The 72089-nt window shown below is 36.6% G+C and overlaps 1 protein-coding gene across 1 annotated transcript; it reads left to right on the top strand.

The window, feature by feature from the left end:
- The first annotated feature begins 26600 nt into the window (after positions 1 to 26600).
- On the top strand, positions 26601 to 54875 carry LOC121417543. Its single transcript, XM_041611272.1, has 6 exons — positions 26601 to 26830; positions 31121 to 31276; positions 34347 to 34403; positions 36959 to 37147; positions 53160 to 53291; positions 54432 to 54875. Exons 1-6 carry the CDS (start codon positions 26747 to 26749, stop codon positions 54432 to 54434), a joined length of 621 nt encoding a protein of 206 aa, XP_041467206.1. The 5' UTR covers positions 26601 to 26746; the 3' UTR covers positions 54435 to 54875.
- Positions 54876 to 72089: the final 17214 nt, after the last annotated feature.

Genomic DNA, 72089 nt, shown 5'->3' with positions numbered 1-72089 from the left:
TCCGCCCAAACAAAAAAATGATAAAATATAAGAGCTATCAAACATTAAGAAGAAAAAAAAGAAGATCCTCACAAGAGAACAAAACAGCCCCAACCAATACAGATCGACACCCATAGCTTGCCAGTATTTATGCTCCAACGGTGGTTCACTTTGAATTATATCAAGATAATTCACTGGTGAGATCAGTGAGGTAATTATGAAATATGTGTGTGTGTGTGTATTTGAGTTTTGTCAGACGTGTATCAATCAGGTATGATTATTTACGTCTGGGACCGACCTTTAACGTCACCATCCGAAAGACGTGATCAGGGCTCGAACCTCTGCATCAATTTGTAACTTCCCCACAGCTTGGATTACAGGCGCACGCCACAACGCCCAGTTCGCGCTTTAAACTTTTTGTGACGTAGATGGCGCTCTCTGATATTGATGAACGAAAAGCAAATCAGAAATTAGAGAGCCGACGCCAATTTCTATGCTTGCGATGTGATTGTCCGCAAACAGAACCTCAGAGCTGAAACCTTGTTCTTATGCCTGATTTGGTTTTATATATATATAAAAACACAGATTTAGAATGAGAAATAAAAACACCCTAAACATCTTTTTTTTAATTTTCTGCTTTTGATCTACAATTAACATTACAAACATGCCTCTGCTGTCCTCTGGAATGCTTTACCTAATTCAATGAGATATCAAAGTGATTTATGTACCAGGCCTGTTATGTACATTCAGGAGATCCCTCAAAACATATCTTTTCAATGCATAAAATACCAACTTTGAACTAATGATCCAATCTAAATATCTTGATTACTTTATTCTTACCTTTCACTATTTCTTCTTTAAGCGCATAGGGACATGCTATGCTATGTGTGATGCGCTATACAAGAATTGAGCATTATTATTTATTATTATTATTATTAAATTTACACGGGAGATGTGTCCATCACATTGTGTGCGAGATAGCTTACTGTTTGTGAAAAAAGAGCCAAAGCAAAAGAATAAAAAAATCCAGATGGAGCTTGTTTGTAGATTAGTCTAACGGTTGACGTGGTTGAGCTGGATATTGATGAATGTGACTCATGGATTCGGGGACTTATTAATGGCAATTGATTCCACTAACTGTAATCCATGTTAGATGCAATATCGATTCGACGGACTGTAATAATATACATGTATATTTAATCTTTAATTCGGTAATTCTCTCTTTAGTACCACTTTCTAATCCACAGTGGCGTAATATGCGAGGGATTTCACCGGGAAAAGGACAAAGAAAAAAGTGAGGGAGAAAGAAAGGAAAGGGAGAGGGGAAAGAGGAAAAAGGAAAGGGAAAAGAAAACTATAAAAAAAAACTGGAAGGCGGGAAAAGGGACAAGAGAAGAATATGTAAGAAAGAACAAACCATTCAGAAAGGGTCCTACTAATACATTAGCATTATTAAGAAAGGGAAATGAATTAAAAGATGATAAAATGGCAAACAAAAGAGGGAAATGAAGTAAGAGTGGAATGACCCAAAAACTATAAAGTGCGTATCAAAAAAAAACGGGACAGTTTTGAAAAGTCTATAAAAAAATTTGTTTCAAATTATGATATCTAGATTTTAATGTTAATAGATTCTCTGATATCTTATCTTTGAAATGCAATAAAAAAAACATATATTTTGTTCATGCTTGAGCGCACATGGGACGTTTTTGTCGGGGGTTCAAAAAGAGGCTTGCGCCAAAATGGCAGAAATGAAAAATTTGATGATTAGACTTTTGGCCAATCAGCAGACTTCCTCTTTATCTTTTCATTATCTTTACCATAAAGCATAATTTTCAAATTGTGCTGTCATATTTCATTTACAAAATTAATCATTTTCCTGAATTTTTTTCATTTAAACATCTTTTACCTTTTTAAACATTTAAACATCTTTTACCTTCTTTTCTCATAAGTAAGAAAAGAAGACTTTTTGTCAACTCAAGTAAGAAGATTTGCATTATTAATTGGGATAATTTGTAATTATTCAAATCCTTTTATTATGTAAAACAAATTAGGTTATGGTACCTATAAAAGAATCATATTTTCAAGGGGTTATTGAATCCTTCAAGTTTAATTTTGTGCTTGGCAGGACAAACAGGAAAGGATTCATCTCTTTCAATGGCAATGGTGTAGCCTATTGAGTCGATTTTGAAGGAGCAAGATAAGGAAGATCGGGTAAAATGTATTAAAAAGTTGTGAAGCGAGCAAGCAAAACATTTCCACCTTTTTTATTAAAATATCAAATTTTTGGATTTTGACATAATATTCAGAAAATGATATCATCTTTCACTTTTTATGTACATTCTGTGATTTTCCTTTTCACTCTTTTTTGGACATGATTTTTTTTTGGGGGGGGGGGGGGGTGGGCACCCCGATCCCCACCCATTAGTATGCCACTATTCAAAGGCACCATAACCTTTTTAGCACACAATGAAAGGATTAAAAAAAAAATAGCCCAGCATCCACCGGGCTAAACATGTACATAGAGAAGCGCTTCTCTGGGCATGTTTAGCCCGGTGGATGCCGGGTTAATTTTTAAGCAGTGGTACGTGAAAGCACAGGGCCTGTAACACAAAGCTTGGAAATAATTGTAAAACAGTTTTCTACGTTTGATTCTATTGACTGTAATATAAGATCAATCTTAAAAATCGAGTGTATGATTAATCGTCAACCATTGTGTTACGGGGCCCTAATGGCTGCGTCCTCGAGAATGCGATAGTTCGCTAACTACCGCGCAGATGCGTGGACTTTTAAACATTAGCCAAATGGGCATCGGGCCAAGTGGGCAGTGGACCAAATGTCAGATCAAGTGGGTAGGCCTCTTGGACAAACTATCAATTGTGGGTGCTTCTTGATCTAGTTGTTCTGACTCTCACTTTTCAAACAGAGTGTCGTGGGTACGTTCGAATCCCCAGCCATGAAGTGTTTTCCTTGGGCAAGAAATTAACCCACACTATGCTGCACTCGACCCAGGTGAGGTGAATGGGTAACTGACGGGATTAATTCCTTGAATGCACGAGCGCTGAAAGGTAGTATAAGCTAAAGCCGGGGTAACAATAATAATTATAATGCTCCTCGGAATAGATTGTTTCTACAGTGCGTATCAAAAAAAGTTTACACTTTGAAAAAGCCATGAGAATTAACAAATATACAACATGTGGGTAATTTTTTCACATATAATTATGGGTTTGGGTCTCATCTATCAAATGACAGTAAAAATTTTGACAGAATGTTACACTTGAGTGAGCACTGTCCATTTTTGTAAAGCTGGCAGAAATCTGTTTGCGCAGAAATGCTCGTTTTCACGCTGTGTCAAGGGGAAAGGGCGAAATCAAACTTACCCTGCGAAGCATTTCTCATAAATTTCCCTAGCACTTTTAGCCAATCGACATAAAACGGATACATTCAAGCATTTTGTAACAATTTTGCCGCCCAAATTTGAAATTTCAACACTTAGAAAGCACAACCTTTACCCTTTTTGTGCCAGCTGGATTTGAGGACATAACTGCATGAATCTGAACAAAAGTTTATATCAGACATCTCCAGCATTTTTCACTAAGTTTTTATCATTTAAAGTTGGTTTAAATTTGATTTCTCATTTAATACTTGGCAATGATTAACAAAATATAAATCAAGCCTAAGCCATTTCATGTAAATCATAGCTCAGTGTAAAGCAAATATCGTCACGATGGACTCGGTGTGTGGGGGAGTGGGGTGGGACGTAATGCACTCTTCGAAGAGTTTGGGCAAGGAAACAAGTTTAAAAAGCTAAAAGATATCTTCAAATCAATTTTACTAACTAATTTCCACGTGTTCTTCATGATTAAGGTCTACTTTTATTCGCATTACTATTTCAAAGTTCTGCGCAAATCATTTTTCCACAACTTTTCAAAAGTAAGTGGTGCTCAACTCAAGCGGAAATATTTTTAGTTATATCGTCACTTGCTTAAATGGATCTGTACCAATGCTAAAATGTGGTAAAATCGTCAGGATATTACAAATATATAATTTTACAGGATTTTTTCTAAGTGTAAACTTTTTTTGATACGCACTGCAGATAGACGGTGCTATATAAATGCCTATTACATGTATTATTATAATTATTATCATTGGACGTATATTGGGTATTAGAGTAATGAGACCAATTTGAGATCTTAAGATGTTATGGCAATAAAATCTAATGTTATAACGTGTAACGCTCTTGAAAGGTTATGAAACTATATTCTTGTTTTTGAAAAATGTTTTCAAAATATTTTCAAAAACGTTACTGAAATGTATTTTAGTCATATTTCCTAATTTTTTATGATAAGATTTTTACATTTTTTCAGAGATATTAATATTTTACTAACAGTTTTGATGAAAAATAACATTTTAAATATATTGTTAGAATGACAATAACATCAACCTTTATAGAAACGTAAAGATAATATGTTTTTATAATAGTTCAACAAAACATTAAAAAAAATGCCAAAAATATTTCAAAATGATAGAAACATCCTTACTTTAGTGTCTTTTTAATACAATGTTAACTTTTTAAACTTTACTGTCATCTTTATAAAGTTATACATGGGATCTAAAAATAGTTTGAAAGGTTGTTATGATATTATAACAATAACATTAACGAATTTTGAATTGTTATGAAACACTTATAAGAAGGAAAATATTGTTTAAACGTTTTTATGATGTAATATATATCTCTTTATTTGCAAATCTGCACATTAAAGGAATACAATATACGCCCAGGACATTTCTCTATAATAAGAAAAATGCAGGGCAATAAAATTCACGACACAGAAAACAAAAAACAAAAACCTTAGAATATAATACAACAATCAATATGGAGAAAAATACAAGGCAGTGCAACGAGGCCAGCAAATGGACGGAAAATGGAGTCCGTCTATGTACTTGAAATACGGAGAGGGAGTTTGGTTTCCCGCATATTTAGATTTTTTGAGTAATAGATAACGAAAGATGACACAATGGCCAATTTTGATATTCTTTCGGAATCGTTTGAGATTGACGGGACTCCCAGTTTCCTTCAGCAGCCGCTTTAGCCTCGTTGCATTGTCCGGTGAGATGTGGCCTCGAGAGCCGATTTCCAAAGGAAAGAATACCACTGAATATCAATTGCTTTCTATATCTGTGACTAGGGGGGCGTACTTGTTTGATTTGCACTACTGCTTGTGATTGTATTTTGATAGTTTTTATTGCAATAAAATCCAATATATATAAGATATATAATGACGTCAACATCTAACGTTCTAGAAAATTCACAACACAATATTTTCTCGAATATTTAAATTAAGCTTTTTATTTCAACATTATTTGTTTAGCGTTTTCAAAAATGTTAATGGAATTTATTCGCAGGTTTATTGTTTTGATGTTTTCATAAAATCATATTGAAAAATTTCAAGACAATCTTTACTTCACTTTGAAAGTATTGATTACATGATGAAAACAAAATGTTTTGAAAAATATTATTACAATGTGATTAAAGTAATATCAAACGTTCTAGAAAGTCATGATGAAATGTTTTTACAATATTATAAGGATGGACCATCTTTTATGTTTCTATGCGTTCTAATAATAACGTTTGTTATCCATTTTATTTGTAAATGAACCAATTTACAAAATCTGGTTGCAATATAGTCTCATGTGAATAGTGAAAACAGTAATTGTGACGATGATACAACGTTGGAATCTAAATGAGTTTGATCCTGGGTTGTTTGGACTACGTTATGCCAATGTTGGGAAAACATGCCAATTTGGGTAAAACGTTATGCCAATGTTGGGAAAACATGCCAATTTGGGGAAAACGTTAGGCCAATGTTGGGAAAACATGCCAATTTGGGGAAAACGTTATGCCAATGTTGGGAAAACATGCCAATTTGGGGAAAACGTTATGCCAATATTGGGAAAACATGCCAATTTGGGGAAAACATGCCAATTTGGGGAAAACGTTATGCCAATGTTGGGAAAACATGCCAATTTGGGGAAAACGTTATGCCAATATTGGGAAAACATGCCAATTTGGGGAAAACGTTATGCCAATGTTGGGAAAACATGCCAATTTGGGGAAAACGTTATGCCAATATTGGGAAAATATGCCAATTTGGGGAAAACGTTATGCCAATGTTAGGAAAACATGCCAATTTGGGGAAAACGTTATGCCAAAGTTAGGAAAACATGTCAATTTGGGGAAAACGTTATGCCAATGTTAGGAAAACATGCCAATTTGGGGAAAACGTTATGCCAATGTTGGGAAAACATGCCAATTTGGGGAAAACGTTATGCCAATGTTGGGAAAACATGCCAATTTGGGTAAAACGTTATGCCAATGTTGGGAAAACATGCCAATTTGGGGAAAACGTTATGCCAATGTTGGGAAAACATGCCAATTTGGGGAAAACGTTATGCCAATGTTAGGAAAACATGCCAATTTGGGGAAAACGTTTGGTCATCTGGACATGATTTAGAAGTCTGAGAACAGTGAATGGCTAAACTTATAGCTTATATAGATATAACAATTAACGTGATTATATTTACATACTTCTTTAACCATCAAAAGTTTCACAAAGCTTTGTAGCTTGATTACCATAGCATTTTCATAAAAATGATTAATTCAAAGGTGACATTTTAAAGGTTAGATTAACCGTAATTTGCCAAGTATTGAAAAGTCGTCATATAAATAGGAATCAATGGCAGGATTTTGGTGGATAGATGCAGGATATGATAGGTTACGATAGGAATAGGATAAGATGGTATGGGTTGTGGGATTGAGTTTTAAAGATAAACTTACCTTGAAACCAAATAAGGTTTGAAAACATTCACTTGAAACATCAGTAAAAAAAAAAAACAGAATCCATGACACATGCTCCGGCGACGATTGCTCCGGTGACAAATGCTCCCCAAAATGCGACATTTGCTCCGCGACATTTGCTCCGAGGACAGTTGCTCCGCCGACAATTGCTTCGCCGATATTTGCTCCGCTGATTGTTGCTCCGCCGACAGTTGCTCCGCCGACAATTGCTCCGCCGACAGTTGCTCCGCCGACAGGTATTCCGCCGACACTTGCTCCGCCGACAATTGCTCCACATTTAGCGATAAATGCTCCGGCGACAAATGCTACCCGAACGACACATGCTCGGGCGACAATTGCTCCGCCAATATTTGCTCCGCCGACAATTGCTCCGCCAACATTTGCTCCAACGACAATTGCTCTGCATTTAGGGACAAATGCTCCTATGATAGTAGCTCCGCCGAAAATGCCAATCCACCGGAAAATTATTGTTCATTTTGTAAAAATAACAACGATTCTTCTCCAAAGCCGTATGGTCATTTTTATTATTTTATATATTTTTAATATTCCTAATTGAATTGCTTAGCGGAAAGAAATAGTTTTGCTCCAATTAAATTTCCCATCACAGCTTTGATCTCGATTATTTCTCCCTTTCTTTCCCTGAAACCACCTTCTCCCCCGTCCCTCTCTCTTCCTCTTTTAAATTTGTTTTTTTTCTCTCTCTCTACATTCCTAGTAACTTCTATTCCTATTCCTTTTACACTCTTTCCCTTCTATCTCTTTCTTCTCGCTCTAATGCTATTTTGGTCTGTTTACATTGTTTTTCTTAGCCCTCTATAATGGAATTGAAAACTAATAAAGTTTTACAATCTTGTTGGAAAGGTGTTTCCTGTCACTTTCACTTCAATTTCCTTTTATTATTTTTTACCCTTCAATTATGTGCAGTGTGAAAAAACTCTACTCTTAAAAAATAGTTTTTACAGACTTGCTGAGGACGTGTCTTGGAGCCATTCAAAGAATGGGCATTTTTTCATCACGCTGAACTACTGCAACAAAATGATATGTTAAAATACCACATACAATAACAAATGACAATGAACGACATTTTAAAAGAAAAAAATCACTTTCTTTTACAAAGTTATTTTACGACATAATGTCAAAACCTAGCCAACACAGTTTATAAAACAAAATAGAAAACAGGGTCGCAAATCATTTAAAATATGACAAAGTAAAAAAAATAGAAAGCATATACAGCCAAAACTAGAACTCATCACGCTATGCCAAATGCTTGTAAAAATTCTTGCAAAAATAAAAGATATGAAGTGTAAGTACATGGGTGTAAAACTACCAAAAATAAATTTTGCATATAACATGTATAAGTACAAATATCGGTGTAGCAACTGTCGGCGGAGCAATTGTCGACGGAGCAAATATTGGCGGAGCAGTCGTCGCCGGAGCATGTGTCGTTGGGTAGCATTTGTCGCCGGAGCATTTGTCACTAAATGTGGAGCAATTGTCGGTGGAGCAACTGTTGGCGGAGTAACTGTCAGCGGAGCAACTGTCGGCCGAGCAATTGTCGGCAGAGCGAATGTCGGCGGAGCAAATGTCGGCGGAGCAACTGTCGAGGAGCAAATGTCGCGGAACAAATGTCGCATTTTGGGTAGCATTTGTCACCAGAGCAATTGTCGCCGGAGCAAGTGTCGGGTTACCAAAAATCTATTTGCGAAATTTTGTTAACATTATTTAAATAGCATTTTTAGAACATTAAACGTAAACAGTACTTTAATGTTTCCCCCCCAAATAATTATATAAAATGTTTGGTTTCAGAAATTGATTAAAAATGTTTTCAGAACATTAACTTAAAAACATCAGAAAGATATCAATTATTGATATTATCAAAATACATTGGGAAAGTATGTTTAAAAGTTTTGACAATGGAATTGGTCAAGCTTACCACCTTTATGTTATTTGTTGTGTGCCTGGATCTTTGTGAACATGGTGAAACAAATGCAATATGTGAACGTCACTACACGTTATATGTGCATTACAACAGCGCTAATGTCCCTATCAGTTCTGATGAGAACATTTCTCACAGTCACTATGGTCAAAGAATCTCTTATTATTCAAACTCCACTGCAACTTTTCAGTTACGCCTTTCTGGTGATATTCACCCGAATCCTGGCCCGCAAAACTGTAAAGATACCAAGCAAAACATTCACTGTGCCCTTCTAAATGCCCGTAATATAGTGAACAAGACGCTTGAGTTACAAACATTGGTTGCTACTGATCTTTATCACAGAAACATGGTTGAGCGAGTGCATACTTGATGGTGAAATATTTACTCCTGAATATCAAATTTTCAGGAGAGACAGAAACCGTAATGGAGGAGGAGTTCTTTTGACCCGAACTCAAAATTTTGCGAACTATTGTGGACGCAAATCTCTCTTCTTAGTAGCCAAGGCAAAATTTTGTTTGGAACTTTGTACAGACCTCCATCCTCCAATCCAAAAGGTTTCTGCGAGGCACTGACATCTTCACTAAATAGGATTGCTCCTCATATTCACATATTCAAAGCTATCATCCTAACGGGTGATTTCAATCTACAAATCTCCATTGATACAGATGGGGATTGTTCAGCGCTCAATAATCTGTCGAAAGAAGTCTTGAATATTACCTCCTCTTTCGGATTATTTCAGCTTGTGAAATTCCCTACCAGAAGAGGAAATACCTGCAACCAACGTGATTCTATCCTTGATTTAGTATTTTGCAATGATGAAGATCTTATTGCAAACATCTGCCCTGGTCCAGGCATCGGAAAGAGTGATCATGATTCAGTTCAGTTTGATATTACCCTCTGTGCTGTAACAAAATCACTCCCTCGCTCGTTTTGGCAATTTCACAAGGCAGACAAACATGATTTTCAAAGGTCAATTCAATCGATTCCCTGGGATTTGTTTATCGATGAAAATGATACAGATACCACTTGGGATAACTTTACTATGCTATTGCATGCGGCTGTCAAAGATGTTGTTCCCTCGGCCCAAGCAAAAGGTAGGCGACGCAAGCCATGGATCACCGCAGATATCGTCCATCTCTCCCGAAAAAAGAAACGTGCATACCGCAAAGCCATTTCTAACAAACACAATATCACATTGTGGGAGAAGTTTCAAAAACTGAACAAGGATATTATTAGACTTACTAAACTATCCTATAATGACTATCTGCAATCTCTAGCTTTGAATTCGGCTCGTGATCCTAAAAGATTCTGGTCATTTGTTAACGCTCAAAGAAAGAAATCTAATGTCTCATGCTTCTCATACAATAATGTTTTGGTTGAATCTATTTCAATGATTGCACAGGCTTTCAATAATCATTTCGTAGGAAACTTCTCCACGCCACAGTTAGAAACTTGGAATGATGATTATGATTCTTGTACGTCCCACTTTGGAATGACTCCTTTGAAAGATTTTGAAATAGACGAGTGTGAGGTTTTTAAAGAAATAGTACAATTGAAAGTCAATAAGCCCCCTGGCCCTGATGGCATTTCCCCCAACTTTCTTAAAATTGGTGATACTGCTATCACTCCAATCCTTACGAAAGTTTTTAATCTAAGCCTGAAGCTTGGATGTGTACCCAGGTCATGGAAGCAAGCTTATGTGACTCCGCTCCACAAGAGTGGTGACCGTAAGAAGATCGAAAACTATCGACCAATTTCACTTTGCTCTGTTCCATGTAAGATACTTGAACGGCTTATTGTTGCCAAGCTTCTAAATCACTCACAAACTTACAAGATTATTCCTGATTCCCAGCATGGTTTCCTCCCAAAGCGCTCATCCTCAACACAAGCTGTTACTCTCCATTCTAATTGGGCAAAGGCTTTGGACCAGTCTAAACCCCCAAGAATTGATGCAATTTTTTTGGACTGGTCCAAAGCCTTCGACAAGGTCAACCATTTCAAACTAGTCCAAAAGTTGCATGACTATGGAATTTGTGGAAAATTGCTTTGTTGGATACGTTCTTTCCTCTCAGATCGGCAACAGTGTGTATTGTTTGAAGGGATAAAATCGGAGTGGATAGCAGTTCCCTCCGGTGTACCACAAGACTCCGTTATAGGACCGATCCTATTTAATTACTTTACTGCTGAATTACCGAACACTGTCTCCTCCCCCCTCCCCAATATGCCGATGACACGGTCTTGTATCGGGAAATCTATACCCCTGATGACTCTAAATTGTTGCAAACAGACCTGAATAATATACTTTTATGGTGCATTAACAATGACATGGTCCTGAATTCATCCAAATGTAAAGTTATGCATATAACTAGGTCCCGCAAACCAGTGACCACTGTTTACTTCCTTGGAGAAAAGCAGCTAGACAAAGTTGAGTCCTATAAATATCTTGGACTCAAACATGCACGAGATCTGAGTTGGAAAGACCACATTCAACATGTTGTTAACAGATGTTCAATGCTTTGTGGTTTTATTCGCCGTACAGTGAAATCTAGAAATGCCACAGTTCTCACAAAACTATTCTGCTCATTATGCAGACCTGTAATTGAGTATGGTATTCCAACATGGCTCCCCCATCAGAAAAACCATATCAGTGCCATTGAAGGTGTGCAAAGGCGTTTCACTAGATTTTGTGTCCCGTACGAAGTTGCCAATTCCTTATCTTACACGGAACGCCTATCCCTCCTAAACACACCCCCTCTCTATAATAGACTCGTTTACCTGTCAATGTATTTTGTAATAAAGTGCCTACATAGACATTATGACATGCCTACTTCTCTGTTACCAATCCCAAGCCATAGACGAACTCACACCCTCGTCTTCAATCATCAACTCGCACGATCAAATTGTTTAAGATTTACTTGTTTCCATGTTTTTCCCAGATTCTGGGAGCATCTATCAGAGGCAGACAGAGACTTGTGTGTAGGAACCAACGTTTTCCCCTTCCTCAATGTGTTACGGAATTTCCTCTTTGAATTACCTCCCCTCGTAGAAGCATATTAATTGTTAGTACCCATACCCTAATAACGCTAGAACCATTTTTAATTTGTAGTCTCACGCAGTATAAAAATTGTGATCCCTTCTAAAGTCTTCCTAGCATGTCTTAGATTTGTTATTTGTTACTTTTTTACATTTAATAATTCACACTCTTGTTTGTACTTTGATTAACTATTTGGTTTCCTAATTATTAGCCATACATGTATTTCAATCAACTGAAATTCTATTACACCTTCATATAATTAATTAATTACCATTCCCCTTTTCGTGTAAAACTCTCAACTTAGTTCATATCACATCAGACCATTGCTTTGAATGTGTGTTTCATTTATGAGTAATTGATTTTCTAATGCTTTGCCATACTTTCCCATTCGTCATATTGTTTATTTTTTTTCTGTTACACATAAATTTATTTACCTTCCTTTATATGGTAGCTTAAATTCAGTTGATATCTAAGAAGTCGTTTCCCTGAATATACATGTATTTTGGGTATGAATCTTGATTGTTTTTTAATCATTATTTGTTATATACTTACTATGCTGGGGTTTTTTTTATTTAAACCCGCACATAACCGTGACAAATGTCATACACAACAATTCATTTCAGACTCTCAAAACTCAATAAATTGACCTACCATCTCTGTCTCTAATTTGATAAATGACTAATTTCTGATTTGACCTAATCTGCATTTTATCTATTTTTTCTTAAGTATTAATTTGATAACCTTGTTTTTTTCCATTCATATTACAATGAAGGTTAATTTATATAGAAGTATTATAATTACATGTTGAATTTATTGCTATTTTGTGTTATTCCATGTAGACACCAGCCAATGTGGAGAACCTCTCGACAGAATTTTCAATTCTTTTAGGTGATCCCCAGGCATTGGCTGGTGCTCAATTTTACATTTCTGTTGTAATGTTTCTATTGCTGTCATGTTTTCTTACCTGGAAATGAAATAAATAAATAAATAAATAAAAAATGTTTTTATTTATGTTGCAGTTAAACGTTAGGAAAAAGTCTTATAGCAATGAGAAAACCATCCCTTTTTATATGATTTTAACGTTTCCCTAAAATATTTTCATGATGTTTGACCAAATATCTTTATATTTTGTCATCGTTTTTGTGTTAGCTGGGTTGTGTCCTACCATAGGGAACATTTTGGTAATTTACCAATATGTGCAAGCTAAAAAGGCTGTTAAATTTTTCAATATGCACAAAAAAGGGAGATAGAAAAAAAACATGAGGAAAACCGTTCATCAACGGTTTGGGGTTTTTTTTCGTCAAAACTTTGATTTTACATACTTCATTCCTGACGCTAATTAATGATAAGCGACCGTTTCTGTATGAAATCACAAATTCAGAATCAATTTTTTCTCAATATATTTTTTAAATTTCCTTTTCCAAATCCGAAAACCCGGATTATTAGATAATAACCTGATTGTCATCAACAATGAGATATTAAGAGGCGTAGAAAACTCAATGGACCCAAAGGTAAAGGCTAAGAAATTCTACAAATGATACGAGGTAGGAAGTCCCGTTTCAAGAAATTATGAAGCACCCTTTTTCAACCAAATTTAGAACGCATTCAACAGTATTGCACATTTTGTTTTTTTTATTGTGCAAAGAAGTCCAAAGTTCAATTTTCCTTTTTGGGGCAAAATATGGGTTTTTTGTGCATGTATTTGCCCTTGAATAGCTGATTTGTAACAGGGTGTGATCATAGAACAAAATGGCTATACATTCCAATGAAGCACTGTGGCCACGATGTTGCTCTTTTATAATACAGGTATGTGGTGTATCTTATTTCACGGGTATTATTTAGTGTAAGCAGTGAAGTTATATGTGCTTTAATTGTTCGCAAGAAGTACTCGTATCTTCACGCGCTCCTTTCTTAAATGTCGCTACAGACAGCTATATTCAATTCCGGTAACATTAATATATCTTTTGAAAATTCTAAGTGGTTGAAAAAGATATCGGTCGAACAGGACTGAGTCAATAAATGTATTTAAATTGTTTAATGAACCAACTCCTCCTACTACTTCTACTACTACTTCTACTACTACTTCTACTACTACTACTACTACTACTACTACTACTACTACTACTACTACTACTACTACTACTATACTACTACTACTACTACTACTACTACTACTACTACTACTACTACTACTACTACTACTACTATACTACTACTACTACTACTACTACTACTACTACTGTACTACTACTACTACTACTACTACTACTACTACTACTACTACTATACTACTACTACTACTACTACTACTACTACTACTACTACTAATACTAATACTACTTCTACTACTACTATACTACTACTACTATCACTGCTACTATACTCCTACTTCTCCTATAACTACTACGACTACTACTAATGCTTCTACTACTACCATCACTACTACTGTTGTTACAACTACTACTTCTACTACTACACTGTAAAAATGAAGCGCTAATTTAGCACTTAAAGTACTTCTATAGTGATTGTACTACGAGTGCTGATTTTCAAGTTCAAATTACCCAACAATTAAATTTTGAAAACAAGTTGATTTTTTTGGAAGCGGTAGTCGTAATAGTCACTTTTAAGCTTTATTCTTAATAATAATAACAATTTACACAGTTTAGTCAGGCAGCATATGTCATGATTAACCGCCTACTTTGACAAATTGGAACAACAAATGGAACAACTTTCATCTTGGTGACAAATTTCTAATGGTCATCTTGACCATATTATTGGTCAATTTTTAAATTGCCCAAATTCTGTCGAGTGACACATCTAAGTGTCTGTCTTGTTCTACTGAATAAGAAAATATACACAAACATATATGGATATGTGCGCAATATGAATACCTCTGTTTTCATTTAAAATCAAGAGAAAATATTCCTCAACCTGTTCATTCTGTAAAAGAGACCCTGAAACAATTGTACCCATTTTTCTGATTGTCCGGTGTTAACATTGTCTGGGACGATCTTTTATCTGTAATAAACCCAAAACAACATTCGAATTTCATTTAGATCTTTGTAAAGGTATTTGATATTCAAAGTGATAATTCTTTAAAATTCATGTTCCTTGCTTTCAAGTTCAATGTTCACTCATGTAAATTTAATAACAAAACCCCCAATAGTGTGGAATTCAAAGCTCGTATCATAGCCATCGAGGGTATTAAATATTGTTTGGCGAAGGAAATGGTAACTTACATGTACATTTAACAAAAATGGAGATTAGATCTTTAATTTGTCTTATATATCTGTCTCTTCAAATTTATATGTATAATACGACAAATTATAAGATCAAATCTCCAACAATTGCTGCTATGTTTAAATATGTAAATACTTTTAGATTGTTGATTCGTTTGATTTATATTGTAATTTATTATTTGATCAATAATAATTAAAAGGAAAAAAAAAAGAACTTTAAAGCTTTTTTCCTTTTTTTGTTTACCCAGATTGATAATATTCAATAACTGCAGTTGATGAAAGGAAGAAGAGGAGAAACGCAATTTTCATTGACGACGACTTACAGGAATGACATTTAAGTTGGACGATTTTAACGAATATATTTCCAAAATTGACAAAATGAAAGGCCTTTCAAAAAAGGGACATTCAATAACATAAATAAAGATAAACATCAATATGTTTTCAGCATGCTAAATGTTTAAGGTGCAATTGAAATCAACAGACGGAGCACAAGGTTTTACTTTGCACTGTTCAATGTCATCATCATCATCTTGTAGACGTACTAGCTTTAGAAATACCAGGGACGATTATAAACGTGACAATGTTCACTTTGGACAGGCAGGCCGACTGGATATCCTGACGTTTAAAAGATGCATTGTAGCTTCAAAAGTACACTCTCTGTTGGAACTATTGATAGGTTTTCTGTATTTGGATATATCTAGTACGTATGTTTTCTAATAATTATTCAATTAAGCAAATTGAATGAGAACTTTATAAAGTAACAGAATTAGTCTTTATGTTTGCCTTTTTTTTACGAATCAAACTGATGGTCTAACCTTACCATTGATCTCTATTTTACCATTGTTCTCGAAAATGGAGTTGATACATTTTTACTCTGTTTTGATACTTGCCACATTCTTTATACCATGCTCCACGATTAACTTGTTAGAAGGAGATCCAGCGACCCTTTCATTCGAGTATCCATGTAATAGTACGGAGGTCACGTTACAACATGGATACAAAACCCCGTTCTACAGATCAACAAGCTCAGAATCTTTATTGACTCCTGATCAAGAAGGTCGGTACACTGTGAAAAAGAATGATAGTGTTGGTACCTGTTCATTGCTTCTGACTATCAGTCAGGTGAAACGGAGTGATGCAGGAACATTCATATGTCAAGTATACAGAGACAGTGAGCTGCTACCAGAATATCCGAGAATTGGCCTCAATATAGATTACCCACCCGGTAAGCCATCCTGTCAAGTAAGCGAAGGCCATGTCCTAGAAGGGTGGAGCGCCATATCATGCACAGCTTCTGTTGGGAGTCTTCCAGGCCAGATTGGCTGTTTCCAAGATGGAGTTCTGTCACCGCCTGTCCTTGACTCTACTCAAACTAACCATATTTTAAAGCATGTATTTTGGGTAAGACACACCTATCCGGTATTTTGCTGTTCGTTCAGATCGGCCTTTCCTACAGGAATTTGTGATTGCAAGAATTTTGTCAAGGTTCCTGATGAAAATGGACTTTTCGATACAACTGCAGAACCGTGCACAATCATCACTTCTACATATCATTCGTCTTCTTCTTCTTACAACAACCAAAATATCTACAGCACCGGAACATTATTTCTTACAACCCAGGAAACATTCTACCCGCATACACCTTTCTACTGGATTTCTGGATTAGCCATTGGTCTAGTTTCATTAATTTCTTTAGTTCTCTGTATTGCTTTGGTCTACTATTTCAGAGCTTTCAAACAATTAGCGAGATTGAGGCAAAGTTCACCAGAATCTTTTCGTTTAGAACCCTATGAGCACAAATAGACATGAAAGCACACTCAAATATACATAATGACAGCCCAGCAATCAACGTTTCATTCTTTATTTCATTTCAGGTAAATGTCACTTTGTGCATTAGGCCTATGTGAATGATTAATATTAGATTAGATATGGTATAACAGTACTATATGTGACCTGCCACCCAAAAATCAACAATGAGTCGCCAGGAAAGGTTCTATGTAAATAGCCAAAATCATTTTTATTTAAAAAAATGGTAGAAAAGTAGAAAATTTTTTTTTTTGTTCCTACACTGTCAAAACTTAAGATTAAATACATGACGAGAAAAAAAAATCGTTCTAGTTTATGATCAGGCCTGAACCTGTGTCAGGTTCTGTTTCTTCCACGTTGGGATTCCGCTTTGCCTTCAAATCCACATTTTCCCCGATCAGCCGTACAAAGCTCAATAAGTGTATACATCTTAGAGGGGAAGTTTACCCTGAAAAAAATCATCTCATTGTAAAAATAACAGAAACATATAATAAACAGTATTGCCTCAGTTTTGAGAAAATCCCATCAAAGAATAAAAAAGATATCAGAATTCTAATCATGTGATTTGTGACGTCATATGCGAACAAATTTCGTACATATCGTATGGTAAAAAAAATCAATGAAATATAATTTTTTTTAGAAAACTGAAGATGGTTTTTACTGTACCCTCAGTACACAAATTATTTCACACCCGTTCCTAAAAAAATAAATTACCACGAACCACTAAAAGGTGATATGTATGCATTTTATATTACATAACATATGTGACAGCTGCTCGTTTATGACGTCATAAATCCAAAAGTTAAAATTCTAACAATTTTCTTAATCTTTAATGAATTTTCCTCAGACCCTAACCAATATTTTTTGAATTATTTTTTTTCTGCTATTTTAACAAAAAACTTTTCTTCAGGGTGAAATTTTCCTTTAACTCACGAACAGTCTCATATAGCGTAAATATATAATGTGAGCGCGAAGCGCGAGCTGATACTTTGTAATATAGAAACCTGAAAAGGGAACCTTTTTAAGAATGACTGCATTGGCTCTTAAAAATCTATTTCACCACAGAAATAATGCGACTGCGAAGTGCGATGTGAAAATTTTTAATATTCTGACCTTAAATCTGGAATAGTTTAAACATATTTTTAATAGTGAGCAAAGTACTTGTCCACAAAGCGCAAGCTGATTTTTTTTTCGATTTAGACCTAAGACCTAAAAATGGGGCATTATAAGTAGTTTCGGTATTTTCTTTTATAACAGGACCTTAGTGATCATCACAAAACCAAATTTGGTATCCAAAGTAAACAATCAAAAAAGCTCATATTCATGGAATAGACAATATGCTCATGGAGTCATGGAGTCATGGTGATGGTATTTTGGCAGCAAGGAGTCTAACTTTTCCCCAAATTTTACAGAAAATGCACACTGAAAACTTAATTTTGCATATTTTTTTTGGCAAATCCTTCTTTTGATATTTTTTCGGTCACTCAGCACGCAGGCATGTAAAAGCACATTATAGCGCCGGACGGCAAGAAAACGCCAGAAAAAAAAATATTCGACAGATATGGTGATGTTAAAATATGTATCTCTAAATGTATTTTGACGATATTTCTATCTCAAAATACTTTGTTCATATACTCTATCAGGCCAGTATAGCAAATTTTCAGCTCGGGCATCGCGCTCCAATGTTTCTTTAGTGAGATACGTGTCGCATTCATGTTTGTAATAAAAATTATCAGGTAAATTGTGACCAGTATACCCCGAAGCCAACAATAAGTCGCGCAAAATGATTTAAAAAAAATGTACTTTTAAGAGTTATAAAATGCACATCCTACATTTTAAAGATACATAACTTGTCAAATTTACTTAACAATAGCCCACAAGTGTAATATATGAATGCAGACAAAAATAAGGATAGCTTTCAAAAGAATGGACATTACGAGGGCTGAAGTTCTTGGTTTACTCAGACATGAGATATGCATCCTGTGAAGTCTCGGTGAATGTTCCAACCAATTCGAGAAAAAAAACACACGATAAATCTTGTTTTCGATTTATGTTTAGAACTTTAGACAATGAAAAGAAGAAAAATCACCTTTCTTCAGATAAGCTTTTTTGTTTGTTTTCCTTTTGAAAACCAATTAACTATTTTGAAAATTTACAGAGAACCTTCCTTGTCGACTTTTTTCCGATTTAAATTTGTGGTGACTGTTCACATATGACCCTTTTGAGATCAGAATCAATGAGAATTCTATTAGCAATCGCTTAGCGCGAATAATATGTATTTATCCAGTAGAACACGATTAATATCAAAAAGAAAATGTATTGCTGGACTAGCTCTGAAATAGTTCAAAGATTACATTCTTGGACGTAGTCAATGTACATTTGTTAATGTAGTTAAATCATCCTTTGATAATATCGTTTGTGAAATTCCTCAGGGAAACAATATTGGTCCCTTCTCTCTGTGCTGTATAGCGATGATCTGAGAGGTATTCTTAGTAAAGATAAAGTGTTCCTTTATGACACGTGAACACCCTTGTTGATAACCTTAAAGGACAAGTCTACCCCAACAAAAAGTTGATTTGAATAAAAAGAGAAAAATCCTACAAGCAAAACACTAGAAATTTCATCAAAATCGGATGTAAAATTAGAAAGTTATGACAACTATAACTTTTGCTTGATTTCACAAAACAGTTATATGCACATCCCCTTCAGTATGCAAAAGAGGGAACTGATGACATCATTCAATATTTCTTTTGTATTCTTTATATGAAATATTTTATTTTTCTCCTCATTGTCCTGTGATTCAAAGTTTTAATTCTCCCTGAACATGTGGAATTACCATTACCATAACACGTAATTGTTAATTTAAGTTGGACCTTGCTGTCAAATCTGTAAATATTGAAATATTGCATAATCTAAACAATAAAAAGCAAAATAAATAAATAATAAATCAAATCCAAGATGTCCGACAGATGCCATCTTGAAAACATAAATTTAAACCCCTTGCCCGAAAATGATGAGTAATACCTCTTTTTCGGGGGTTTGGGTGTGTAGAATTCATTTCTGTTATCTATTTCGCAATATAAGGTCATTCATCAAGATAGCCGTCATGCAGGTCGACGTTAATTTGATAAATGAACTTTTGAACCCGTTGCCCAATACCTCCTTTAATGGGTTTCTGTTATTAATATAGGATATCTTTGGCCCGTATTCACAAAGGTGGACTAAAGTTATACCCCGGGTATAACTTTAGTCCACCTTTGTGAATTCGGGCCAAAGTCTAATTCTAGATGGCCGCCGGATAATATCATGAAAACCTGAGCATTATAACCATTTATTCCAGAAAAAATAACAGCTCATTATACGATATTTAATTCTTCTCAAACAAGTGCAAGCAGGTTTGAGAAGTTTTCTTGATCCCCACTCGTCCCTTCCTTCACTTTCTGATCGAAACAAGGCTCAAAAACCCACTGCCCTGGCGGATCAAGGGGGGGGGGCAAGCCGGCCCATGCCTATGAGACGAACAATTAAAATCATTAGAGGAATGGTCCAGGCTAGATATATTCATATCTCAATAAATAGGGTTAAATCCACAAAGCAAAATGCTGAAAAATTAGAGCAAAATCGGGTAACAAAATAACAAAGTTATTGACAAAGATTTGCAGTATTCCGGTGAGCTGTAGGCATGTCTTTATTAATATTTTTTAGGTGGGCTGATGATGTCATATCCCCACTTGTTCTTTTATATTTTATTATATGAAATTTTGTTTAAACAATATATTTTCTACCAAGAGCTAAAACAACTGGATTGACTACTGAGTAAGTGCATTTAGTTATTTATTGCCGCAACTCATTTCATCATCACGGAGACACATCATTTACAAACATGTATGAGATAATGAAATATTGATGATTTCATGTATTAACAACAGAAAAAAAACGAAAATGGGGATGTGACATCATCATCAATTTTATTCTGTTTATTCAGATATAAATATTTTTAGCCTGGACCATTCCTTTAAACAGAGTGTGACACACCTTTTTTAATATGATTTTTTTGTGTGCTTTATTTTGCTGTTCAATTTTTTTTCGTGGATGAAATGCCCTTATAATTGGTTGAAAACTCGTTTTATTTTTGCTTGTCCAATTTTTCCTCGGGCACATGCAGCACTCAGATATGTAGATGCCACAAAAAGCACGTGTCCTGTACCGACACACTGTAACTGTTCTGGTAAAGTGGAATGCTACAGTTCATATACTGACTGTCAAAATGTCAAATAAAATGACGAAAGTGTCGAGATAGAGATAGAAGATATCGAGGAAGAGGTTTTGAGCATTGTTTAGATCAGGAATTGACGGAAACGAGGAAGAAATACCTTAAGGACGAGTTTGATTAGCGTGAATTAATTCTATACACCCAAACCCCTATTCATTGCTCATCATTCTAGGGCAAAATGATTCAGCCGTTCATTTCTCAAGATGGCGTCTGGCGGCCAGCTTCGATTTGAACTAAAGATGACGTTATATAGCGAAAATGATAATAGAAATTGATGCTAAACACCCCAATCCCCTAAAATGGGGTATTACTCATCATTATGGGAAATGGGAAGAGGTTAAAAAGTTAAGCTTTTAAAGATTTTTTTTCTGGCGGCCATTTTAAATTCATGCAAATTAGCAAAGTTGCCGTTAGGGCAATGAAGCTGACTTTGTGAGGTGCGATCTTCAGGCAACTGATAAAACTTGTCAGTATCACTGAACAATGCTTATGCACACACATAGTGGGTGCAGGACACTATAGGTAACCGGTGCGCGCTGAGTTACTCCACGATGGATGGTTGATCGATTAATCAATAATGAAAGGAGATGCCACAGAATTGATTATAATAAAGATTATAAATATAAAGACTACATCGTTAGTATTGGTGATGTTACTGCATTATACAATGTACGTGCATGGTGATTACAGAAAATCGTCTTTGAAATTGCATAACTTGAACTTGTTTTGGTGGCGGCATTTGGAAACGAGTTTGGGGCTCCGTAACACAAATGTTTGCGATGGATTGCAAACATGAAAGAACCGCACTCAGAGGCGTCGCCCCACCATGAAAATATTGGGGGGGGGGGCAAACATATCGTTTTGCCCCCCCCAATAATTCCGCTGATTTGTAAAATAATATAAAATTGTAATGTTACACAGAAATCAGCAAGCGTGTTTGAGATACCAACTCGTTCTTATTCAAGATTGTGCTCAAAATGTCCGCTTTTTAGATTGGAATATAAAAAATTTCAGCTCGCGCTTCGCGCTCGCATCATTTATTTAGCAAAAACCCATACTTGACATGATTAAATAGGTGAATAGAATTTCCCGTTTACAGTTCTAAACGTCAACAGAACTCCCGCTTCGATTTGCAATAATCTTTTGTTGGGTATATATCTTGTTCTTTATAAAACAACGTCCATTAAACTGTCTTTTTTCAGATCGAAATATCAAAATTTTCAGCTCGCGCTCCGCGCTCGCGTCTACTGTTCTTTAGTTTTTGGTACCCATCTTAGTCATTTGTATCAAAAATGCTTAGAATATCAAGCTTTCAGGTCAGAATATAAAGAAATTTCAGCTCGTTCTCGGCACTCGCATTATCTGTGTAGTGAGATACATGCATCTATCCTCATATATATATATATATATATATATATTATTATTACTCCGGCTTTAGCTGAGCTGCCTAGGCGCTCAAAGCATTCAAGGAATTTCTTCCTACCGGGTGCCAATTCACCTCACCTGGGTTGAGTGCATATATTATACAAATATACCAGGCTTTGAGTAAGTATATAGCGGGAATTATTCATCCGAGGTTGGACTGGCATTACTATTTTTCCCGAGGGGCGAAGCCCCGAGGGGAAAATAGTAATTTGGCCAGTACAACCGAGGATAAATAATTCCCTCTATACTTTCGAAATAAAGGCCTGGTATATTTGTTTCATATCTTACATTTAATAATTGAATAAGGCAGAACAATAGTTTATCTACTCTTGTACACGTAGTTTTGATTGTTAAATAATAAATTTATCATGTATAATTATATTTCTAATTAGAATGTTATAATGTATGTATGCGCATGTTATTCATTATGTCATTTGCTTAGTTTTATGTTATGGTGAGAAAAAAATGGTTACACTTGTATTTACTTTTTTATTGAAATGTGGAAATAAATGCAAAAAAAAATGATGATGTGATGATGATGCACATCATTTCTTAGCGCCGTATATCTGTCGGAGGCGCATTTTTAGAGGAGCCAGCCAATCTGGGTAGCCTAGAAGGGCGCGCACACAGAACTGTGACCCGCAGCCAGCGGGCTCTCTCCTCCCGATATAACTGATTGGGGGAGTACAGGTGTACCGCTAAACCTGGGTTTTCCCCCTACTCTTATACGAATAGTGCAGTGGGTTCTTAACGTGCAAAGGTGGTGACTCTCCTCTACACGGGGCCTCTATTTAACGTCTTATCCAAGGGACGGAGTGTTCTCCACTGTAACATAGCCTGCATCTATGAAACAGGGGAGAGACGTTTACACAAAACGCACTGGCTTCAGTTAACCGCCTGGGGTGGACTCGAACCCACGATCTTTAGGTCGACAAGCAGACGAGTTACCGGCTGAGCCAACTTCGCTCTCAATCAAATCAATATTAATCAGGCCTATCTAGTCTACGATGTTGTGATACGTAGTGTGACAACACTCTCATACTAATAACTTATTCCCAATTTCCCCTTTTCGCTGAAACATGAATAAGTCAGCATATTACAAAGTTGGGAGAGACAAAATTGGCAGTAGAAAAAAATACGGATGGAGACGAAGTGGTATTCCACCGCATTCCACCGCACACCTTACGACCCAACTGGTCGGCGACTTGCTTGCGACTGAGTGAGGGGAGATGAATCGCAAGGCAGTCATAAGACTCGACACCGCACACCTTGCGATCCGATCTGCGACTCACGCATGCGCTTTTTGTTTTTTGGCATAGCATCTGATAAATTGCGCTTACTGCGTATGTATGCGACTCTGCTGTCTGATTGGCTGGAGGTTGGATTGAGCTTGCGATCCAGTCATAAGGATTCGACATGTCAAATCCTTCTGATTTTCCTTGCGACTGAACTGTGACGTCACATTTCCCTTCACCATGTCGCAAGCCAGTCGGCGACAGGTTGGGTCGTAAGGTGTGCGGTGGGTGGCCTTTAGAATGATATATGACAGACCATCACTTTGTAGATTACTTCTTTCAATTTATTCATTGAAAATTAATACAATCATGATATTGGCAGTGCGCAACTAATCATCCATTACCGATTAATTTTAGTGAAGACTGGAGCGAGACTTTTCCGACCTGTTTAAAAGTAAAGTGCGAAAAGAACAAAGCATTTCCTTTGTCATTGTTATTCCGTTAAGCTTTATTTAGCGTGACAAAAAACTCATTTCGAAATTCACTTAAGCCGAGGTGGTCAATGAATACCATGTCATGCCCTGATCACTTGGGTACACTCATTATAATTATCGTTATAGTACCCTCATACGTTCTGACGATCGCTTTTTTATTCGACATTAATAGTACAGTGGATAATGCCATGGTCACATTTATTCTACGGTGGCCTTACGGCGAGTCGAAAACAGCCGTTTTAACATTTTTTTTTGTCCAACTACATATAGGTGGTTTGAATAAAAATTGATAAAACGGCTGTTTTCGAATCGCCGTACGGCCGCCGTAGAACAAATGTGACCATGGTATGAGTGAATAGGCTTCTGCTCAGTTGTACACTTTGAACACCATTTTTTTTTAGAAAACAGACTTTTGCCAAAAGGCAGCTTTCGAAATATCTCTAGCCGTTATCCGAGAATATATTCACATTTTATACATACCTTTAAGAATCCATTGTAGGCCTGTTTTATTGTCACTTAGTCTAATACTAGTTTACTAGTTCGTCTAATCCTCACTTGGTCTATTAGTCATTCGGTCTGTATTGCAGGTAGTCGAATTTCCATTTCGGCTAATTTCCAGATAGTCTAACATTCATTTCGTCGACATGCCACTTGGTCTAATTTTCATTTGGGATAATGATTTGTTGGGATATCATGCATACCGTTTATTCATGTTATTTGTTTTCTTTTTCGAACCTGAACACAGAAGACATTTAATATTGCATTGTATGTCCGCTTTAGGCCTTATATGTAGAGACTGAATGAGAAGGGATAGGAAAGGGAAAAATGTAAGAACAAGCGAAAAAATAAATCAAGAGGAAATGAGAATGATGATGATGATGAAGAAGTTGATAATTATAAGAAGAAAAAAAGAAGAAGAAAGAGAGGAGGAAGAAGAAAATGAGGGAAAAGAAGAAGAAGAAGAAGGAGTACACAATAAAGAATGCCTGCTCATAAAGCGCGGCTTGGGGTGGAAGGGCTTTGCCCCCCCCTCCTCCTATTAAAAAAGAGAGAGAAAGGGAAGAGAAAAGAAAAGAGGAACGAAAAAGAAGGAGGAGAAGGACAAGGAAAGAAAGGAAGGGGAGAGAGAGACAAATAAGAAATTGTAGGGAGAGGGGAGACAAGGGAAGAAAAAAAGAAGATGGAAAGAAAGAAGGGAAAGAAGAGAAAAAAAGATAAAAAGGGAAATGGAGACTGAGAGAGAAAAATTAAGGAAAGAACAAAAGAAGAAAAGGGAGAGAGGGAAAATGAGAGAGAATACAAAAGAGAGAGGGAGTGGAAAAGAAGGTTAAAAGAAAGAAGGGGAGAGAAAAGGAAGGGGAAAGAGAAGAAAACAGGAGGAAAAAGAAAACGAAAAATAGAAGGGGAAAGGAAACAAAAAGATAGAAAAAGGAATGTCACTGAGAGTCAGACAAAGAGGCATCATCAGTCACAAGACAAATCACAGACACAGAGACAATTGCTACACTTCGACAAAGACCTCTTCAAAATAATATTCAATAATGGCAATCGACAAATGGGGAATCTGATTTTGGTTTTGCCTTTCGTTTCGTATAATATCGAAGCTGGAGGAAGATCTTTTTAATTATATCTAGTCTGTTTATCTCCTGTTTTGTGAAGACTTCGAATCAATACCTAGATATTAGAATCTGTTTGAAAAACGACACAAAAAAGAGCCTTGATGCCGGGCATGAATATGGCTTGTATGGTGTGGTTTGTTGCAATTTCTTCGCCCTTTGCCTTGGTTTGACCTATAAATTTATATCACTCTAGAGATATATTTGAATAAGATCACTTACTTAAAACAATACTATTGAATGTTGTGTGTCAATTTCAGCTGCAGTATGTCAGAAGTTGGGACATCTGGGAATGGCAATGGCAAGGTGTGTCTCTTATTCACCAATAATACATAATTTACTTTCATATATTTATTTTTTTTGCTATTTTAATGGTATTTTAAGCTCGTTAGAAACAGTAAAGTACCTACACTGTGGTTTAGAATTTCGCGCGAAACGTGTTACCACATTGAGAGCGTTCCCATAGCAACAAGATTGCTTTACATGAAGTGATTTTAAAAACTACTTTCGGGTGATCAAAATATGGGAACGCTAGCAAAGCGATCTTTCATACTGGATTCCTGAACCGGTTTACAGTGAACTAGTTTAGACAGCGTAATGAGAACGGGGTCATAGTAGCAACAAGAATTATGCACACGAACCAATATCTAATGTCCCCGATGTTGTGGATGCGAAAACTCCGGACAAAACAGACAAATGAGAGATAGGGCAATTTCATAACAAGAGCGCTACGTTCTTTGAAGATCATGCAAAGCGTACACCTCGGAAATTTAACATTACTGTCTAAAAAATAAATAGAATGATATTTTTCATCAATGTAGCAAGATCTTTATGAGCTTCATCACAATTAGATATGCCACGTCAGAGAAGAAACAGAGTCGCTCAAGCCCAGGAGGTGAGGAGAAATGAAGTCCATGGATTGATAAAGTGTATTAAGGTAAGCAAATTAATACACGTTTTTCAATCTTAGCCGACAATCGTTGCTATTAATCAAGTAGTTTCATTATCTCCAGGGTGGTAAATACATTCTAAAAAATAATGGGTAAAAATGATCAATGAGGGCAATTATGTGTCCACCCAACATTGACCATTTTTATTTATCTATAGGGTGATGAAACTTTTACCCATTCCAAATTAGTTGCTGCTTATTTCTTTAATCTTACTGGACAATATGCCCTAGATAAATTGCTGCCTACAATTGGTTGGACACATAATTGCCCTCGTGTCGGTTGAAATTTTACAATGTACAAGATGGAAAGGGTACAAGGCTTCTGATTTAGTTTAGCTTTTGAAAGTTTGAAGATTAAAATCTCGCCCGTTTGTAACGCTCTATAGTGACATAATAATGTATACACATGATTGTAACATCACATACCCCTTTCTAAGTGCCAGCCCCCCTTCATTATGTGCAAACGAACTATAGGAGTTCTTATAAACACGTTTTATTGGTTAATAAAATACAATATTCATCTAACAGCGTTACGATGTGCAGGTGCATAGACAGTAATTCAGAAAACATGAATCTCCATAGTGATAGTTGAGGTTTGTTCCACATACAATTTGCCCCTCCCCTCGTTCAAATATTAAGAAATCTAATATCGAACTATTAGAATAATCATGAAATAAAAAAAGATCAGGGTAAAAAGTCGTAATCTTAGTTGTCTGTTGAGTGGATGCATGTGTAATAAAAGGACGTTATCATCATTCCTATATTAATAATATTAATAATAAAATAATAATAATAACACTAGTAATAATACCATTAATACTCCTTATAAAATTAACAATGAATATTATTACTACTATTATTACCATCATCATTATGATTTAACATTGGTACTACTGACACCATATTTTTTTTTTTGGCGTTCAATGAATAAGGGAGGCAGCAACGTTGATCTGGTGCTGCACGCGTTGGCTGCCGGATCCACGATCTACAGTGTGTATAAAAAACGGGACAGTTTCGAAAAGTCTATGAAAATATGTTTCAAATTATGATCTTATTTTTGTAATGCCATTAAAAAATAGTTTCGTTCATGCTTGAGCAAACATGGATGTTTTTTGTTTGTGGTTAAAAAGAAAGCTTGCTCCAAAATGGCAGAAATGATAAATATGATGTTCGGATTTCTTGCTAATCAGCAGACTTGCTCCAAACCTTTTCATTATCTTTGCCATAATTTTCAAATTATCCGGTCAAAATTAGTTTTCAAATCTATTTATTTGTTTGAATTGTTCTGTTGTTTCTTTTTAATATGTTCTCTTTTAGCTTTGAATATTCCTTCTATAAGCAAAAACATTTTTTTCAACCGAAGTATGGGAGAGTGTGCATTTTTTTCGGTGCCAGGTAAAAATGGCAGAGGTAAAAATGGCAGAGGTAAAAATGGCAGAGGTAAAAATGGCAGAGGTAATAATGGCAGAGGTAATAATGGCAGAGGTAATAATGGCAAAGGTAAAAATGGCAGAGGAAAAAATGGCAGAGGTAAAAATGGCAGAGGTAAAAATGGCAGAGGTAAATTGGCAGAGGTAAAAATGGCAAAGGTAAAAATGGCAGAGGTAAAAATGGCAGAGGTAAAAATGGCAGAGGTAAAAATGGCAGAGGTAATAATGGCAGAGGTAATAATGGCAAAGGTAAAAATGGCAAAGGAAAAAATGGCAGAGGTAAAATTGGCAGAGGTAAAAATGGCAGAGGTAAAAATGGCAGAGGTAATAATGGCAAAGGTAAAAATGGCAGAGGTAAAAATGGCAGAGGTAAAAATGGCAGAGGTAATAATGGCAGAGGTAAAAATGGCAGAGGTAAAATTGGCAGAGGTAAAAATGGCAGAGGTAAAGATGATTAAAATAGGCTACATTATGATTATCATCTTGTCGACGAAATGGGCTATAAAAACTGATTAAACATTATGTTGTTTTTCGTCATTTAAGATCTATACTCTGTCATTTATATAACTAAACTCAAGCATTTTCTTGCCAAAATGATTTCAATTAGTGACTGCATGATGAAAGGATCTTAAGCTCGTAAGCCGAACAACGCTTTACATACAAACCCAACGATTTTTAAAATGTAAACACCAATGTGTGCAGCCACTAACCCTCTGAAACGAACAAGTTCGGGTCTACGTCGAACTACTTTCATAATTTAAACTGGATAAAAAAATAACTGAACATTCTGTAATAAAAGTATTTTTGTTAATTTCCATATCATGATGAATCATGATGAATAGATCCACCAGTGATGTCACTGGCGGATCCATGGGGCACAGCTGGCCCGTGCCCCCCCCCCCCTCATGAGAGGTACAATTAAAATCTTAGCAAATATGCTAACTCAAGTGTGCCCCCTTTTTAAAGCGAGACCCTTTTCTGCCTGCTATTTATTTTGTTTACGAGTTAGTAGGCGGAAAACTTTTTTGCATGTCATTTTTCAGGAAAACTTGCCCTCCCCCTTGGAAAATCCTGGATCTGCCACTGATTAAATGTGATACGTTAAGTGTAAATGATACAATTATTGTTCAGTCTTTATAGAGCAATACCTCAATGCAGCTAGTCCAAGTGGATGTAAGGTTCCCAAAGGTTTTGTCGTCATATATGGGAAGCTGCCCCATGACATTTTATGCACTAAAAAATGGTTCATAATTGCTTTAAAAATATTTCAGGAGCGTGAGTGAAATGATTTGTCTCTTGATATAATATACTGAAGATAAAAAAAAAGATTTTTCTAGAAAATTACATTTCATTAATATTTTCTATACACCAAATATGGGAAAGCTGCTCGCAAATGACGTCACCATTGAAATATAAAAGTATAGCTTTTTAAATTTTTGATTGATTTCCTAAAACCCTCACCATTATCATTTTATTTTTTTCTGCTATTCTGCAATGACTTTTAACCGAGGTTGAACTTCCCCTGTAATGAATTAAGTAAAATTGCGATCAAGAGTGTGCTTCAAATTTGAATACTAATACAGCGATTTGACATGAGAAGGCCGTCCATGAGAGTCCAGAAAAAATAAGATATTCTAGCCAAAAGATTATCAATTTGGTGCAGACGATCTATCTATGATTTAAGAATGTCACCCTTTCCATTATTTTCATTTTCTTAGAACCTTTCTTAGTTAATCTATGTAGGGCTTACATGCGGGGGCTTTTTGATTTTTTTTTCATGGGGGTTGAAGACTCTTTACCTAGACTATTATGACCTCTGCCATTTTTACCTCTGCCATTTTTACCTTTGCCATTTTTACCTCTGCCATTTTTACCTCTGCCATTATTACCTCTGCCATTTTTACCTCTGCCATTTTTACCTTTGCCATTTTTACCTCTGCCATTTTTACCTCTGCCATTATTACCTCTGCCATTTTTACCTCTGCCATTTTTACCTCTGCCATTTTTACCTCTGCCATTTTTACACCGAGCCTTTTTTTCAAATCCTTTCCTTGTGTGCTACAAAGGTTATGGTGCCTTTGAACGGTGACATACAGATGGGTGGGGGCTTTGGGGTGCTCAAATAAAAAAAAAATCATCACCAAGAAAAAAAGTAGCAAGGAAATGAAATGAAAGATAGAAAGTGAAATACGATATTATTATCTGAATATTAAATTTTGATAAAAAGTGGAATTTTTGCTCGCTCGATCACAACTTTTTCATACATTTTACCCGATCTGCCATATCTACTCCTTCAAAATTGACTGAATACACATTGCCATTGAAAGACATGAATCCTTTCCTATTTGTCCTGTCAAGCACATAATCAAACTTGGTCAAGGAATCAATAACTCCTTGAAAATGGATTCATGTCTTTTAAATGTACCATAACAAAACTTGTTTCACCTAATAAAAGGATTTCTGCCATTTTGGCGCAAGCCTATTTTTTAACCACAGACAAAAAACATCCATGTTTGCTCAAGCATGAACGAAACTATTTTTTTTAAAGGCATTACAAAAATAAAATTTCAGAGCATCTATTAGCATCAAAATATAGATAACATCATAATTTGAAACATATCTTTTATAGACCTTCAAAACTGTTCCGTTTTTTTTATACGCACTGTATTTCGTGAATTTTCGGTAGATATCTATTTCTATATTACTATAATATCAATATCATTATTATCATCATCTTTGCATATAGATTATGTCAAATTTTTAGCAATGATCCTAAAACTCTCATCGCCACTCACACTAATTAATGTATGACAGTAAATTATGTTTTATCTTTTATTTGTTTACAAAGAAAAAAAGTCCATTCAACTACAGAGCTGGAATATTTATCGGCGTGATGCAGTTGGTTTTTGGTATCATCTCAGTGGCCTTATCATTGTACGTCATTACCTACTATCACTGGGACATCATTGATTATCCACGAGTTGGAGTTTGGGCTGGCGTTTCTGTAAGTGAAATGAATACAAACTCTGGGAAAGGGGTTGGGGATCTGAGTAAATACCGGTACAGCCATTCAGAATGATTATGAATAAGAATTTACAATCTCAATCCAGAAGTATACTCCTTTTTAGTTGTTCAATTGGTGAGATATACACACGATCCTATACACATTAAAACTATAATGATGATAATATTAATAATAGCAATAATAATGAAAATAATAATTTGATTTATAAAGCCATTTAACATGTGGATACAAAGGGTTGCGATTATTACCCCGGCTTTGGTTGTGCTGCCATATAGGCGCTGAAGAATTCAAGGAATTTCTCACTCACCTGGGTTGAGTGCAGTACAACGAGGGTTAACTTCTTGCTGAAGGAAAACATGCCATGGCTGAGAATCGAACCCATGTCCCTCAGATTGAAAGACAAGATTCATAACCACAAGGCCACGACGCCACAGAGGCTTAGACGTGAATGTTGTATATAAGGTTTTCAAACATAAAACTTACTCTTTTTGTTCATGTAAATGAAAGTGGTGTGCAAGGAAGACTGGAGGGCATTATTGGCAATCTAGGTTGACCCAATAAATGTTTCAGCGTACTTCACATTATTTGCCAGTATTCCCAGTATTCCCAGTATTTATATAATGGGGACTGATAAACTAGTATTGCCCGGAAAGAATCATATTGGCCCCTGTCTAGAGGAGGTCAATATATACGGCTGAATTAATAAAATAAAAAAATATTATTCTCAATTAAATGTTCTTATGTGAAGATATCTCGCTCCAGCGGTTTTACAATGGTTCTTTTTAGCTTCTTCTAAGTTTGAATACATGGCTGGTCTGAACTGTCTAGCATACTAGAATCTCAGCTGAAAAGCAAATTCCCTGAGCTGACCAGGAAAAATTCAATGATCAACCTAGGCTCATCAAATCACAATATTGAGCATATTTAAGAGAGCAAGAGGCAGCTCAGTTTGATAATGGGAAATGCACACTAATGGAGGCAACATGTCATGTGTGTTTTATGGTTAACTCAACAACTGTATTCTTGTTTTCATGACTATTTTCGTTATCCATTTTAATACTCGGATCAAGTTAATTCACTGAAGGCTTATGTATTTTAATTTTAGAAAATAAATTTTCACTTTTAAATATTGTGGTCATCGATCACAATATATTCTTTCAAATGGGTGCACTTATTCCCCTGTCAATATCCATGCACACTCAATTTTTTATATTCTTCAATATAAAGTATTTATATTGCGCACATATCCACCTTGTTAGGTGCTCAAGGCGCTCCTAAATTACCCGCTAAGCTAGGCGTTCAGAGCGCACACAGCTTTTTAAGGAATTACTTCCTACCGGTACAAATCTACCTCACCTGGGTTGAGTGCAGCACATTGTGGATCAGTTTCTTGCTGAAGGAAATTACGCTATGGCTGGGATTCGAACCCACGACCCTCTGTTTTAAAGTCCGAAGACTAATCCACTGGGCCACAACTAAGTTTATGATTTGATGAGCCTGGATAAATCGAGAAAATGTCCCTGTTTAGGTTTATAAGTGGTAAAGATTTAATCAAGAATGGATCTTTTAGTGGACATTTTGAACTTTGACAAAGCAATTTCAAAATGCATCAACACGCCCTTAGCGATATTTGATTTGATAACTTATATGATAACAATTCTGCTCATATACTTTTTTTAATAGTTTTCTCGTTGAATGCATTTGTATTTTATTTTTTTGATGTTGTAGTTTTTTTGTAAGTTGTAATTATTGTAAATAATTTTGTTCAGTTTGGTTCCTAAATACCTTTTTATTACCATCTATGTATAAACCTGATAGATAAAATGAATAGTAAAATAAATATTTGCAGGGCTAGAAAAAATGAGAGAAAAACGTGAACTACGTCATAGCCTATGATCACCCCTACGAGAGAATTCTGCGTAATTTAACGCCCCTGATAACGATAGATCAGCCAATTCCCACAATGGCGGTCAAAGCATGGGGGGCCGGGTGCACTTGCATCAACCCCCCCCAAAAAACAAAAAATCTCCGTAGGAACAAAATACCTTTTTTTTAATGGGAAATTCCCGTTTCAAAATGAAATGTGCCGTTTTTCGAAATGAAAATATCCTTGCTAAAGTATGCATTGTATATTAGAAAGTCTCATTTCTTGGGGTAATTGTGATCATTTATTTTTCAATAATGTAAAAGTAAGAAGGTTTTGCTCTACTTTGCTCCCGTCGCCCTTCCTTTTGCGATCGACAAAAGAGAGAAGAGAAGAGAGATATTATTATGACAAATACTCCTTCCTGTTGTACAGTCTTTCGTTTTCTCATGCTTATCCCTTCCTCTCTTGCTTTGAACTGTATGCGGGGAAAACTTGGTTACTAACATTTCCTCTTTGATGCAAACAACATAGATTAAGCTTCTTAACAAATCGTGAATTTTACAGCCAACTATACTCCCAAGCAACGCTTTACTCAAATCTAACGCCGGCTGGGTTGGAACCCTTTGCCTTTCTCATCGTCTCTCCTCTCCTGTTTCGCTCTTTCCTCCGTCTCTCCCCGTCCTCATAACAACTGAACAGCAACAGTGTTTCCTCATTTTCACCACCCCCCCCCCCCCCCCTCCACCACGCTTATCCTTCCGGGTTTCCCGGCTTCGATTATTTCCTTTTACGGATAAACGAAATTTCAAAAGAACGAACCTTCTTTCGTTTTCGGATTAACGAACCTTCGGAACAACGAACCTTATTTCGTTTTCAGATTTTAAAACCTTCGGAATAACGAACCTTATTTCCTTTTCGGACTGACGAACCTTCGGAATAACGCCACAAATGTTCGCATTAACGAACCCTTTTTTCGGATTAACGAACAGCAATTTACGTGTTCCGGAATTACGAAGTGTTTTACAAAGGGAACGAACATTTATTTAGTCTCCGGCATGTTACAGTGTGTCTCCCTAAAAGCGTGTGGCGAGGTTTTAAAAACATCATAGGCCCTACATTATTTTGTTCTCTAAATATGACGTATCTCATGTGATTCATTATTATTGTTATTACTTATGTCAGTGTTATATTCCAGCCGGTCTCCTTGGGTTTCTGTCGAAGAAGCAGCACACATGGATGGTAAGTATACTGATATTACCATTTTCTTGAATCATTTTTTAAAGGTCAAGTCCACCTCAGAAAAATGTTGATTTGAATTAATAGAGAAAAATCAGACGAGCACAATGCTAAAAATTTCATCAAAATAGGATGTAAAATAAGAAAGTTATGACATTTCAAAGTTTTGCTTACATTTAACAAAATAATTATATGAACGAGCCAGCTACATCCAAATGAGAGTCGATGATGTCACTATTTCTTTTTTTTATTGTTTGAATTATACAATATTTCAATTTTTACGAATTTGACGATTCGTACCTCCTTGCCTGAAGCACAAAAAATTAGAATAATGAAATTCCACGTGTTCAGGGAGGAATGAAACTCCATTTCACATACAATGACGAGATAATTAAAATATTTCACATTTCATTTAATAAAATACAAAAGAAATAGTGAAGGAGTGATGTCATCAGTTCCCTCATTTGCATACCGACCGAGATGTGCATATAACTGTTTTGTGAAATGAAGCGAAACTTTAAATATTCATAACTTTCTTATTTTACATCAGATTTTGATGAATTTTTCAGTGTTATGCTTGTTGAATTTTCATTTTCTTATTCAAATCAAGTTTTTGTTGGGGTGGACTTGTCCTTTAAACGAAAAAAAAGATTATCTAATGATGAATTTAAACCAGCGTCATCAAATCGGCACGATCAAAGAGTTCACAAGATCACTTATATTTTAGTAAGATTATAATGTCTAGACATGAAAATAATTATGTTTAGGATGAAATGTAGCATTAGGAATTGTGTAGTAGATATGAACATTTCTTAAAGTGCAAAAAGAAGCATAAACCCAAACACGGTGCATTTTTTCCCCTTTTGTATTAAAGGAATGGTCCGGGTTGAAAGTACTTATAGCTTAATAAATAGAATTCACTGAGCAAAATGCCGAAAATTTAATCAAAATCGAATAACAAATAACAAAGATATTGAATCTTAAAATTTAGCAATATTTGGTGAAAACAGTCGTCATGAATATTCAGTAGGTGGGCTGATGTTGTGACATCTCCACTTGTTCTTTTATATGAAATTAGGTTTATTCATTTTTTTCCTCCGAGAACTATAAAAATTGGATTGACAACTGATTTAGTGCATTAGATATTTATTGCTTCAACTTATTTTATTAAAAGGGAGACATATTATTCATACAAGTATGAAATCATGAAAAAATATGATTTTACATGTATGTAATAACGTAAGAAAACAGAAAGTGGAGATATGACGACTGTTTTCACAAAACATTGCTAAACTTTGAATTTCAATTACTTTTTTATTTGTTATCCGATTTTGATGACATTTTCAGCATTTTGCTCAGTGAATTTTACTCCATGTATTAGAAAATCAATATTTTCAGCCCGGACCATCCCTTTACAAGAAAAAAAAATAAATCAAACATGTATAACTTTGTTATACAACTTGGTTTTCTGTATAAACTTGTTCAATTATTAAATGAATTTTAAACAAATCTTGATTCTAAGTAATTACAAATAAAATATTGGTTACATTTGTTGTGTTTATGTCATTACTAAAAAGTGTCCAAAATATTAAGATTATAAGTCAATAGGTTATCGCCTTCCGAAAATTAGAATGGTTTCATATATTTGATTTATTGATTAAATTTATTTTTCTTAATTTCAAACTCAAATAAAAACAGATTAACATATGGGTATAAAACGCAATATTAATAACAGAAATGAAAAAAGGAAAAGCATCGCTTGTCTATGCGATTTCCTCGCAATATATGACTGATTATATCAAACACAAATTAACAATGGTTCAATAGAATGATAAAAAAAATAATAATGGGACAAGCTCTATATTCTTTTCTCTTTTTCGTATGATATTATGATTACTTGTAAATATTGTAATTTCGTATGATTTTTTGCTAATTTTGGTTTATAATGGGTCTTTGTTGACCCAACAAAACATATAAATACAAAAAAGCTTTATATGCTTATGAGCTATATGAAAAATTGATACAATCACGATAATATAATTTCGTTTACCCCTGGTAAACGAAAAATTAAACAAAGAGGAGAAGGGAAGCATGTTAAGTCTTTTTGAAGTAAAATAGACTGATATAAAAAAAGTTAAGTATTGCAAGAAGGAGAAGTAATGATTATTAGCACATTAACAAAACTCATACCATACCCAAGGAAATGAAGATAAGAATTGTACGATAAATAACTGAGTTAGTATATACGTTTCCGAGATAACCTAATATCGCGGTTGCTACAGCTTTTTGGAATATACTTACAAATCATAGGCTAATAACTGTAATGATAAATAACAATGCGTAATGCATGTCAAAATAATTCATAGCAAAGAAAATTTAATAATTGTGAATAAAGAAATATCCAAATTAGGAGCAGACATACAATACTTATCTTCGTCAACTTCCCGCCTCATACCCCATCACCAAGATCACAAAAAACATGGTCATTGAAAAAAATATGTGGTAGCTTCTGATGCACACTACACAAAGCATCAAGCTGTTCTATCATTGTATACCAGGTGTGTTTTTATATGCTATGGTGTATCTTGGCTGCCTTTGCTGGTCCACTTATGACTGTATTCGAAGGTATCGTGGCCGGTGTAGGATCTCTTGTATTCGCCTGTAAAAGTCTGCTTGGACCTCTATTTGATGTACCCCTTGTAAACTTGGTAGTTAACGAAAGACTATGCGAGAAGTTTGGCATCGAGGTGAGATATATTGCTTATTTTCTTTTTCTTCATTTTAATTGTCTTCGTTTAATATAGTAATTTTTGGTCATCTTTGCTTTCCTATCATTTTCTGGTCATTTTCTTCTTACAAATTTCGCTAATTTAATAATAATTGTTTCGGAGGAGATGTATTTTTCAGATGGTATTTTGAGAATTGACTAGTAGATTGCACTTCTGCATGTTTATAGAACCATAAAATTGTTAGTTCAAATCTCTTTTTTTTCTTCCTCGTCTTCTTACCTTTTCTCCTTGTTTTTAATAATATTGTCATGGGTGGGGATGGGTCTTTTCTCCAATAATCTACTATTGGACATCATTATATTAATTCATAACAAGTTTTATCGATCATGTTTTATCATATTTTTACATTTTATATCATGTTAGGTAGTCCCGCTCTTTACATGCTCATCTTTCTTACAGCTAACATTAGATCTGAGGTTCGCGTGCAAGATTCTTGATAATACTACGTGTATGGCGGCACCATGCACTTAGCAAGTTGCGACATAAGAAAATCTTGTGCTTTCACTAATTTACGACTGCTCAGCGCAGCATGCCCGCCTGTCCCCGAAATTCCATTGGACTACAGATATGAGAATCGCTACACACTAAGGTTCAAAATTGAAACCCTAGTAGTAGAGGTTGATGCAATAGCAGCACCACAAGGGTTAAAAATTTGAACACCTGTATTATGGTTTATTTTTTCCATCCTTTGGGTTCAAAACGCACCCCTAATCTACAAGTACTCGGATTCAATTTTTTCTTAGTGTTTCTTACTCTAGTTAGGAGTCGAACCCACGTCGCACAGTGGGCCAGGAGAGAGCAAAAGTGCGCCAAAACTGGTTTTTGGTCATGAAACAAATTTTGTTTTTTTTTCATATTCTAAGCTAAGATAAGAACCTGTAGGATGTCTCCATACAATATTTCTCCATGAAATTGATTATTAGTTGCCCATTTTATTCAATATTACCGGAAAATGACCCTTTACGGCTACCGCATGTGAAAATGACACGTTTTAGATATTTCACTGTTTCAACAAAACGGATAACTTAATTTATTTCTAATTCACGGTACTTTTTGATGAATGATTGTTTTAAGTGATCAAAAATTTTCAAGATAAAATGATGATCCCTTCAGAGGTAATTTTGGACGAAACCATTTGACAATGGGGGGTTTTAGCAATTTTTTTTCATGAGCATTTCTTTTACAAATTGCTGCCGATTGCTGCGCTATAAATACCATGACGGTCTTTTTTATAGTTCATGCTTTACAATGATACCAAATTTAGCTGCAGATACGTGCATTTTCTGGAGATATAACCAATTTTCCAACCACATGTTCGCCGTATTTATCACAAAAAGTCGTTCCAAGTTAGTGTCCCATTATGCGCGTGCCGAACGTTGCGGGTGACATTAAACAAACTCCCCGCTCCCTTCGGGACCGTATAAGACCGTTTCTCTGTGAAACTCACCGTCGCGTGGTGGGAGAGAGAGAGAGAGGAGGGGGGGGGGGGGAGGTGTCTGGTTCTTTAGACTGGTATCTTCCTAAAATATTTTCGTTAAACATACGTTAAGACAAGCTGTCATTTCCACTTCCACTAACTATATAGTAATACATGTAAAACAACTTCATTTTGATGTCAAACTGTTCCATCCCGTGTTGCATATATGCTGTCATTCTGAGAAGATTAATTCTTAAGGTAAGATTCCCGGGTAAGATTATTAATTTGTTTTGTTGTTCATAAACCCTACTGTCCTACTGTATATCGCTATCATAAAGCAAGTCCTACTGTATATCGCTATAACACACATGACTAGGGATGTGATTGGTTTCACTCAGTTTTCTGCCAAAAAATGAAAACATTATGAAAGATTTCTGCCTAAATGAGACAGAAAATCGTGTACAACTCTTGAACGCACACACAGGTCACGGAGTAGTCCAGATTGGACCTTGTTGTTTGGAAGTGCCCTTTCCCAAAAGCTAACATAGAGGGCACATGTCTCCCAATCGACAATCGACAGTCCACTCGTCTTCGCTCCCCACCAAGAAGAGTGGATTGTCGCTGATTAAAGATTGGGAGACATGTGCCCTCTATGTTAGCTTTTGGGAAAGGGCACTTCCAAACAACAAGGTCCAATCTGGACTAGTCACGGAGTGACCCTGAGTGCAAACAGCTGACTGTGTTACAACCTAGGGGTGATACATTTTCACAATAGGGGTGATCAAACTCACTGGAGGGACTTCAATTCACTTGTAACAAAGAAATGTGTACTACAGTACTCCTGTTGAATGATCTGATGAAAATTATATGAGTTTCACATTCATTTGAACGGGAGGACAAGATTATTGTATACATCGGGTGCATTATGCATAAATCATACTACCATTGCGACCCCTGCCCGGCCGATGGTTCAGGCATGACGATCCTGAGTGACGTCACCGATATAGACCTCAAATGCCAGGAGAGCCTATTCGACAACTAACTTCATCTAGTAAAAAACACGTATTGAAGATATCCAATGGGAAAATGGCTTTCATTTTCATGACATATACACTCCATTCTTCAATAAATCTTTCACCCCGTCGTTAACTGCCCATTCATTCTCGAGCAGTGGGGGGAATGAATACAGAGTGTCTCAAAGTTTGTGTGAAAAAAGGTGCATTTTCCATAGAACTTCTGCCAAAAAGCAGTGCGTAAGGGAAAGATTAGCCCCAAAACACGCATAGATGAGTTAATCAAATGGGATGAATCATAAAAATCAGTGAAATATAGTTTCTCCTGTACTCATTTCTGAATACCCCGACTCGATACGATTAATTTTTCCCCCTCTCCATCAACTTTTAAGAAAAAGGGTGCATATTTTCATAAAAATATGTGTTATATCGACGGACGCCCGTGCGTACGAGCAAGAGGAAGCCAAATGTCTCGTATTTTTCATAATGTGACAGATACATGGAATCTATACATGTATAAAGTTGCATTATCATTATTAGTATTTACCCCCCCCCCCAAAAAAAAAAAAAAGAAAATGAAGGGTTTGTAACTTCACATACACGTATGAATTCGTTTATCTCTTGGCTCATTCTAAATTTGCTATAAATTATTGTTAAAATCAAGAAGGAAGTGCATATTATCATTTCAAGGATTGATTGGTCTATGACTCTCATTGACTTTATATGTATTCCCCAAACTAATGGTAACAAGTGACATTGTGATTAGTAGCAAATTTTTAAGAGTACACCAAGCACAGCCTCTTCCTCCTGATGTTCAAAGTACATGTATGCTAAAAGATCCTCTAACCAAAGACATAATGGTTGTTGAGATAACAGAGAGAGACTCTGTTTCGGAATAACTTTGTATGCGCTGTTCTTGGTGAAATATATAGGTAGGCCTTGTACCGATTAACCTGCAGAGGACCCGGCCTCTATTATTTATCATTGGGATAATTATTTTAAAGATTTCACTGTCCAATACTGGCATCAATCCATTATAATTCATGTAGGTGTGGTTAATTATTGTACCCACTGAATAAAAATACCCCTTTGCAGTTTTTTTTTACAATTTCACTTTGAATTTTACAATTCCGGATTCATGGTAGGGCGCCCTCTTTAACCCTAAATAGACTGGGCTATTTCGACGCCTAAGAAGTTGATTTTTTAGGGGTTGTCCCATTGTGGTAATGAGCCAAACATTTTGAGGGGGCACGATACGGCGTATCGCGTAAAATTGATAAGTTGCGAGCGAGCAAAAATTTCGACATTTTTATTACTAAAAATCAAAGTTTGTGATAGATTTTGACACAACATTTGGAAAAAATAGGCCTATATTTCACCCTTATCACTTTCCTTTTCTCTTTTGTTTTCTTAATTGGAAAAATTGTAAGTCCAGGTATGGATTTTCATTTTTGTCATAGTCTTTTACATGATGAATGCATGAGAAATGTGTGGATGTGAAAATATCGCAATAAGTTTGGACTGGGGTAATTTAAGCCAAATCAACATGGGGCAAGTTGAGCCATGATAATTCTTATGGTGATGTATAATAAAAAAATGAAAACGTAAAAAGCCATTGATATGCAGGCAGAAAGGAGCAAATTCACATGACAGTTTTTTTTTACTTTTAGAAGATGTTAGTATTTATAGAGAATTAGCAAGTGAAAAGACTTTAAATGAAAAATTGACATCCTGGTTCTTCCTGCATACATTTTGTACATAGTTTTTGTGGCTCAACTTACCCCAGACGGTGGCACAACTTACCCCACAGATGGGGCAAGTTGAGCCATTTGACATCGCTTTTTTTTTCAAAGGTCACGATGACTTTCAGTGTGGGGGTAGAAAGTTATCTATAGGTGAAAAAGATTTCCCAAGAATCAAATTTAAAGGCAAGGTACTTATTTCTACAATATTACTAGTCATATCAATTCTAACATGCAAAATGCAAAAAGTGTCACAACTTACCCCGCCTTCCCCTACATATATACACATTTATTGTATGATGGTTTCGATCTAACTTTGATGTGAACCTCAGGGCCCCGTTGTACAAAGAGTTACGATTGATCCAATCAATCACAACTATGGAAAGCCAGCAAAGTCAACAAATGAAATGCATGTTTGTTCAAACAAAATTCTAAACATGAATCCATATCCATAAATTCATTGATTTCTTGACAATTTGGAGTGTTCTCCTTTGATTACAAAGGACATTTTGCAAATTTCCTGTAGAAAAAAATTATGACACTGATGGATTTCCATAGAGTTACGATGATCGGCTCAATCGTAGCTCTTTGTTAAACGGGGCCCAAGCCTCAAGTGCATGCATATTGTGTATGTAGTTAATTATCGCCCATTCACCGGGCCTTTGCAAATGTATTTATTTAAATGCAAAGTTGACATCCTGGTTCTTCCCGCATACATTTTGTACATAGTTTTTGAGGCTAAACCAAAGACCTTATAATATATTACTAGACCGAAAGCTGCGCGCGCGTTCAGCACAAAACAAATGTGATTAGACTCCGCCTACCGCGATCATTTGAAGACAAAAATAAGCCCCCATTGACATTCATGAGCGTAAATATATTCATATTCCGGCCTTGTCATTGGCTAAGAGCGTCATTAATACGCGATTTCCCCGATTCTTTGTCATCGATACTAGTGGTATCGTGTTACAGAAGTAATTATTCATTTGACCTCATTACGTCATCTAATTTATTCATTCTGAAACTTTACTTTCCACACAAAAATGGACCTACGAACACTCCGGTGAGTACGTATAAATTGATATAACCACATTAATTCAGTGGACTATTTACAAATTTCACACTGTATTTTGTGATCTTAGGTTATTTCTCTACCAAATTAGAGAGTTTACTATCATTCTTCTGTTAAAGGAAAGCAGAATTTGGTCTTTGAAATTGAAGTTAGATTGTCATCGTCGCCCAGTGCAGCCTGTATGTTGCTTGCAGTGTTGCGGTTATGCTGATGTGTTAACCACATGTATTTTGTACGGGCTACTAGCCGATTGGGCATCGAGAGCTAGAGAATTTCGGGCCGGTTTGGACAATTAACAAGGACCAACCCACGATTGATTAAAGCAAGAAGAATGAAGCTTCTTTTTGTACACTGTAACGTTAGATCTAGAGGGAGATCTGCATCTATCTTCAGTAGATCGAAACCCAGTCAGGAATAAACTGTGAAGTGGAGTGTGGATGAAGATATAATGCCTGTCATTGTGTGAATCCTCACTTTCAGTTTCAGATATCAAATTTATTTTGCATAACTTCAGGCTTCTTCATTTAGCCCCCACCCATTTTAACTTATTGTTATTTATAAATAGGGTCCCGGATAGGGTCTATAGTTAGACTCCTAGACCAAAAGCTTCAGTCTCTCTATTTTGGTTGTTCCGCTGAACTGTGTTGGCTCACTCACGAATAGTAAAAAAAATGTCAGAAATTGTTGAATAAATCCCCAGAAACGACGGTTATTCCTGTACGAAATAATATGCTGCTCTGCATGTTTGTCTTATTATCAATAGGCTAGATCTAGGACCTAGATCTAGATAGGCCTAACGTTAGATCTTATTTCTAACTTGGTTAACAGAGGATCTAGGCCTAGTGTTACTGTTGCTTCTTATTAATATTATTTTAGACTTAGATCTAGGCCTACAGTAGCCTACTTCACTTTTATTCATCGATGCTTTCTAATTCTAGGCCAACCTAATTCAAATCGAGTCATCTAAATTATACTTTCCCAACCCGCGACACTTACCCCAGGCCCAGGGCTTATGATCTAGGTCTGTAATTTAGGCCTAGATCTAGGTCTGGGCCTAAACGACTCCATTTACATGTACGAGTAGGCCTATGCCTGTCAGTGTCAGTGGACCAAGGACTAGATGTAATCTTGGTCAATAATGGCAATGAAGTTTAAACTTTTAGCCAGGAATAAAAGACATCAAATCCATATAGGCCTAGATCTCAGTTTAGAACCAAAGCTTTACTTTCTAGGTCTAGATAGATCGAGAGTCCATCGTTACTATCTAGATCTAGACCTACGAGTAATTTAGATACGCGAATGCTGTTGCACAGCTCTGAGTCTTGGACTAGATCTATACTTTCTTACAAATAGATCTAGACCTAGTGCATGAGATGATATTATGTTAAAGTCAAATGAAATAAGATTCGGAAATAAAAAGATGCAGATGTTTCTTTTTTTGGGGGGGGAGGGCAGACATTTGAAAAAATTTAGAGAAACCTAAAATTCAGAAAGCGAGGGCCAGAAGTAACCAATATTACCTAGGCCTATGGCCGTTTTGTGCATTTTCTAAAATAAAATTGAAGGATGTCATGCAATTCTTTTTTTGATGAAGGTTTTCACATTTCATCTCTTACCCAAATCCCTCCCCTATACATACGGCCATGAAAAATATCACTTCTTATTATTGTACTCTCTTTTCTTTCACAAACAGGTTGAGTTTGAAGGACAAGAAAAACAGTATAGAAGTCTACCTGTATGGTTCAAGATGATGATCATAAGTGCATGCATCATTTTGCAGATTCTCATCCAGGTATAAAAGTTAAACTAACCCATTCAAAATTACAGATACATTACATGCATTGAATGTTAACCATGTTTACATTAAATAAAAATAACCTGAGCCACAAAGAGGTAGGATCTGTACGGAACATACACTTCTTAAATATACAGGCTCTCGAGTCTAAAGTAGAACCAATGTCAAAAGTTATGTACTTTGGGCAAATTTATAAAACATGTAAAATTAGGACATGTCCTTGATCTACTAGTAATTAAATTGCCTTTTTATTTCCTATTTGTTTATAAACAAAGCAATATTTATTTTTCATGAGTTATATTTTATAAAATTCATTTTATTCGTTCTTTAGTGTGATATTCATATTTGTAGATTTACGATATTTTTTGGTTTTACATTTTGTCTAATAGGATGATGCAATTTGACAATTTCCATGGAGGTGATTGATGATGATAAATAATTGGTGAAGTAGGCCTAATAGAACAGTGCCTGGACCACAGAGAGAAATACAAACTACAGCAGTTATGAGTGAGTGAGTGAGTTAGTTAGTGATTATTTTTGATAATGGAGGTTGTTCACATATTTTTGGCAACAAATAGACCTGCCTTTGAAAACCCATTTCAATTTTGTTTCTAGATTATAGTTAGTGTCGTTTTTAATTACAGATCAAAATATTCTGTGCAACAAAACATATCAAATTCTGACTATTCATATAATTTACATATGTTAATTTATATATTCATATTTACAAAAAATCTCTGTCATTTTTTTCGAAGAGTACCTGTAGTTAGAATGGAGAGTGGTATGTAAACTGCAGAGAACATGTTTAAGTGATATGCTTTATAGAAGTACAACTTTATAATTAGAAGTAAGATTTCCTATGGTATGTGTTAAAGAAACATATATACCTATGCATAGTCTCACTTTTCTTAAAACATTTGTTTTATAAATCATGACAATTTAATTGATTTTCTTTCTCTATTTTTTTCAATCTGCAGGACTGGTGTAACAGATGTTTTCATTCAAGAAATCCAACTATTCAACATTGAAGACTTAGGAACCACGTGATGAAGATGGAAAGGTTTTTTTTTCCAAGTCCAATTAAAAAAAAAATTATTATCACAACCCAAATTCATGACGTATGAAATTTCTTATTGATTTTCATTAAAATTGGTTGCAAAAAGAGAAGCTATAAACATACAAATAGGAGCAGCGGATTGAAGTTGCTTGAAAGTGGGGGGGGGGGGCACAGGGAAATGCTGTTTTATGTGAAATTATTAAAAAGTTGCGAGCAAGCCAAATTTTGACATTTTAAAAACAAATATCCAATTTTGTGATAGATTTCGACAAAATATTCAAAATGATATATTTCACCCTTTGCTTTCCTTTTTCTTTTTTTCCCCTTGGTCGTTTTTTTTTTGGGGGGGGGGCAAGAGCATTGGCTGCGGAAGGCAAAAAATTTAGGGGGGTCCACCTGAATTTATCCACCTAAATCTTAGAAGGGACAACAAAAATTTCCAGTAAAAAAAAAGGTTGTCAACCACAATTTTAGGGGGGGGCACAACAATTTTAAGGGGGGGTCTACCTGAATTTAGGGGGGACGCAGGAAAAAAAATTGACGAGCAAAAAAAAAAGATTCTCAACAAAAAATTTAGGAGGGGGGACTGTCCCCCACCTCAAATTTAGGGGGGACAGGTCCCCCTATCCCACCGCTTCCACCGCCTATGGGCAAGAGTCCTTCAAGGCCCCCCCCCCCTCCATCTGTACGAACCTGCTTATATACCCCACTCACATGAATTATTAAACTTAATGCACACAGGATTTCCTTCAGAAGTATATTATAGAAATGAAAATATTGTTTTCTTGTTTCAAAGGGCACTCGTCATTGTGACCATAAAACAGATCCTTCTCAAGTGAAAGGGGCTCAGAACAAATTCTTTAGAAGCGCTCTTCTTGGGTAAAAGGGGGCAGTGATTCAAGAAAGGGCACTTTCAAGAAGGCGAGGGGGCACTTTGTATTACATGAAACGGGCTCTCAGATGGAAGTGCACAGAATACGTGGGGGGCATTTTTGGGTGAAAAATTGCATATAAGGAAGAGCACTAATTGGTATTACCTAAAACAGGTTCTCATCAGGTGAAAGGGACACAGTACACGTTCGTGAGGGGGCATTTTCTTGCATAAAAAGGCACTTTTCAGTGCTTCAAAAAGTAGGGGGAATTGTGCCCCCCCAGCATACAAAAACATATTTATTTTGGTTCAAACTATTAACATACGCTTAAGAAAAAGGTAAAGCTTAATCCTCTGATAATGTGATTTTTTTCTGGATAATTAATAAAATTCACCACTAACCAGAAAATTCTTTCATTTGTGTTCATATAGTATTTGTACCGAGCTAAAATGAAAGGGATTTGGAATTGGCAAAATTCAAAGTGAGACGGAGATCGAGAGAGGGAAAGAGTGATGAGAAGTGGGTTGAAAAGAGATGAGAAAGAAATGGAGGGGCACATAATTATGAAGAGATAATTTAGAGGGGGTGATGAGAGAGCTAGTGTTGGAAGTAGGAACAAAAGGGGTGGAAGAGAAATAAGACGAGATTTTTGGAAACCAGGAGACAGATAACAAGTGGGAAAATAAGGAAATATATGAAAAGTTAAGTTGCAAAAGGGGCTAGGGCCACTCCAAGAAAATATTTTTTTTATTCTCCCATATTGCAATATTCTTATGCGAAAATGAATTTTCATGAAACCCTACCATTAGAAATTCAAAATTGGGTATAAAAGAAATCTACTTATCTTCATATTTTTTTAAGATATTATTTTCCAGAAAAATTATGAATGGACCTAACCCCTTTTGAAAAAAGTGAATTTTCTTTTTTTAGTTCACCTTTTTATGGGAATTTCAACTTTTGTATGGTATCATCTTATAGAGCTACTAAAAATCAATTAAGACATAAAAATCAAATTTGATTAAAAATGGACCTAACCCCTTTTAAAAGTGAGCTCTTCATATGTAGGAGAAAGGCGTCACAAAAGAACATGAGTGGGAAAATAAATGGAAAAAAAAAACAGAGTAAGAAATGCTGGAGAATAAAGGGGACAGGAAACATATTGAGCATGATAAACTGGGGCCCGTTTCATCATGAGTTACAAGTATGGTAACTACGAATACCAATCATAATCAAGGTTCCCACGGTTATCACAATAATAGCGATGTTTAAATAGCTCAGTGTAATTTTTTTTTTTACTTCTCCAAATTAAATTTTTAACAAGAAATGACTCTTTTAGTGGTGAAAGTTATTTTTTTCAGTATTCATACTCAACCAGTGAAAATGAATACCATCATTGTAATAACCATGATTTGCCCCCACCCCACCTCCACCTTTTTACCTAATCGCGACTTGATCTACTCTTTTCATCTTCCCTTTTAGAATTAGCATAGGCCTATAAGACGCAATAATACATTGTTTTGTTTTTAAGTGATATCGCTTGTGATATCGATACTTTATAAAGCGCAACGTATCGTCTCAGATTTGCGCTTGCTTGATTCGCTGAATCCTTCGCGTCACGAGCGCGTAACAAAATGAATACATTAATAAATTTGCCAAGTTGACCTTTGTCATTGCGCTGGTGTGCGTATTGTCTAATACACGTACAAAACCACAGTTGACGAGGGAGCATCGTACGAAATTAATATTAATGGGGGCTTATTTTAGCTTCTAATGGATTAAACAAAATGGCGGTAGCTTCGGGGGCCTGGGCTCAACTACCCCAGACGGTTGCACAACTTACCCCACATATTGGGCAAGTTGAGCCATTTGACATCGTTTTTTCAAAGGTCACAATGACATTCAGCGTAGGGGTAGAAAGTTATATATAGGTGAAAAATATTTCCCAAGAATCAAATTTAAAGGTAAGGTACTTATTTCTACAATATTACTAGTCATATCAATTCTAACGTGCAAAATGCAATAAGTGTCACAACTTACCCCTCCTTCCCCTAAATATCATTACAGTCCATCGAACCGATATTGCATCTTACGTGGATTATAGAACAGTTCTTAGTTACTTCATTGGCAATTTGGTTCAAATGACTTTCAAAGAAAGATATTATGTAAACATGCCTTACATAGCAGGATGAAGAAATGGACCATGTGACTAGAATAGCCAAATTAACAATCTGATAAGGTTTTTGGTGCATTTCTACTTTCTGCATGTTAAAATGTTATGACAACAGTGGACGCATTTTTGCCTTTTCTTGATGTAATGAAAAACACAAATCAAAAGAATAAAAGAGTAATCAAGACATCAAAGTTGGTGCCTATCTCAACAAAAATTAAACCCGCATGTCAATTTAGTACCAATGATCAGAATCTTCTGATCATGCGCTGAATGGAACTACGAACTGGCTTATTGGTGGATCGCTGGCAATTAAATCCTTGGGTCATATTCACCATGTTCACTTCTCCAGCTTAACCATTTCGCATGCGTTGATATCTGTACAGAAAAGTCCGTCTGAAATCTTTCCGGATTTTTTTTGGGCTCCGCCTACACAAATGGCAAGCACTCTCGCACATAATGTGAAAGACATATGCCCCGTGGGCATTATGTTTTACTCTCCCCCTAAACGGGGGATTAGATATCGAATTATTCTTACATTACAAATTATACCTAGATGGTTATGCTTTTCAGATTGTATTTTTATGTTGAAACCCGGAATGCATTATTCTTATGAAAATCTTGTTTTGATGGGAAATCGATAACTTATTTTGGGTATAGGTTCCCTGTACAGACTGCAATAGGCCTAATATAAAAATGTATCTAGAGGTGCGATGATTGACTGCTGCTTCCATAATCAAAGAAGGGCTTTCGAGCTCTACGAGGACGATATTGTGGCTCTCGATGGTTTGTAAAAGAAGAATCGTCTCAAATCGGATATGTCAAACAGCAGGTCTAATGTCCCCGTAATGGTTGCGAAAGTCAACATTTTCTTTATGATAGGGCTAAAAGTCTCATTCAAAGTCAACTAGGTCGTAAAAATCCGTTTCCGTCGTTGAGCGAAAAGTGCTTATTCTCGTTTTTTTCAGCCATTCTCTTTGTTTATTGTATATTGCGTGTCACAAATGTTGTAAAATTTGAAATATCCTAAAGCTTTTTCTACATTGGAACATCGTTACAGATCTCTTTAAGCAAGTCACGATATACCTAATTTAAAATATTTCCGCTTGAGTGAGCACCACCATACAACGTGCATTAAAAATGATTTGATCAAAGCTTAAAAAAAATCATTATATGAATTAAAGTAGACGGACTCGGAAGATTGATTTGAAGCTATCTTTACCTTTTTAACTAGCTTGTTTCCTCGCCCCAAAACACTTAATAGAATGCCATTATGCCCCACCCCCTCCCACACATTGATGATATCTGCTTTACATGGAGCAGTGATTCATATGAAATGGATTAGGCTTCATTTTCCTCCTGTTGATCATCGTCAAACTTGAAAAAAAGTGAAGAGAAACATGTATTAAAATGAAACGATACAAACTTTTAAAATGCTCGAGATGTCTGAAGTATATTTTTGTTTACGATAATTTATGTCCTCAGATCTAGCTGGCACAAAGAGGCAAATATCGTGCTTCCCTAGGGTTAAAATGTAATTTGGGTGGGAAAGTTGTCACAAAATGTTCAAACGTATCTGATTTTTTTTTCAATTTCCTAAAACGCTTAAGAAATGTATTGCATGGTCAGCTTGGTTTCGCTTGTTTTCTAAAAACCGACTTCTGCAAACTTAACAAAAATGGAAAGTACTCTCGAAAAATTTAACATTCTGTAAAAATGTTTACTTTAATTTGATAGACGAGACTCAAACCCTATAATATATGTGAAAAAAAATATTTTTATGTTGTATATTTTCCAATTCTCGAGACTTTTTCAAAATGTAAACTTTTTTATCGATACGCACTGTAGTTTATTTATACAGTGTCACAGACGTATCCCCACACAAGTCCATTGATTTATGGGTTTTACGCCTTCTTTCGTGTACATAATTAAAATTCTCATTTATGTTTTTTTTTATTATATATTGTTGATTTGTATAATTTATAATGCCGATTCGAATGCAACTTAATGTTACTTTAATTGGATTCAATCCTGATACCATATTATCATGATGATGTAGTATAGATAGTCGTATATATGCATGATGACGGCTATATTTTTATTATTCTCGATTTTTTTTTATTAGTATTAAATGAAATCACCCTTTTCTGACATTGTTAAAAGAGGTGAAGGGAGAAATAAAGAAAACATAAGAATGAAATAGAATAAATGTTCATGTTTGTGTGTTATACCTAACATTACTTTATTTTTAATTTACCCCTCTCTGCATACAAGTGGATGAGGGTGTGCCCATAATTTTCCAATCTTACTTTGTGTTTGTGTTATTTTTCCCGGTTCATGAGGTAAATAAGAGGGTAACAGATGAAAGAAAAAAGAAAATTCGAATGTAAGAGGGCTTATAAATAAAATAACAATAAAAGCCGACAAGAGTCTTCAAAATGACTAATTGCCATGTTGCATTAATCATCTAGTCATTAATGTACGTAGTAACTAGTCGTGTTTTAGAAATAAAGCTAACATGATATACTCATTCATATGGACCCCATCCCCGCCGAAATACAGATGTGGGCTATAGAGGGGCCAGGGACCCAACAAAACCCTTCACGGACTCCATCCCGCCGAAAAACAGATGTGGGCTAAAGGGGGACCATGGACCAAACAAAACCCTTCACAGACTCCATCCCCGCCGAAATACAGATGTGGGCTATGGTATATATATATATATATATATATATATATATATATATATATATATATATAAATATATATATATATATATATATATATATATATATACATACCATAGCCCACATACGTATTTATTTATACATTAAATATGAAGCACTAGCGTAAATCCGTGTTGATGGGTGTTGATGCAATCATGTTTTTAGATATGCAAGGAATTGTCATTGATATGTCAACAGTGGCGTACCGTAGCTCACAGCAATGGGGGGGGGGGCACCAGCAAAAATCTTAAATCACTTAGTGAGCGCGCGAAGGGCGCTCAGTTATCCTGACCTAATAAAGAAATTTTAAGGACAATGTCATTAAACAGATATGTATCTCACTGATCAAATAATACGAGTGCGAAGCGCGAGCTGACATTTTTGTATATTCACACCTAAAAAGGGATATTATAATCAAATTTGTGTAATCACGATAGGTACCTGTCTCGCTAAACAATGCGAGCGCGAAGCGCGAGCTGAAGTTTTCGTATATTTTGACCATAAACAGCGAGATTTTAAGGAATATATTTTAGAAATCCATTAAAATATGCATATCTCACCATAGTCATCTAATGCGAGTGCCAAGCGCTTGCTAATTTTATTAGAATTACATCTGAACACATGAAGCACTTTTGTAGTCATTGCAATCATGATTGTCATATGCATCTCACTAATCAAATATTGCAAGCGCGAAGCGCTAGCTGAAAATTTAGATAATTCAGACCTGAAGTGGGGCATTCTAAGGTTTCTTTGTCATGTTTGTAGGAATTAACTAGGACCATACGTATTTCATTAACCAAATGATGCGAGCGCGAAGCGCGAGTTGAACATTTTTGTTATTGAGATCAGAAGAAGGGACATTTTAAGGACTGATTTTAGGAATTCATGAAGAGCAGACATATCTCACCAATCCACTAATGCGAACGTAGTCACGGTCAGGAAATGTTTCATATATACGAAGACCTTAACAAGGGGCAATAACTTTTTGAGTCATGTAAGAGAAGCATATGTCACTACATAAAACAGTGATTACTCAAGTGCTATGAAATATATTTGGTTTACATTGACTTGAAAACGGGATGTTTTAGTACAACAGGATCTCGTTAAACAGACAATGCGATCACCAGGAACAATGTTTCATAAAGTTATGATAAAAAATGTTTCTTATGTAATGTAACATAACATAATTATGATATAATATAACATTATATTGAATAATATTTTCTTTTTCCCACTACGTTTCTCTTCTTTTCTCCTTTTCCCCCTTTCCCTGCTTTTTTTTGGTCAGCCAATGGGGGGGGGGGATTTGTCCCCCCATGCCCCCCGCCGTAGTTACGCCACTGTATGTCCATATGGCAAATAACCCTCCAATATTATTCTCTTTTTTACCTCATGATGATTTAATGGTTTTATTAGAGATTACATTCAAATTTTTGACATTCCATCTTAATCCCTTCCCAAAGACCCCAACATTGATAAATTGGAAGAAACGGGGGTTTGTTTCTCTTCAATGTTATAACAAGGACATAAGTATTTCGTTTGGAAATGGTTAACTGGCTCTTTATTTGCATTTTATGATTTAATGATATTGTTTTATTTGTTAACCGGTATTTCAGGAAGAATTTTCACCAATAAAACAATTGTTTCTTGTGATTTTTTTTTATTTCTTTCGTAAAAAGTGGGGGATGTTGGCACAGGCCACCCCCCTCCTCGAAAAGTGGGGGGGGGGTATATCCCCCATTCCCCAGGATTTACGCCAGTGATATCAAGTCAAAATCTACCACAAAGTTTATCTTTTTGTTTGAAACATGTCAAAATTATTACTCGCTTTCTTTGCTCGCTCGTAGTTTTTTTAGATGTAAATTTTGCCCTGTATGCCGTATCTGTCTCAGTAAAAAAATGTAGACGCCACTGGCACCCTAAAATATATCTTTAAAAAATTCCTGAAGAACAAGATTTGTGTCACTCATCCCCCACTATTAACACTGACGTACACCCATGATCATCATCATCATTCATCGGTCTAGTTAAAGACAAATCAAATCATGTTGAATAAGAGGCAAATGGCTAATCTTGGCATTAAGATTGTTGTTTCTTTTTATCGATCAGGAAGCTGTTATCCTCCACGGAGTCCTAGGGGTCATTGGTTTAATCGAGTGTGTTCTAGGTATTGTGGGTTCTGCATTTTGTTGCAATGGTCTTTGCTGTGGAATGCCTACACACGTGATACCTGTCAATGTGGTAAGTTGATCATTATGAATAATACAAAACATTCATATTGTGTGATATGAATTCCACAAAACGCTATTTTCTTCCCCCCCCCCAAAAAAAAAAAACATTTTGATTTTTATTTGTGTTGTGCTATCAGACACATCTACCCCTTCTATAAGAAAAATATTTGCATTCATAATGTTCGATATTAGGAAAAGGAGTTGTTTGGAAGCTGCTCGCATATGAAGACGTCACATGAATATAAGAGCAGCCAATCATATCACCCGCCAATCGTAATAATCACAATAGTTATAATGGTCACTAATCATAATGATGATATCATAATCTTCATATTGGTCGCTAGTGATAATCAATGACGAGGGTCGCTATTCATAATGAAGAAAGGGGTGGGGTCACTAATTATAAGGAAAATGGTCCAATATTAACATAACTAATCGTCATATAAGAGGGTCACTAATCATAAGAGAGTCGACAGCCATAATAAGAGAAGAGGGTCGCCAATACGGGTCGCTATTCATAAAAGTAGATTTTCGCCGGTCATAATAGGAGAAAAGGGTGGCTAGTCATAATAGAAGAGGGTTGCAAATCTTCTATCATAACTAGCAACACCCTTCTTCTATGACGAGCGACTATTTTGCCATATTATGACTGGCGACCATCCTATTATCTTATTATGATTAGCGACCCACTTATACTATTATTACTAGTGACCCTTGCGTTTATGAATGATGATCCTCATCTTGCATTATGAATATCGAAACGTATGACTTACGGTCCTTATGATTTCATGACCCACTCCCCTTTTATTACTAGCGAACCTTTGTGTATAGGAATTTACACGTTATAAATACTGATCATTTTGACTAGCGTTCCTTATGACTAGCGGGCTTACCCCAATAGTTCAACGTAAACGTAACATCCGGGGAATCTCGTTGATATTTACATTGTCCCTTAATATTATCCGCGCCGCTTAGTATATTGATATTCATTTAAGTAAGTGTAGTTACTTACCTTAACTAGACAATCTCATTTAATTGAGGTAACTTCAGCAACCTACTTGCTATAATAATCAATTCAAAGAAAGTAATATTTTAATATCTTAAGTAATAACAATGATGTTTCTTTTGTTCATTTCTCCCGACCTTACAGTAAAAAGAGAAACGGAGTACCAGTAAAGTCAATTTTCGACGTACCCCACAGAAGGGGCGGATCTGGAATTCAAGGGGACATTTTTGTTGTTAAGTTCAGAAAATCCTGACAAGCAAGAAATTTTGCCAACAGTAATTTCTGAACCAGGAGGGGTTTCGAAAATAATTTTAAATGAGCTTGTACTTTTATAAGCTATCCTCTGAGTGTATGTTATGGACATATCTTATGTCACGCTTTAGTGAGTAAGAAGGCAAAATTTGCACTTTTTAAAAGCCACAAGGCTAACATCATGACTATGGTTACATTTTATTGGAAATAATTCCTAATTTTTTAATCCTAATTGTTGAGAAGGCTTGCAAAAGGTACTTTCTAGAATACAATAGGGGAAGGCGGGGTAAGTTGAGCATAGGGGCAAGTTGAGCCACCAGCCCCAGGCCAATAATGAATGAGTCAGACATTGTGGTGGTGTCATGTATTGATGACCCATAGCATAACCCCTAACCCCACCATATTGTTTTCAACTTTGAAACAAAAAGTAGTTTTTTAGAGGGAAAAATATGAATTTCAGCCAAAAAAGTAAAAAAGAGTGTGAAATAGATAACTGCTTTATAAACACACACGTCTTTAAATATAATAAAGACATGATAACAACATTATTAGTCCAGATATGGATCTTCATTCTTGTCATAGTCTTTTATATGATGGATGCATAATAAATGTGTGGATACAAAATTATCGCACTAAGTTCGGACTGGGGTAAGTTGAGCCAAACAGCATGGGGCAAGTTGAGCCATGGTAATTCCTATGGTAATGTATCTTAAAAAACAAACAAACCATAAAAATCGATTGAAATGCTGGCTGAAAGGAGTAAATTTACATGGCTGCTCTTTTCCTTTTAAAGAATGTTAGTATTTATAGAGAATTAGCAAGTGAAAAGACTTTAAACAAAAAATTGACATGCTGGTTCTCCCCTCATACATTTTGTACATAGTTTTTGTGGCTCAACTTACCCCAGAAGGTGGCTCAAACTTACCCCATATATGGGGCAAGTTGGGCCATTTGACATCGTTTTTTTTCAAAGGTCACGATGACTTTCAGTGTGGGGATAGAGAGTTATATATAGGTGGAAAATATTTCAGAAGAATTAAATTTCAAGGCAAGGTACTTATTTCGACAAGATTATTAATCATATCAATTCTAACATGCAAAAAGCAAAAACTGTCACAACTTACCCCGCCTTCCCCTACACATTTTCGCTACATTTCACGGATGAATAAACACGACTCCAAATAAGCTAAAATTGGACTTTTCGCACATATCTAGTGGTAAAAAAAAATCGAATATGATGACATTTATTTTGAGGAAGAATATCGTCAACAATATTCATCATTTCACGGTTCAATGAACATTTAATGGAAATAACTTTCCTTGGTAAGTATTGTTTCATTTTGAGCAATGAAATCATCTCATTTCATCTTTTTTTTTCTATTATGTTCATGACCAATTGACATGCTCCAACTACTTTCGGGCAATTTTATTGGACATTCACGATCTAATGAACATGTGGAATCTGAAAAGATGTTTCGGTTCACTTGCTTGCTGTGGATATCTGTAACAAACCTTCTTGCATAGTTCATTTGATTTGAGTTTTATTTTTAAAAATCCCGATGTCTAATTCTTCAGTGAGCACACCCTATTTGAAAATTATGCAAATAGGAAGAATGTTCAAGAATTTGGGCCCATTCTCTTACGCGTCGAATGAGTTTATTGGTGCGCCCCTTTTGGATAGTTTCACTATTGTAGGATGGTTATTTTGTCATTTTGCTATTTTGTTTATTTCCTTTATTCTTCAGCTGTTGTACATTTCTGTTCTGTCTGGACTTGACTTCATTTGCATTTCTTTTCAGCACTGCCCTTGCAGTCTGAACTTGGGTTATTTGAGTTTAATGATAATCAGTTGTCATTCATTCATTCTTCTCTGAATGCCTGTCCTCAAATTCTCTTTTGTCATCTTCATTCCTCTCTATTCTCTCTTCTGGTGTTCTACTCATTCCATCCCTTACCTGACTCCTTAGTTTCTACTTACATTATTACATAATCACCAGACATCTTTGCCATCTCATCTCATTCCTTATTGGTTTATCTTATGAATTGGGTTCTTACATTTTAGTTCGATCCTTCCATTTTCTTTAGTTTGATTGGTTGTTATTTCTAATTTAAATATTTATGTAAATTATAGAATGATTTGGATTTTAGCTGAGGCAAAGCAGCCCAGATATTAAACAGTGCACTACCAGACTTCTTCGGTTACAGTTCTATTCATTTGCGTCTTAGTTTCACTATTTCCTCTTCAGTTTGATAATTGAGTTTGCTGACTAAGAACTTATATTATTTCTACTATTCCAAATGTATTTCTTAACCTTACACTATGAACTGTTTAAAGTCCATCAAAGGGAAAGTTGTTCACATATGACATCACAAATAGTTATCGCATTGCCAATTTAAGGATCTCCATAGCATTAGTGATCGCAATATTTAAATGTTCATAACTTTCCAATTACTAGTCCAATTTTTCTAAAAATTTATTTGATCTTATTCTCTGATTTTTCTGTTTTCACAAAAGCCAACTTGTTCCAAAGGTTTCATTCCCCTTTAATGTTTTGATTTTCTCATAGACATTGTAAACAATATGGATGCATACATTTAAGAGAGAGTAACTCATTATTTAACATGACGTAACAAAAAATTGTATTTGGCAATATCAATTGGCAGTAATGTTTATCAACCTACTAAATTCTTAGCAAAATAAAATTCATTTGTTTCTTTATGGATGAGTGGGCATGCATCAAAGGGAAAAGGGTTCAAAGTCACAAGATTCATTTTGAGGGGTTGTAAAACGGCCATTTGGGACGAATACCGTTTAAATTGTAACTAAATTGTTGATGTTTTTATCGTCCACCATTCTATCACCAGACACTTTACACTTAATGGTTGAGCGAGCATACCTGAAAACTTGAAAATTAAAAACTGTTCATATTGCACTTATGCATTCGATTTCTCAGGATTGGTCGAATTTATGTACAAATCAAAATTTTAAGATTGCGAGGGGTCCAAGAAATAACGACGGGGCGCCAATATTATAGTCTGATTTTAACACGTTTTAAGTTATAGAGAGCATTAACCATAAATCCCAAAGACTATACATGTACATCACCCCAAAAAAGTTCTCACTATACACCAACATACGTTATCAAAATATTGTATAGAGTGGTTTAAATGACGTGCGATAAGACATCATCTCTTGTGACTTTCTAAAAAAAAATAACTAACTTTTTATCCATGATTATTCTTGCATGGCACAACTTTATATCAATCTGGTTTTTTTTTCACAGAAATTGCTCAATGAGTGTAAAAATCAACTGCAAAGATGTTATGTCTCAAACTTATTTCGTTCACAAGTTATAACATATTTATTTATGGCTCCTTAGGAGGGGGTGTACCCCTTCTTATCCCCGGGCCCGCCAATGGCCCTACAGAGTGTCAATGATCAGATCTCCAATGTAATCAACAATGTAATCATGATGAGAGTGGCCGAATACAAACTTGTATGAGTTGATAGGACCTATGAAGAGATGAGCATTTCTTTGATTCAATGATAGTCACCATCACCTGGTTATATAAGAACATACATGTGCTGTGACAATACCATGACTACCAAGGCGTATCTCATCAATTAAAGACGGATCCGTTTCTCTGGTCTTAAGGGGGTATCTCACTGGGCTTGAAACTAGTTCGCGACTACAAATTTTGGTAGTTGCAGAGACGTCTCCGCGACATCTCTGAGACGTCTCATGAAAATTACAGAGACTCCGAGGAGTCGCAAGAAGATTAAACATGTTTAATATTTTTGGAGACTGTTTCTAGTCTCCGCGACGTCTCCGAGAAGTCTCCATCAGTTGCTGCGACGTCTCGGAGACTAATGATATCCGCGACTGCTGAGACGTCGCCGCGATGTCTCCGCGATGTCTCAGAGACGTCTCAGAGACATCGCGAAGACCTGCTGGAGACCAAAAAAAAATATAATACATTGCGGAGACGTCTCCGCGACACTTCTTCACACTGTTTGACCCACTTCAGAAACCACGTGACTGAACGCGTGCTGATATCCCTCCTCCTGCTCCAAGTCAGGTGTATGATCTTTCAAACGTTCCATCGAGACGTCTCCTTGGTGAGAGCGCAAGCCATTTTTGTCTCCGAGACGTCTCCGCGACTGCAGCGACTGATAAGTTGGAGACTGTCGCGGCGACGTCTCCGTTGGTGAGATAGGGCCTTTAGGTCTACGTTTGAAAGATCATACACCTGACTTGGAGCAGGAGGATATCAGCACGCGTTCAGTCACGTGGTTTCTGAAGTGGGTCAAACAGTGTGAAGAAGTGTCGCGGAGACGTCTCCGCAATGTATTATATTTTTTTTTGGTCTCCAGCAGGTCTTCGCGATGTCTCTGAGACGTCTCTGAGACATCGCGGAGACATCGCGGCGACGTCTCAGCAGTCGCGGATATCATTAGTCTCCGAGACGTCGCAGCAACTGATGGAGACTTCTCGGAGACGTCGCGGAGACTAGAAACAGTCTCCAAAAATATTAAACATGTTTAATCTTCTTGCGACTCCTCGGAGACTCTGTAATTTTCATGAGACGTCTCAGAGATGTCGCGGAGACGTCTCTGCAACTAGTAAAATTTGTAGTCGCGAACTAGTCGCGAACTAGTTTCAAGCCCAGTGAGATACCCCCTTAAGTGTATATAGGCAGGAGGAAGTCTCGGATACGTCTCAGCGACGTCGAAGCAACCTTTCGGAGACCCTGGCAAACTACCAGCCAAGTCACCGCGACTGCCCGGAAACATCTCGGAGACGTCGCCGAGACTGCCTGAAACGTCTCGGAGACTCGCTTGCAATTAAGAAATGTCTCAAGGACGTCGTAGCGACTACTTGGAGACTTTCCCGCAACATCGCCGCGACTGTCGGGCTAGTGCTTGTCACCTGCTCTGGAGACGTCTCTGAGACAACGCAGAGACGTCTCCTTGGTGAGAGCGCAAGCCATTTTTGTCTCCGAGACGTCTCCGCGACAGCAGCGACTGATAAGTTGGAGACTGTCGCGGTGACGTCTCCGTTGGTGAGATAGGGCCTATAGTTTTCAAACCCTGTTTCAGCAAGTGATCCTAATGACCTAATCAACATGCTTCATATTTGGAGCAGCAAACTTGAGAAGCAGACGATTTCTGTGATATAAATATGATATTAATCCGGACACTTCCGGACGCACGTAAGGACCTCAAGAACATTGAAAGATATACGATCTACACACGGTGTGTGTCTCGTATAATATATCTGGAATCAGTGGCGTAACTACGGGGGTGCATGGGGGGGCACGTGCCCCCCCCCCCCCAATCGTCTGGCAAAAAAAAAACGGGGAAAAGGAGAAAAAGAGGGAGAAAGGAAGAGAAACGTACTGGGAAAGAAGAAATTATTGTTCATTATAATGTTATATCATATTATAATTATGATATGTTCTATTACATAAGAAATATTTTTTTCATAACTTTATGAAAAACAATTTCATTTTCTATGTCTTCATTGTCCCTAATGCTCGCATTGTCTGTTTAACGAGACATACATTACTGTTGTACTAAAACCTCCCTTTTTCAAGTCAATATACACCAAACAATTTTCCTCGCACTTCCAGTTGTTATTGTTTTATGTGAAATATGCATCTTTTTCATGACTACTTAAAGTGATTGCCGCATGTAAAGGTCTTCATATAAAACATCACCAGTCCGTACTTACGTTCGCATTAGTGGATTGGTGAGATATATCTGCTCTTCATGAATTCCTAAAATCAGTCCTTAAGCATGTTAAATGTCCCTTTTTCGAATCTGAATATAAAAAAAATTTCAGCTCGCGCTTCGCGCTCGCATCATTTGGTTAGTGAAATACGTATGGTCTTCGTGAACTCAAACAAGCCTTAAAATGCCCCTCTTCAGATTCGAATTTCCTAAATTTTGAGCCCGCGCTTCGCGCTCGCAATATTTGATTAGTGAGATGCGTATATTAATCATGATTATAATGACTACAATTGCTTGTGTTTAAATGTAATTCGAACAAAATCAGCAAGCACTTGGCACTCGAATTAGATGACTACGGTGAGATATGTATACTCTTAATGGATTCCTGAAATATAGTCCCTAAAATATCCGTTTGGGGTCAATATATACAAAAATTTCAGCTCGCGCTTCGCGCTCGCATTGTGTGTTTAGCGAGACAGGTACGTATCATGATTACTAAAAACTTGCTTATAATGTCCCTTTTTAGGTCTGATCAGTGAGATACATATTCGTTTAATGGCAAGTACTGTCCTTGTTTCTATTAGGTCAGTATACCTGGCAACAGCGCGCTTCGCGCGCTCACTAAGTGACTCAATATTTTTGCTGGTGCCCCCCCCCCCCAATGCCGTGACCCACGGTACGCCACTGTTTGGAATATTATGGGGAAACTTGGGAAAATGGAATTTTAAATGGTTAATAAATAATCAATGACAAATTTGTCTATATATTAGAATATGCAGATATTTCCCAAACAATGCACATAGAACTAAGCTTAAAGGGAATGAAACCTTTGGAACAAATAGGCTTGTGTAGAAACAGAAAAATCAAAGAATAAGAATAAAGAAAGTTTGAGAAAAATCGGACAAATAATGAGAAAGTTATGAGCATTTGAATATTGCAATCACTAATGCTATGGAGATCCTCCCATTGGCAATGCGACAAGGATGTGTGATGTCACTGATGAACAACTTTCCCTTTGGTGGACTATAAAATACCCTCAAAATATCTCTTTTTGCTTTTTCTTACTATGATACAAACTCTTTATCCATTATGTATTCTTAAAAAATATGTATTACATGCCCTCATGTAGAAAGAACACATGATCTATGGATAGATGTGATAAAAGAGGCAATTCAAGTGAAATATATACTAAAGTAATGGGGAGAGTTGTTCATCAGTGACATCACACATCTTTGTCGCATTGCCAATTTGCTATCTCCATAGCAATAGTGATCGCAATATTCAAATGCTCATAACTTTCTCATTATTTGTCCGATTTTTCTCAAACTTTTGTTGATCTGTTTCTTTGATTTTTCTGTTTTCACACAAGCTATCTTGTTCCAATGGTTTCATTCTCCTTTAATACCAAAAGTAGACAAGAACTGCACATCGAATTTACATGATTTAAGAGATTTGTTACCAACTGCGCATAAAATCTGTGAAAAAAAGTTTTAATCACGAACTGCTTCAGGCCCTTCTCACGGCAACAATCATAGAACAAAATAAGACAAGTATGAAGTTATTCAGATACCAGTCGCATGTTCGTGAATTCATTATCTCTTCGTCGGTCTCCATGATTTAGAATTAAGAGTTTTACAGCCTTGTGTTAAGTAGAAACAATTATCATAATCATGTGATTTACATGTTACTATTTTGCAAAAAAGATATTTCGAATACCACTGGTGTACCTTATATATCTTAATATTTGAAGATCTGTGGTAGTCATATATTATTGATTATCGTCTTTTACATGGCGATTGTGTAATTTTAGTATTTGACTTGATGAAATGAATCCAAATATACTGGATACTTGAAAGGGTTGGACTGTGTTGACAATAACATTCTTGCTAATAAATTCATTGCCTTGAATGTTCGTTCTTGTATGAAATGTTTCCTTTCAAAAAGCAATTCACCTGGCGTCAATTGTCATTAAATATATTTTCCCGTCGTGTTTATTGGCTGTTAATAGATTCTTTATGGTGCTGTGTGCAAACAATTGAAATTGAACCTGCTCCAAATTGTGATCATTGTACAATTACTTTAAAATTGACGACTAATAGTCCCCGAAAGTGATGTGGCTTATGGAAAATGAATAATTTGTTTTTAAAAGACGATCATCATGCAAAAATTGTGAAAAGTTTGATTAAATAAATTTATATTGGAAAACGTTAATATGAACCCTCAAATGAAAGAAACATGTGTAAAATAAAAATACACAACCAAGTATTTGAAACAAAACAGAAATCAATTAAGCTTTAAACAATTACAATCTGAATTCGAGTCAATGTGTTATAAGACTGATGAAAGCCCATTTAATGAAAATAGAGCTGAATTAGACCGAACAAAAATAGACCTTGACAAAGGAGCTTTCATCAGATCCAGAACTGGATCCATAGTGGATGGAGCATGGTGAAAAGTCAAATAAATTTTATTTTTAAAGCGAAAAGAGAAACGGAAAGAGAAAAATTAAAAAAAATGAAAGATTTGTTATAAACCAGGAATCTGTTCTGGGTGATTTTTTTTCAATATTATAAACGTTTGTACTCTAAAACAAACAACGAATTTGAATGGTCTGACATTGATGACTATTTAGATTCAACTATGTTACCTACAGAAGAAGGAGCATTGTCATTCGAAGGTTTACTTCCTCAAGAAGAATGTCGTAATGTTATATTTTCTATAAAAAAAATAAGTCGCCAGGTAGTCAATTCAATTCAATTTATTTACACTCTCAATAAAAACATGAAAAACATACATAAGGAACACAAGTAAAACATTGCTACAACAAAATAAAACATTTTATGAGAATGAGGGGCCAACAAAAAAGAGCCTTATTGAGTATTGACCCAACAACTATAAGACAAAATCGATAAATACTACAAAAACAGATAACATAAATGAAAACAGATATTAAGACATACATTCAAAATATATAGCGTAGTTATACAAGAAAATTAAGAATACAAACTGAAAAGATGTAACTTGTAATAACTTTTGAAACCATTCGTATCTAGATAAACATGCGTGCGTGTGTTTAGATTCAGACCTAGAATCTGGACATTCTAATTACATTCTTAATTAAAATATCGATAATTAGAGCGCAAAGCGTGAGCTAAAAATTATTGATTTTCAGATCTAGGAAAAATGAATTTAAGCGCAATTACGAATTGGATATGGATCGCGCTTAATAAATGATGCGAGTACGAAGTGCAAGTTGATATTTTTATCATTACATATATTTTGAGTTGCGACCGGGACATTTTAAGGACATTTATGTCTTCATATGACTATGATGACTATCTTCCTAAGAGAGAGGTGAAACTTGTCGATATTCCATTCTAAAAAAAAACGGACAATGATTATATTGGGATATCATGGAAATATTATTATCGTAGTTATCAATCTAATAAGCCCAATGAGTGCGCAAAATTTATATTAAGGTCAGAAAACTGGACATTTTATAATCATGAATAGGATGCATGGGTTAATATAGTTTTAACAAAAATAATGCGAGCGCAAATTGCGAGCCGAAAATTTTGATCAACTGTCATGAAAGAGGAATTTATAATAATTCGTTACAATTGATACAGGTATACATAACTCCCCAATCAAAATGCAAGCGCGCAGCTTTAGCTGATACTATTCACAATCAGACCATTCTAAAAAGATATATTTTTCAAAGAAATTATGGAATATACAAAGAGAATATTTATTTGACAAATCAAATAATGCAGCAGCGCGCAGCGCGAGCGGAAAATGTTCATATTTAGATTATAAAATGTAGTTATTTTACAAAAAACTATAAGATCTATTTGTAAATCAAAAAATTTGAAACTTAATGTAACTTAATGTCCGGGAAACTTTTTTGTATATTTACTTCAAAACTTGATATTTTAAGCTCAATATTGAACAAGTTATGTATCTCATAGATTAGGCAATGCGGGCACAAAGCGTGAGCGAAAAACATAGTAACATGAAACCCCCCCCCCCCCATTTATTTAATTCACTCGTCTTTCTCCTCTTGTTTTTCCTCTTAATTATCTCTTCTTTTTTCCCTTCTGGTTCTTTCCCTCTCTTTCCACTTTTTTCTTTTTCGCTCGTTCCAAATAGTGGGGAGGGGGGCAATTGATATCAAATGTCCCCCGTTTCCAAAAAGTGAGGGGACGCGTCGCCCCTGTCCCCATGGGATTTCCACCAATGTATGCAATTTGATTTGAAATAAAATAAAATCCTATTTAGTATTTGTAGTCGAAAAAAACAAATAACACCCCTAAATTCATTAAAAAAATATATGAACGATAATTTTTATGGAGTATTCGCAAGTTGTCCGATTGTCCTAGTCCTTGAATTTACCACTCGTGAGGTTGTCCTAAATTTCTCCGGTTCTGTCCTAATACGATCTGCATGTTGTCCGCACCGAACGCCGACAAATTTATTTAGATAATCTTGTCCTAGGACAGTCCCAGGAATGTGCTAAGACAATACGCAGACAGTCCTGATCGTGTCCTAGGACAAGATCATTTGCATAATCTTTTACGGAATTTGGTTGCGGACAGCAGGGGCGTAGATAGCGGGGGGGATGGGGGGATGCATCCCCCCAGAATTTTAGGTGGGGGGATGGTGTGTACAATCATCCCCCCCCCCCCAGGTTTCTGTGGGGGAAGAAGCAAAACTATACAGTAATAAAGCAATGAATGCTAGTTAAAATCAATCAATAATAATAGCAGTAATAATCATAACGTACAGCAATGACAAACATGATCAAAATTGGACTTTTATTCAGAGTCAATCATCTTATATGCATTTACAACTTGCAAGTTTAAGTAATAACAACTGTCTTGCGTCGTCATATACATTTAAGGATCGTTATTCAGAGTTTCACCAAGTACATTTCCTTATAATAATTATGTATTGCAAAGGAGATAAGTTCAAAATATTTCATTACAGATTTAAGAAAGTGTCGCTTAATCACTCCCTTTCAGAGCAATTGCTTTCATAACACATTAACACTGTTCAAACGAATTAATAAGAAATTACCTATACACATACACTGACCCTTTTCCCTGCTGGCCATGTCCTCAACCCCTACTTTGCAAAGGAAAGATGAAAATTTTCAGTCTCTAAGGAGCGAATTAGTAAATGAATGATTTTGGAATGAAAGTGCAAATTTTGGATGGCCTCAGTGATATCCGAGGTTTTTTTCACTCAATATTCACTTTCATATATTCAGTCCTTAAAGAATGAACTATTTCACTAATTTTTTCAGAGTACTTTGCGCTTTTCAAAGAAGGTAGAATCATCCAATATATAGACATGCCTTAATTCACGAAGGCAGATTGAATCAATCCATGGATAAGATTAATTTATGGTCTAAGATCACAGAACAAGCCTAACTCGACCCTCAGCGTGTTCATTGTCGGACCTTTGACAAAAAACATAATCATCTCGCGCATTTACTATACAGTTTACTTCCGACAACCCGGTGAGGTTTATTTCATTTCCATACTTAATTCAATCAAGCCTTTGTAATCATGGTAATTTTAAACAGAGTGTGCTTATCATTTTAGTGTCCGCATATCTGCACGTGGATAAGAAATGTTGAGCTTTTTTTATTTTACCCCTATTACTATAATTGTAATAGATATTTTTTTAGTTATTTGGCTGTTTATTTGTTTATTCCTTTAGTTGTTGATTCATTCGTTTGATCATTAACAATATCGCTACTTTTAAAAGAGTATACTACTATACGAGTAAAATAAGGAATACTAGCTATTCTAGATCATGTTTAGCAGGACTGTCATGACCAAGATGATAACTAGACATCCGACAAATGACATTTCTCTTATGATCATCTTTACTCATTGTCATTAATCAAACAAAAGATTACTGCCATGAAAAATGTGCAAGGAAGTTTATTTATTACTGGATGCCCTGTTTATTGCTGAAAGCAAAGTGATTAAAAGACACACGAGATAATCCATGAGGCAGATCGTGTTATTTTGTTATCTTTAACTCGTCTGCTTTGGCCCATGATATTTTGTTTTTATCGAGTACGTTATCTCCTTCATTCTTTATATTTATATATTAATTATATATATATTGTCACGAAATGGGTTTTATTTCGTGTTAGGAAATTATCTTTGGTTGATTTATAATGATTTTGTCGTAGCTGGCGATATTACATGCATGTTTCTACAGTAATAACGACGTAGATAAGACATTGAAAGTTATGCATGTTTTGAACCGTTTTTGTGGAATAACAATTTTCTGGAGATGCTTAACTGATTATTATGGTTATCACTAGCTTGATCTAAATGAAAGCTTTAATTTGATATGTCATTCATGCATATCCGGTTTTGGAGACCAAAGTTATAGCTGTTTTAAGATTGTAACAGAGGTTAACTATAACAGATATTGTATAATTAATGCATAAGTACAGTAAGTTGGTGTACTCGTGAGGCTTTGCCGATGATCTGTTGAAATACGGCGCCCACGGGGTGCATTGCACGTAAAGTATGCAGATCGATTTGGATTCGCTATCCAATAAATAAAGTTGGTGGATGCGATCGAAATGATTTATATGATCGTTCGCATGTCTTTCCACGGGGAAACCTAGAATTCTAGGCGACGACTGTGGTTAGATTTCCTTGTATGTTGGGTCTTTTGCACGCCAGCAAGAGACTATACCAGGGCTTGCTCTTTTGGTAGTCTGGTTGGTCTGGAAGCGGACGGTTCGGAGTCTGGAGCAGACGGCTGGTGGTCTGAAGCGGATGGTTGCTGGTCTGGAAGCAGACGGTCGGAGGTCCGGAGCAGAAAACGGGAAAAACTACAAGTAGAGCAGAGCCAATTGGTGTGGTCGTGGGAGCCTGACTGCAGAAGGACCCATACATATGGTCGAAGAACCAGACGTCGTTCCGGTACTGAACAGAGGTCCCTGGTTGCAGTACGGTAACAGACGAGGTTGCGGTACTGAACAGACGTGGTTGCAGTACGGAATCAGACGTGCTTGGTTGCAGTACTGAACAGATGTCAATGGTTGCAGTACGGACTCAGACGTGGTCGTGGTACTGAACAGACGTGGTTGCAGTACTGAACAGATGTCAGTGGTTGCAGTACGGACTCAGACGTGGTCGTGGTACTGAACAGACGTGGTTGCAGTACTGAACAGATGTCAGTGGTTGCAGTACGGACTCAGACGTGGTCGTGGTACTGAACAGACGTGGTTGCAGTACTGAACAGATGTCAGTGGTTGCAGTACGGACTCAGACGTGGTCGTGGTACTGAACAGACGTGGTTGCAGTGCTGAACAGACGTTGTTGCAGTACGGTATCAGACGTGGTCGTGTACTGAACAGACGTGGTTGCAGTACGGAAATTCAGACGTGGTTGCAGTACGGAGCAGACGTGGTTGCTGTACTGAACAGACGTAGTAGCTGGTCGTAAGCAGACGACGGATGAAATTAACAGAGTCCATGGGTATGGTCGTAGGAGTTTAACTACAGAGAAACCCATACCTATGGTCAAGAGAGCTTAACTACAGGAATCAGATGCATATGGTCGGGTGAGCTTTTGGAGCTGATAACTAAGAGTGTAGCCGTCTGGAGGTTGCCTGGTGGTGGTACTGACAGGATCGAGGCGTGTGCAAGTGTCAACTGCGGCAGTATATCTCTGCCAAACGGATCCACGACTAAGAGTTTGGAAATCGACGTGGCGACGCACCCGCCGGCGGCAGGCATCCTGACAAGAGCGAGCTGCCGGCGGACCGAACCCACGCCGCCGCCCAGCGGTTCCGTCACAAGTGGTGTCAGAAGTGGGATCCAGTGACAATGGCACAACAAGGAAATATGCAGTATCGACCGACGCCAGGAGAGATGATGGCGCACTTAGAGAGGAGTATGACAGAAATTGACCAAATGATGGAGCAGTTAAGATTGTCCATGAGACAAGCACCCGGTGCAGAATCAAGTGGACAGAATATTCCCCCAACTGTGAGTGGACAAGCGGATAGAGGACCAAGGAATGACTCACAGATGGAAGGGGCACAGCAGGCTGGATTCAGCTCAACGCCCAGAGAGCAGATGAGACGAACATCTACTGCAAGACCCGGTGTTCAATTTACACCCCCACAGTTTTCCCCACATATTCAGGATGCGGGGATGGCAAATTTTGATGCTATGATTGGCAGACGACCATATCTGGTACCGGACAGATTTGATGGACGTACACCTGTCGAAGATTATTTGCATCACTTTGACGCCTGTGCTGGAGTAAACGGATGGACAAAAAGGGAAGCAGTTCAGTTTCTTGCTGCAAGTCTGAGGGGCCCTGCTGTGAAGTTGTTGACCCAACAACCTGGAGTGGTGTTGACATACGACGAGTTGGTATACAGGCTCAGAAACAGATTTGGCCTAGGAGGCAAAGCTGAGGTATACCTGGCGGAGTTGAGGCAACGTCGTCGCCAACCAAAGGAAAGCCTCCAGGAGTTAGGACAAAGAATACGGGAACTGTGTGGATTGGCATATCCCGAATTTGATGAAAAGGGGCAAGATCGGCTTGCCCGAGGGCATTTCCTAGATGCCATAGTAACACCAGAAATAAGAGAGGGATTGTTCCGTGCTCAACCTCGCACATTGGATGATGCTGTGGAAGCTGCTTTAAACACAGAGGCCTTTCTGAGAATGGAGGGTCAGAGGAATGAAGTGAAGCGGGCCATAAGGTACAGCCGAGCTCTGGAAGAGCAGGAGTGTGAGGTTGCAGCAGTGGAGGAAAAGCAACCAAGAAATCCAACTATCGACAAGATAGTAAAGGCTGTCATAGACGCCTTGGATGAAAGAGACAAGAAAAAGGAAACAAAAATCAGGACCAAATATCAGGAATCAAGAAAAGATGGCTTTGAGCCAAAAGGAAAAAGAGAGGAACCAAATAAATCAAGGATTGATGAACAAGAGGAACAAAGATGTTTCAACTGCAATGGATTGGGGCATTGGAGGAACAACTGCCCATATCCAAAGAAAATAAAAGGAAGAACAGCAGCTTTACAAGTACCCGAAAGGGAAATGATGAACGAAATAAAAGGAAAAGAGGAACAAATCAGAGTCGGAACGACTCTAGATGGACAAGACAAGAAAGGAATAAGAGAACAAGAAACAGATGAACAAATCAGAGTCGAAGCAACTCTAGATGGACAAGAGAAAAGAGGAACAAAGGAACAAGGAAAAGAGGAACAAACAAGAGTCGAAGTGACTCTAGATGAACAAAATAAAAGAGGACAAAAGAAAGAGGAACAAACCAGAGTCGGAGCGACTCTAGATACCAAGAGAAAAGGGCTTTACCTTCAAGGCAAAGTAAATGGACAAGAATTAAAATTACTGGTCGACACTGGAGCTACCAACACTCTCATTGGAGAGAAAGTGTTTGACCAGATAGAGGAAATCAGAAGACCAGAATTACTACCAGTGACAAGTGTTGTACTACAAGCAGATGGATCTCAATTGAGAATCAGAGGAAAGTCAATGTTGGAAGTGCAGATTGGAGATATAGTCGTCACTACAATGGCTACAGTGGCTAGTCTAAAGAATGAGGGCATTCTAGGGCTAGATTTCCTAGTCAAAATCAATGCTGTGTTAGACTGCCAAAAGATGGAATTGAGGACCAACTATGGCATAATTCCATGCCTAGATAGTAACGGAGAATCATTCTGCAGGAGGATAGTAGCGGGAGAAGATTATTCAATTCCTCCAGGACACGAGATGGTATTAGCAGGTAGAGTTACAGGCAGAAAAGTGTCACTAGGTGATGGATTAGTAGAACCACCTGCAAATCCAACAGAACTAATCAAGAAAGGACTCATCGTCGCCAGATCTGTTGTGAAGGCAGACGAAGATGTACTACCTGTTCGGGTTTTCAACCCAACCAAGGAACAAGGGATCATAAAGGCAGGCACTGCCATTGCTTCATTGTCAGGGCTGGAAGAAGTAAGCATGGAAATGTGTAACCTTGCCGAGCCAACTGAGACCAATACCAACAAAGACATACCAGAACATTTGAAGGACCTCTTTGTTCGCAGTACTGACGAAGTGCCAGCCCAATGCCATGATTTGATAAAAGAACTGCTGGTTGAGAATGCAGATGTTTTCTCTACAGGACCTTCGGATCTTGGACAGACCAGTTTTGTCCAACATGGCATAGATACTGGTACTGCGAAACCAATACGTCAAGCCCAGAGGAGACATCCCCTGACGCAGAGGAAAGAAATAGATGAGCAAGTAAAGAATCTACTAGCTCAAGGCCTGATTGAGCCAGTGAACAGCCCATGGGCATCCAACATCGTACTGGTCAAAAAGAAAGATGGCAGCCAAAGATTGTGTGTTGACTACCGTCAACTCAATGCAGAAACGATTAAAGATGCCTACCCGCTGCCTAGAATTTACGACATTCAGGAGCAGATACAACTGGTTGAAACCATCACTGACCGGGCTCAGAGGAGATAGCTGACTGGCAAGAAGAAGACAAGGACATACGTCCTATCTACACGGCCAAGAAACTTGGCAACAGGCCTAATCAAGATGAAGCATGCACGTGTTCCATGGCTTCTAGACATCTACTGGAATATTGGGATGCCTTAGAACTGAAGGAAGATTCTACATGCCATCTTCTTCGAATAGACCCTGTGCCACCGGACCGGGAAGATAAGGAACCACGACTGAGCCGATCTCTGAAGAGGTCACCACGTCGCTCTGAATCTCGCTCACCACGTCGGTCAGAACGTGGTAGTTTGGCTCGACACTCCCGTTCCCGATCACCAAGACGGAGGTCCAGGACACTACAAAAGGACATACCTAAATCATCCATTCCAGATTGTCCAAAGTCTGTTCAACCTGACCGACCAGAAGTATCCCCACGGCATGGTCGGAATTCTACCCCTGAACCAGAGGACCTGGACTATGATGAGAGATACGCTTTTAGGAAACTGGTGTCGGAGATTTCGTCTACCAGGGACTGGATAGAGTGCAGCGGTAGGAATGCTGAGACGCAGACTGACAACCCCCGCCAGAGAATCCAGGCAATGAGAACTGGCGGATCAGAAGAGAAGGTGACCCTGAACAAGTCAACCGACACATTCCAGATTCCACCAGATGTCACCTAGCTTTGTTCGTACCACAGAGCGTTACATCACTAAGGAAGGAGAACTGTTAGAATGACGGAGGAACTCAAGAAAAAAAAGTCGTTTTGAACAGTATCCCTATCGTGTTCTTTATTATGTTGTTTTGTTAATACAAGGACACTAGAAGAAGGCATGTCACCGTGTACTTTGGACATTATTTTTCATGCCACATTGTTTAAGAGTTTTCTTTACGTGCTACAGTGTCTGATGTTGTTAAATGACGCTCGGGGGCCGAGCTTTGAAAAATAAGGGAGTTGTGTCACGAAATGGGTTTTATTTCGTGTTAGGAAATTATCTTTGGTTGATTTATAATGATTTTGTCGTAGCTGGCGATATTACATGCATGTTTCTACAGTAATAACGACGTAGATAAGACATTGAAAGTTATGCATGTTTTGAACCGTTTTTGTGGAATAACAATTTTCTGGAGATGCTTAACTGATTATTATGGTTATCACTAGCTTGATCTAAATGAGAGCTTTAATTTGATATGTCATTCATGCATATCCGGTTTTGGAGACCAAAGTTATAGCTGTTTTAAGATTGTAACAGAGGTTAACTATAACAGATATTGTATAATTAATGCATAAGTACAGTAAGTTGGTGTACTCGTG

Source organism: Lytechinus variegatus, chromosome 6 (assembly GCF_018143015.1).
Source record: "Lytechinus variegatus isolate NC3 chromosome 6, Lvar_3.0, whole genome shotgun sequence".
Lineage (NCBI taxonomy): Eukaryota > Metazoa > Echinodermata > Echinoidea > Temnopleuroida > Toxopneustidae > Lytechinus > Lytechinus variegatus.
Note: the sequence above shows the minus strand (reverse complement) of the source record. Positions and strands in the feature narration are given on the sequence as shown.

Excerpts from the sequence above, each read along its gene's own strand:
- LOC121417543 (XM_041611272.1), top strand. The coding sequence starts at position 26,747 with ATGCCACGTCAGAGAAGAAACAGAGTCGCTCAAGCCCAGGAGGTGAGG. Across the intron at positions 31,277-34,346 it reads GAGTTTGGGCTGGCGTTTCT|TGTTATATTCCAGCCGGTCT; the intron begins GTAAGTGAAATG and ends TACTTATGTCAG. Across the intron at positions 37,148-53,159 it reads GCGAGAAGTTTGGCATCGAG|GAAGCTGTTATCCTCCACGG; the intron begins GTGAGATATATT and ends TTTATCGATCAG.